At 45.5% G+C, this 71,524-nt stretch overlaps 4 protein-coding genes across 4 annotated transcripts; 3 read left to right on the top strand and 1 right to left on the bottom strand.

Moving 5' to 3' along the window:
• Nucleotides 1-18,367: 18,367 nt before the first annotated feature.
• LOC129339425 (olfactory receptor 6M1-like) lies at nucleotides 18,368-19,333 on the top strand. The gene has a single exon (XM_054994004.1). It carries the CDS (start codon nucleotides 18,368-18,370, stop codon nucleotides 19,331-19,333), a length of 966 nt encoding a protein of 321 aa, XP_054849979.1.
• An 18,593-nt stretch (nucleotides 19,334-37,926) lies between these two features.
• LOC129339424 (olfactory receptor 6M1-like) lies at nucleotides 37,927-38,892 on the bottom strand. The gene has a single exon (XM_054994003.1). The coding sequence runs from the start codon at nucleotides 38,890-38,892 to the stop codon at nucleotides 37,927-37,929; it is 966 nt and encodes a 321-aa protein (XP_054849978.1).
• Nucleotides 38,893-58,819: 19,927 nt separating this feature from the next.
• On the top strand, nucleotides 58,820-62,322 carry LOC129339422 (olfactory receptor 14A16-like). The gene is made up of 2 exons (XM_054994002.1): nucleotides 58,820-58,958; nucleotides 61,376-62,322. Exons 1-2 carry the CDS (start codon nucleotides 58,820-58,822, stop codon nucleotides 62,320-62,322), a joined length of 1,086 nt encoding a protein of 361 aa, XP_054849977.1.
• Nucleotides 62,323-67,269: 4,947 nt separating this feature from the next.
• On the top strand, nucleotides 67,270-68,223 carry LOC129339421 (olfactory receptor 14I1-like). Its single transcript, XM_054994001.1, has one exon. It carries the CDS (start codon nucleotides 67,270-67,272, stop codon nucleotides 68,221-68,223), a length of 954 nt encoding a protein of 317 aa, XP_054849976.1.
• Nucleotides 68,224-71,524: the final 3,301 nt, after the last annotated feature.

Below are 71,524 nucleotides of genomic sequence, written 5' to 3'. Positions count from 1 at the left end.
TTATTAATATAGTTTGTTTTTTAGCCATCGTAGTATAACCTGCTAGCTTCCCATTCTTCTCCAGCTTTCCAAAAACCAGCTTTCCATGTAGCTGCAAATAACGCTCTGGCCACCATTATCATGTAATTAAAAACGTGTTCCTAATTTTTTGGGCAGAATCCCCAATAACTTGCAGTGCAATCCTAACCCCCCAGGTAGCTTGTGTAAATAGGGTGGCACTGGACGGCACCCTATGGACTTTTGCAGGATAGTCCTGCTGGCACCTGAGCATGGCAAGGCAAGACGCAGCAGCCCCTGGGAGGTGCCGTCCACCGTTCCCCTGACAACCCCACTCACACCAGCCAATGGCCACATCCCTCCCCTGGCATTCAGGTGAGGGGCAACCAGTGGCTCAGCCAATGGGGAGGGCCAGGCTGGTGGCTGCGCGGTGCACCTGCACATACTTGCTGCCGCTACCACCACCAAAAGAAAAAGGTCCCCCCCCTCCACTGAAAAGTAGGGCCAGACAGTAGGGAGCTGATCTCTGTTGCCTGGAGATCAGTTGTACTTCTGGGAGATCTCCAGCTACCACCTGGAGACTGGCAACCCTAATTAGTCTCCAGGTTCTGGAGAAGCAGGTGGGGGGGGGGAGGCAGGGCCAGCAATGAGTGGCAGGAATGCCCATTGGGAACCACATGGGAGGCCAGGAGGCTGTTTGGAAACGAGGGGAATGAAAAGCACGCTCAGACTTGCTGCCATGCAACTTGAACACATCACTGCATCTCTACGAAGCAAGAACAGGGGCCGGACCTTGACAGCCATGTATATTTTTGCCCTCGCCCCCCGTGAACTGACAGACCCTCCCCATGCCAAGTCCATGCCTGCTTCTGCAAACACAACCCCCACCCCCTGGCAGCAGCTTTCCACCTGCACTGACCATCTTCCTGGCTTATCAGATCCCAGCAGCTCAGCCTATCAGAGAATGAAAGTCCTCAGAGCCTCCCCCCTCCCCACAGACATTCATGAGCCACAGTTCAATTCTCACCCCTCTGCCTGACATTACATTGGGGGCAGAGAGGCGGAACGGGGTGCTGCTTGATACATTTGTGGGGATGTGTGAGTGGAAATGTGTGCCACAGTGTTGAGGGAGGAGCTAATGACAAAGTCAGGCATGCAAACACAGAAGTTTGTTGTTTTTCAACTCGTTTTATTAAACTAGAAAAAGTGCTATTGTTTCTAGACTGGAAAGGGAGCGCATCCCTCCTTTTGTGCTCCCAGGGACGAGGCTGAGATGTGGACTGCTGTGAGATTTTGCTTCCTGGGCTGGATCTGAATGTCATTCACAGAGGAGTACCAGGGGGGGGGGGGGGGAGAGAAGCAGACATGCTCAGGACGTGCCTGCAAGAGAAAGACACATATGTGGGCTTTGCCTCGGTCCACGGCAACATAGTTGGCCGAGGCCAACTCCAACATCTGAGAAGATGCACATAGTAGAGAGCGGCAGCAGCAGTGACCAGCTGATGCAAGACCCTCTGGTGAGGATGCACTCTGCCTTGGGGTGCTTTTACCTTTAAGGGAGAAAATGAGCAGGTAGTTACAAACACCTGGTCAAGAGTAGTTTTCTGGGAAACTGCCCCTGGGGCAGGCAGGGGCTGTCACCACCGTCCTCTCCCCCGCCACAGCTAGCGGTCAGGCGAGTTCAGGTGATGCGGCAGCCAGCACAAATCAGCCAGCCGGCTTAGCTACCACCCCATCTCCTTCTTACCAGTAAGTGCTACCTCGCTCCTTACTGAGATGGAACTTCAGAGTCAGATAACCTGCAAGGAAACATGAGTGGCTGTTGTTAGTTAACCAGACAGTCTGGACTTTGCCCTTCTTCCCTTCAGCGAGTGCAAAGTTCTCCCACTTTGCTCGCAAAGTCCCCAAAGTGCACTCAGTGCCTGCCACTGTGGGTACCCTCTCTCCTGCCTCGTGTTCAAAGTGCCCACAGCACAAGGCAAACAGGCAGAGCTTTCAGCCATGTGCTCACTTACCTGAGGGTGCGGGCAGCATGGCCAGATGTTTTGTAGGGTATGTCTGCAGGAGCGAGGAGCGGGGCTCGTCCATGCCGGAAGCACACGCGTATTGGTCCTTGTGATAGTTCCCATCCTATGCTCCTTCAGGCCATGGGGGTGGGGCTGGGCACTCGGAGAGGGGGCTGAGTTTTCCCTGTTTAATGGGCACCTATTGATTATACCTTGTTTTTTGTGGTGTAGCTCTTTTGCTCTGCTGTGGGCATTACTGCTTCTGGAAAGGCTTAGGGAGCAAACTAACTCTGGCCCCGCCCTCTGCCCCACCCCTCCTGCACCAACGCGGGGCCTTACGCCGCTTCTCCACCTCCGCCCGGCCGCCTCTCACTCCCAACGGCAGTGGCCCAGCAGGGGTGGTACGCCTTATGCCGCCACCAACAGAAGGGCATTCATGCCCACGTAGGAATCAGTTCCACTGGCGCGAGCCTTAGTTCAGTTAGTTCAGTTCCTATTCACTCCCCCCGCCAAGGATTGCACTGCCCATCTTTCAATCCAGAGCAAATTTTATTTTCAAAATATCTTGCATTATGTCATCTTTCATTTTTTTAAAGTTACTTTACAGGTCCACCACATATGGGTCATGTTCTTTACATTTCCAACAGTTATCTTTATAATTTTAATTCATTTTTATATTTCTTTTGGTGTAATATATCATTAATAAAACATACACATTTTCTTTTAACATCTCTTTATATATTTAATGTTTTTTGTCCATAAAGTTTCCCACTGTTGTGTAGAAATTTCCCCCCAAAATTCTGCACCCACTTGATCATATGTGGTTTTATTTGTTCTTCTGTATCAAATTGCAATAATATTTTATAAATTCATCCCAACAGATGTTCTTTGTGCTGTGCTGTGTGTTCAGTTTTCCAAATTCTGTTTAATCCCTGATCACTCTCTTTCTTTCTTTTATTTCATTTCTCAGCTGTGAAGTCAATTGTGCCTTCAGTTGTGTGTATATTTTTGCCTACATCTTTAAAGTTCTGCCAAGTCTTTATTCTTCCTTGGAAATTAATCATTTCTCCATAAGTTTTATTGAGTTGTTACTCTTTCTTACATTTGTATTACAATATGCCTCCAAAGAGGACATTAATGGAGAAATTGAAGGGCTAATTTTTCTTTGACATTTTTCTCAGATTTTAAATAATCCTTCCCTGATTGAATAGTATTTGTTTTTAATGAAATCAATTTTGGCATTTTTTAAGTTGATAAATAATATTGTATTCCTTCTTCTAAACTTGCCATGTCAAGTTTGATTGTTCTTTGGTTTGACACTGTAATCCAGTCTGCAATCCAAACCAATCCAGCTACTTGATAATTTGGTGCTGCAAATCCTCCCCTTTTTATCATCTTGTAGTGCTTTGAACCTATTTTTTGGGTTTTTTGCCATTCATTCATTCATTCATTCATTCATTCATTCATTCATTCATTCATTCATTCATTCATTCATTCATTTATATGAACTATTCAATTGTTTTCTTGTATATAAATTGGTAACGTCTGGAGTGAAAAATTGAGTTTCAGCAATACATCTTTACTGCTGTGATACTGCCAACTATGAAATTTTCAACTTTATACACCTTTATAGATCTTCTTGTATGGTTGTCCAAGTTCTATAATAATTGTTTCTAAATAATGTGTCATTTTGGTCAGTCAGATTTATTCTCAAATATTTTATTGGATTTAAAGTTATTATACGTCGTGTAATTTTCTTAATGTCTTCTTTTTCTTCCTGTGTTAAATAATTTAATATTTCCATTTTCTTCATATTGATCTTATATTCTGAAAGGTGTCCAAATTCTTCTGTATAACATACTATTTTATTTCTTTATTTTATTTATTATATTTATATTCTGCTCGCCCTGCAAAGCATGCTCAGCGTGGATTACATCCAATATAAAACTGGTAGCATAATAAAACTAGATTCAGTTTATAAAATCCAGCTGCACTCACATTGTTTTCCCTCACTAAAACCCATGGAGCAGGTGACAAAGTGACAGATGTTATACAGACTGGAGGGCAGTGTTTCACTGCAGCTCTAAAAGTTATTACTTGGAATTAATCCCACCCAGTGGTTTTATTATAGTTCACTTCCAGGTGTGCTTGAGTATCTGTGGATTGATAGTTATTATTACCACATCATCTGCATAGCTCTTTGTATTAAATTCTTTTCCATCCCCTTTTAAACCTTGAATGCTTGGATCTTGTCTAACTCTCGTGGTCATTTTCCAAGCTGGCGTTGCCAGTCTCACAAGATGTTGAGAACTGTCCCTGCCCCCCCTGCATCGATGCCACAGCATTGCTGATCAATTGTGGGAATGGCAGCAGCTTTCAAAAGGGAGCCCCCATTCCACCCCTCAGCAGCCCTCTGTTATGTCTGGGGACTTCTCCATCTCTTGCCCCATATGCCCTGCTCGCTTTGAGATCTCTGAGGGTTCTAATGAAATCAGTGGAAACTTTTGAGCAAGGAGACCCACTGATTTTTCAGTGAATAGGTTGCATGTCTGAAAAATGTCAGCAAAGGCTGAATTAAAAGGAAGTTTCCAATAGATTGCTTCCCTTTTCCAATCCATTATCCATGATGGTTTACAAGATTCTGTATGCTCAATTAGATTGAGTTGGATCCAGGCAGCTTTTTCACTTCATCTTGCCTAATTTCCCTTCTTACCCCCATCGTGAAAGCCAACAATCGGAATCTCACCTTCTCACTGCTCACCTCTATACTGCTGTGCTTTCTCTGCTCCTTGCTATTCATTGGCCAGCCCCAAACACAGACCTGCCTTCTGAGACAAACTGCTTTTGCCATTATCTTCTCAGTGGCTCTTTCTTCTATCCTGGCAAAAACGGTCACTGTTGTTCTTGCTTTTGTAGCCACTAAACCCGGAGCCAGGATAAGGCAATGGGTGGGGAAAAGATTGTCAAACTCGGTTGTTTTTTCCTGTTCTCTTATTCAAGCAGGGATTTGTAATGTGTGGCTCTGTACTGCACCACCATTCCCAGATTTGGACAGGCACTCTCTGACAAATAAAATTATAGTCAAATGTAATGAAGGGTCAGTCGGTATGTTTTATGTTGTCCTGGGGTACATGGGGCTAATGGCTATTGCAAGCTTCATTGTGGCTTTCTTTGCAAGGAACTTGCCCAATACTTTTAATGAGGCCAAGTTCATCACTTTTAGCATGTTGGTGTTTTGCAGTGTTTGGGGATCCTTTGTCCCAACCTATTTAAGCACAAAGGGAAAATATATGGTGGTGGTTGAAATCTCCTCCATCTTGGCCTCCAGCATGGGTTTGTTGGTTTGTATTTTTTCTCCCAAATCTTACATTATTGTCATGAGGCCTGATTTGAACAGGAAGGAGCAACTAATACTGAGAAATAAGTAGGAAGATGTATTTTCAAATTGCCAATCTCTTATTTTTTTTCTACAATACTTTTGAGAATCTGGAAATGTCCATGTTGGTATATTATCAAACAGCTGTAAAATTTTAGTCCTTTACATTTTTTTAATTCTGCATGCTATGTTTTCCATAAGCAACAATTGTATCATTTATTGGGGCTTAGTTAGCAGTCTGTTGTGTGTTTTAACAGCCTGTTGATAAAACTTCAGAGAATGTGGCTTTGAATTTTTCTCCCATAGACAATCTAGAGGAGAAGCAGCCAGAAGATCTGTGCTCTAGGCTTGAAATTCCCCCCTCCCCTCAGCCTCAATCCCTCTCCCTCAAGAAAGTGGGAATTGGGAGGGAAAACAGCTGGACATTAGCAACCATAGTGATGCTTTAGGAAATTCCCCATGTGTTTATGGTCTTTTCCATAGAGATTAGGGGACATTCCTAGAGCTTCAGCTGGAAGTGACATCAAATGCTCCTCAGACTCTACTCTCACCATGCATTGCCCTCAAATTTCCTAGTATTAGCAGAGGTAATATGAGCAAGCATGGAAAGCAAAGGAGAGGGAGATGGGAGCTATCCTTTTCTCCCAACCTGACCACTTCTCAGGTTGCACAGAGAAAACACGTCATGGCCAAATTATCTTCCTTGTTTTTAAAAACAAACATAGAATCACCACTCAAGCAGAGCATTCTAATTTATTAATTTATAGCATTTGCATCCCACTTTCTCTCTTTAGAGTCAAAGTGAGTAGGCAAGGTAAAAAACAAAAAATAAAAACCAATACAAATTAAACACAAGGACAAAAACCACACACAGATCAAAAACAGCCTCATCATTTTAACACAATATCAGAGAGAAATCTGCCTAAGTATTTCATCCTCCACAATACATCCTCTGAAATAAAACTGTTTTGCAGGCCATCCTGAAAGTTGCCAATGAAGCAATGTGCTACCTTTTTTGATAAGTGACTCAGCATGGTTTGGACATTAGGGGCTACTGCATGTCTCTTTCTGTGTGTATGTGTTACTCTCTTAATAAGTAAGCTGCTTGTCTTCGTCTACGGTGGGAATGCCTCCTGTCACTTCCTATCTCTCTGTTTCCTTTGAGAGATTCTTCCTCTTGCCTCATAATCTTCCAAAGGGAGGGATGTATTTTTCAAAGCTCCTGCCATGAAGGCCTTATCCACACACCTGCATGCAGCCTCAGTGTTGAACTAATTGGCCATGGTTTAGGACAAGTAATGTTTTAGACTTGGGCTCTTCCTCTTTCTACTCCAAGATATTGCTGTGAATGGAATCCATCTCAATATATCATAAATTCTATCTTTTCTACAATCTATTTGCCTGAGGATTAATTACTGTGTATTGGGGGGAAATACTTCTGACTTGGTAACTCTGCTACCAAATGAAATATAACTATTTCTAATACAATCAACCACTGAGAAAGCTTTTGATCTATCTCTTGTCAAAAAGATACTCCTATGAGAAAACACCACAAGAAGAAGGCTGTCTGAACAGCAAGTGGGAGTGTGTAAAGCTCCTATAGATCAACTGAAAGGACCCACACAATCTCTTAAGCTTTTGGGGAATTGGGCTCTTTTAAAATTAAATCTTCCCCTAAATTGTTTCCCTCAGTTATGAGGATAGTTGAGGTAGCAGATATAAAGACTTTGGATTCACTGCTGTGACATGTTTCATGGTGAGTGAGGAGGACATGGAGATGACTGAGACAGGAGTTGTATAAAAATAACGAAGAAGACTTATTTTTTTACATTTCAGGGGCAAGACAGCCTCCTGTCCATCGTAGTAATATATTGGGAGGGGCAGATCTATAGAGATTGCCACCCTCACTCTTCTGTTTCTTGACGGTGTGAGTGCTGTTAAGTCACAACTGACTTATGGTGACCCCAGCAAGGGGTAAGTGAGAAGCAGAGGTGGTTTGTGATTGCCTTCCTCTGTAGGGTTCTCTTTGGTGGTTCCTCATCCAAGTACCGAACCCTGTTAGTTTCCAAGATCTGATGAGATTCCTGCCATCCTAGCCGGTGGCATAACCACTTAGGCAGGTGGCAGTCCTTTGCCTCCCTAGAATGATAGAGGCAGCTGGCAAGGCCTACATACAGGGCTCAGCTTTTAGGGTGCGGAGTCCTGCAGCGTTAGCTGGCCTCTCCACCCCCAGAGCTTCAGTCTTGCCTCATGCTCGGTTGAAGCAAGACGTCTTGTTCGCTTCCCCTGCACGAGGCCTGGGATGATGCCGTATCACGGCTGGGAGAGCTTGTGGTGCCAGCGTGTTTTCCGTGCCATGGCTGCGGCACTCCGCCGTGTTCAGGCTTCGTGCGGCGCCAGCACATTTTTTCAGGACACGGCTGCGGTGCTCCGCTGCACTTTGGGCTGCTACGCAGCAGCAGCTTACCAAGGTTGCAGCTTTAGTGGCCTGTTCCCTGCTGTTTTGGGTGCCGCGGGCGCAGCCCAGGGCTACGTTCTGTGCCCGGCCCAAGCGCTTGGCTCGCAATCACAGTGGTGTGAAGCTTGTGGGCACGCCATGGTTGGGCTTTTACTTGGGCTCCGGTTCCCCACCGCTTTTGCTGTGTTGCGTCTACTAGTGTGGTGCAGGGCATTGTACGGGGCATAATTTGCCAATGGCACCCATGATTTCTACCAGGGAGCCTTGCCAGGTGAAGGGGCTTTGCCTGGTCTAGCGGCCTTTGGAGAGCAGTATCAGTTGGCCATCGCAGGGTTGCCTAACTCCCCATTTTTTGTTGGGCATTTCGATACCCCCTCCCCCCCCATTAATACCCAGTTGCTGGGCTGCCGGGTGGGGGCTTCTAAGGGGCCCTGGAGAGTGGATTTTGCCAGGTTTCCTTACTTCCTGGTAACTAGGTGTGGCTGCTTGGAAGTACTGGCCATTGTTTGCAGTGGCGGCCATTTTGGCTGACTAGTAGTGGGGGCCACTTTGTATCCAGGAGCCAGCTTGAGTAGTGGTTAAGAGTGTGGGACTCTAATTTGAGAGTGGGGTTCTTTTCTCCAATCCTCCACTTGAAGCCAGCTGGGGTACCTTGGGCTGGCCACAGTTCTCTGGAGCTTGCTCAGCTTCCCTCACATCTCAGGGTGCCCTTGAGGCTTCTTGGGCATATGTTAGCAGGGGCTTATTTTGGGTGAAAGTACTGGCCATTGGTACTTGTTAGTCTGCCCATTGGCAGGTTTGGTGCAGGATGGGTCCGAAGAAGGGTGTTGGCACCTCTAAGGGTAAACAGCCTGCTGCATGCCCCCCCCCCTCGAAGAAGGCTGGCTGTAGTTTTGTCTTCAGATGAGGAGGAGGGGAGCTCCGTAAGGTGGGATATTTTGGCCAGGATTGCTGCTTTGGAACAGGCCAGGGTGGCAGCTGCCCCAGCGGCTGGGCCTTCACATAAAAGGCCAGTGTGGGCTACTTCCAAGTTGGCATCAATTAATGATATCCTTTCTCGTTTGGCTGCTTTGGAGAGGACTTCTGGCGGCGGTGCCTCAACTCAGTCAACTTCGGCCAGTGGTCACGCCATTGAGGAGAAGGCCGAATAACCAGCAGCATCCGCGATGGAAGGGAACTGGTCAGCTGATATGGGGTAAGTTGCTTTGGTGGTACAGCCACCAGATAATGATGATAAGTATTTTTGGCCCCAGCAAGTGGGACCTTGGCCTTGGGGCCAAAAGTGAGTTAGGCTGCACAATACCCTACATACATGCAGGTGGGCTCCTCTGGAGGGACAACGGGTATTGGAATTGCTGCTGACTGGGCCCAATGGGGTCAGTCCCCATTGTCAGGGCAAGTGCCTGGGTCACCCAGTTGGGCTCCTTCACCTGCCCAGTCCCAGGTGGGGATGGGGCTCGTTCTGCCTTGGGGAACTTATTTTGGTGTGCCATGGTCCAATGGCCCTGTCAGTTGGTGATACGGCCATGCCCCTTGGAGATCACCTTACCTCAGCGACAAGGAGAAGAAGGATAAAGACGATCTAGAGAACAGGGATAAAGAGCGCCTTAAGCGTTGTAAGATAGTCAGGACCTGGGCCAACTGGCTGCCGGGTTTCTTAATCTATGCGGGGGTTATAGTACGGGCACAGCCCTGGAGGGCTGCCCCACTTTTTCAGTATAGGGACATTATATACAGGGCTCACACTGACTTTGCCAGGGCAGCTTGGCTGCAATACGACAAAGAATTCAGGATGTGGGCCACCCTTAATCCATCATTACCGTGGAATCAAGTTCATCAGCAGTTATGGTTACAGCTGATGACCCCAGCAAAATCCAGTGTTGGGAATCAATCAGATAGTGGGCACATTGTGCAGCGATCCTTATCGGGTTCATTGGGATCTTCCCCTGGCACTTCTGGCTCCCACACCTTTGCGGGGCAGTCGGTTCAGAAGTTTTCACCTTAACGTGAAAACTCGGACCAGCATCATGACCCTGGGCGATTTAGAAGAAAGGGAGTTCACTACCTGCACCACTGCCGTATTATCGCTCCCAGTTCACCCAGAGGATTTTGAACTTCTGGGGTTTGCCTTCGAGGGTCAATTTTATATGGACGGGGCTGTCCCAATGGGGTGTTCCATCTCATGTACAGTCTTCGAGCATTTTAGTACATCGCTCAGTGCACTTTTGGTGCGATAATACGGCAGTGGTGCAGGTAGTGAACTCCCTTTCTTCTAAATCGCCCAGGGTCATGATGCTGGTCCGAGTTTTCACGTTAAGGTGCTTGCACCTTAATATATTGTTTTCCGCCAGGCATATCCCTGGAGTAAACAATGAGGTGGCAGATGCCCTGTCTCGTCTGCAGATGGACCGGTTTCGACGGCTTGCCCCCAAGGCTGATTTGATGCCAGCCCTGGTGCCCCAGGAGCTGTGGAGGATTGGGAATCTGAAGCTTTCAGGGCCATCCAGTTAGCCCTTGCCCTTAGTACCAGGAGAGCGTACTATCAGGCAGTATGGCAGTTTGCTGGGTTCAGGCTAGAGGTAGGTCTCCGCCAACTGTGGCCTATCCCCATTGAGCATTTGGTGCACTTTTGTGTGGCCTGAAAAGGAAAGGCGAACAGGGTCAAGTACATTCGTAGCCAACTTGCAGCCTTAGCTTTTGCCTCCAAGGCCTATGGCTTGGTAGACACTACTGGGGATTTCTGGATTCGGAAAATGCTGGAGGGCTGGTCTTGGGAATCAGCTACCCCGAGGGATGTTAGCCCATCTCCCCAGGCATCCTCCAAGGTTTCAACACTATATGGTCCATAGTTTGTAACTCCCCTTTTGAGGAGCTGCTGTTCCATGCTGCTTCTCTGATTGTATTTTTTGGAACTCTCAGAGTAAGCGAGCTTGTTCCTCAGCCCTTAAGGATGACTCCGGCCGTGCCCTTATGGCAACGGATGTTAAGTTTAAAGGGGAACAGGTGGTTATCAGGATTTGGCACTCCAAAACGGACCAGCAGCAAAAGGGGGTGGGCGTAATACTTGGCCAGTGTGCCCTCACTGATTTGTGCCCGGTAGCGGTCTTGAGGAAGTATGTTGATGCCCGGGGTGATGCGCCTGGCATTCTGTTTCACCACAGTAATGGTGCCCCGTTGACTAAATACCAGTTTTGGACAGTCACGGGCAGGGCACTTATGAAGCTGGGCCTAGGTGGGGTCAAATTTGGGACCCACTCTTTTTGGATAGGGGCTGCTTCAACGGCTGCAGTGATGGGCTTCATGGAACCTGAGATTCAGAGGGTGGGACGATGATGTTCTTCCGCCTATAGAATGTACATTAGGCCTTTGAGCGGTAGCCAATCGTGTTGACATTGTTTTTCTTACAAGTGCTGTGGCATGACAGGAGAGGGTACATATCCTCATCTGTAGCCATAGCATGGTCTTTTGGGCAGCGCACCAAGCGAGGAGGACACAGATCGGGTCCCAGCTTGGACTCAGCCAGTGGGCCACTGTGGAGTGGCAGGGCAGAAGAGGCCTCCGCTGGGCTTGTTTGCTGCTGTTGTTGTTCGAGGGGAGGAGTGCCCCTCCGCCTCATATCCTGGTTGTCCACTTGGGTGGCAATGACCTGGGTTTGCTGAAGGGCGTAGCCCTTTCTTGGCAGGCATGGGATGACTTCCTGGTGATTTGGAAAAGGTGGCCCAGCATCCTGATATTTTGGTCTGCAATGCTTCCACGCTGGGTGTGGTGGGAGGCATTGGACCACAGTGCTGTAGAAAGGGCTAGGCGAATGGCCAACAGAGCCCTATTCAAGGCAATGACAGGAGGGTTGGGGATCTACTTGCCCCATCTACAGATTCGAGCTGAGTCCACAGACCTCTACCAAGCGGATGGGGTGCACCTCTCTTCTAGAGGTAATAGTATTTTCCTGAATGACCTACGCCAAATGCTCAGGTTGGCCTTAAGCCATTTATGGGGCGCTGAGGCCTAAGCAGAGGCTTGGCCTCTGCGGTGGCAGGATTTTAGTTAGGGGAAATCTGTAGTGGGCTGGTGAGCACTCTTGGCACCTCCCCATTGGTGGGGAATTGGGGTCTGTCAGGAGCGGCTGACTGCTGTACGGCCCAGTTGTGAGGACAGACATCCTGGGTGGGGAACCCCTGGACAAACCAGTCTCCCCTCGCTGCTGTATGGCCAGGTGGGGGGCTTTACAGTGGTGAACCACTTCACCTGGCCAGGCCGGGTCCAAGCCATTTGATGGATGGCTCGCACCCGGGGCAATGGGAGTCTTGCCCAGACAGGTCAGGGCGTGGTACTGGAGTGACCTCAGGGCCTGGCCTGTACTGCTGGTTAGGCCCTTGCCGTAGTTGATGTTTGCTTGTTATTATTTTAATAAAGTGGCCCATTTTTAGAACCCAAACACCGTGTCTGTCTCTCATTCCAACTAGGGTGGCAATGGCCTATACCATACCATTCTACCTTCTGTTCCTTACTGGGCCATAAATATACATATTGAAAGTGTGGAGTAAGCAATAAAGTCCCGGCTGGAACTTGGGGATAGGGCAACTAAAACTTAATCCAGTCCCTGTGGATGCCCCATCATATTAGTCAAAAACTCTGGTTTTGCATGGATTTTTGAAAACTGACTGCTATTGTAAACGTTTAATTTATGACTAAAATAGATGAAATATTCAATCATCTGGGCAGGGTTAAGTTTATTACCACTCTAGATCTTACAAAGGGATACCAGTAGGTCTTTCTTAATGCCAATGCCCAGGCCAAATCTGCATTCATCACACACATCTGACAGTATGAAAGAACTGCATTGCTTTTTGGATTGGACAGAGCCTCTATGACCTTTTTGAGATGGTTCTATTATTATGTTTTATTATGTTTTATTGGGATGTTTGAGATTCATGGCTAGTGTTATTTTTATTGTTGCTTTTTTTTACTAGGAAGGTACCAGACAATTTCAAGGATGCCACTTTCTTCACTTTCAGCATGTTGGTTTTTTGTTGCGTTTTGGTGTCTTTTGTTCCAACTTACTTGAGCACAAAGGGAAAAATTATGGTGGCTGTGGAGATCTTCTCTATTTTAGCATCCAGTGCAGGTTTACTGATTTGTATTTTTTTCTGGTAATTTACTTCTGGTAAAAATGAGGAAAACAGTCAGACATCCCCTTTGCTTGGTCTTTTTGGGAGAGGGACACAATGTTAGCTCGTGCAAACACTGGCAGAGCTTCACCTCTAAGGCTAAAACCAAAAGAGCCACCAGGTTCAAGGCTACTTTGTGGGAACTGGCTTTTTACTAAATCGGCTAAATCCTCGGCACTTGCAGAGCTTGTCAACCAATCAGATCCGACAATACCAGCTATTGAATGTAAAATTAGAATTAACACATGTATTTTAAAAAATAAAGTGTTCAGTGTACACAGATTGTGCATGCATTCACTGCCATTTATGATCTGGGTTACAATCACAAACGGGTTGTACTGGAGGACCACCAAATAATAATAATAGCATTCAATTTATATACCGCCCTTCAGGATGACTTAACACCCACTCAGAGTGGATTACAAAGTATGCTATTATTATCCCCATAGCAACAATCACCCTGTGAGGTGGGTGGGGCTGAGAGAGCTCCTAGAAGCTTTGACTGACCCAAGATCACCCAGATGACTTCAAGTGGAAGAGTAGGGAATCAAACCCGGTTCTCCAGATTAGAGTGGTGCTGCTCTTAACTGCTACACCAAATTGGGCACAGAGGCTGCAGTCTTCTCTGATGTTGCTACTCAGCCCTGCTATTCAAAGGTTTACTGCCTTTGAGTATGGAGGTTCCCCTTTAATTACCATGTCTAGCAGCATGCCAAAGCTGGCTATTGTTTCCTGCAATGATTGTGTCTCCATTTGTAAAAGAATGCTAAAAGAAAAATGCATCATTCTGAAGATGTGCTCAGGCAGGGTTTCAGCAACTCACCATTGAAATAAACCAGGCATTTGCTGCTGTAGCCACCACCACCCCTTTCCTGTTGCCAGGTGACATTGCAGGTGGAATGCCTATCAGTGGAGTCAGTTCACACATTCAACAGCCAGTCATCAGGCATAGAAATCTGTTAACTAACTAAAGCCCAGTTCATGGTGACTTGGGAAGAGGTAATGTGTGTGGCTTGTGTCCATTATGACTGGGTAGCAAGACAGTGGTTTGTTGGTGCCTTCAGCATAATAGTGAACTCCAAACATCCTCTCGAGTCATGTAGCCAGTGAACTGGCCCTAAACAGGCGAAATGGAAAGACTGAGGTTCAAATGTTCACACAGCTATGAAGCTGATAATAACAACAACAACAACAACAACAACAACAACAACAATATTCAGTTTATATATCACCCTTCAGGATGACTTAACACCCACTCAGAGCAGTTTACAAAGTATGTCATTATTATCCCCACAACAAAACACCCTGTGAGGTGGGTGGGGCTGAGAGAGCGAGAAGCTGTGATTGACCCAAGGTCACCCAGCTGGCTTCAAGTGGAGGAGTGGGAAATCAAACCTGGTTCTCCAGATGAACCCCGCACTCTTAACTGCTATACCAAATTGGAGTTGAGTGACCTTGAAATGCTCTTCCTCGCCTCTTCCTTGGCAGTGATGGTACCACAAAGGATAAGCTGTTCTCAAGTGCATTTCTCATGGCTGCCAGTTGGCAAATAGCCATGTGAATTTGCCCTTAGCTCACAGTCTTTGAATGGGATCTGTTAGTAAATAAGGGCTGACGGGTCCAGTTTGATCACCTCAAAAGGCTATGCGGGATCATGGGGCTTGCATGGACTAAAGTCATGTAGGATGGAACAAGTAGTAGCGAGGAAACTTGGGTGTGACTGAGCAGAAAAGATGGTTGGTTCCTACCCTTTGTCTTTGTGATGATGAAGGAAAAAGAGCAATGCCTGGAAGCTGGCAAGCAGACTTCTCAAAACCCCAATGCTTAAATCCCCAGAGTTGCCCAGAAAGAATCCCAAGTCACCATCCTAGCTTTAATGATCAAAAGCTGAGAATGAACCAGCTACACTAAACAAACAAAATTCCTCTTAGACCTGCTTTAAATCCAGACAGCTAGCCAACCATTTAAAGTTTCAGACCATGCATATATGAGGATATTTACTATTTTCTTTGGGTGTAATATTAAAAAAAATCATCTATCTTCTTGCATCCAGAAAATGTCATATAGGAGAAATTATGAGTGGTAAAATTTTACTACTGGACAACTTTTAGTTAACATTTTTTGTATTTGAGAAACGATTATGCCAGAAAAAAACTGCTAAGCAAGCTGGCCCGTCATAGGACTAAATTAAATTAATTGTTGTTATATGAACACTTTTTGCATTTCTCATCAAGCAGCTCAAGCGCCCCTGTTATCACCATTAACTGTTGGATTTTGCTTCTTCCTTTTGAAACTACAATGCTGTAAGTATTTGTTTTATAACTCCTTCCTGACGACTAACGTATTTCTCCTCCTCTCTATGATAGAGGATTTGTAGACACTGACTAATGAAAATCAAAGCAATAATCGTGAAACCAAGATTTTATCAAGCTGAGCATTGTCAGGGAATAGGGATCGCCCAGAGCAAATTGACCTCGGTACACATATAACTTACCAGCCCTACTTGATACTTGCAATTCAGTAAGTGCAAAAGCAACATTCTCTGTTTATGGTTGCCTGTTCTTCATTTTTATGCTGTTGTTTAAATGATTATATTGTTTTATTTTGTGAACTGCCTCAAGCTGATCTTTGGAGGAGCAGCATATACATCTTCTAAATGAATAAATAATTGCTAAATCTAAGTCATGGTCTGTAATTTACCTGTCATCAGATTTTTTTTTAAAAAATGGGGAAGGATCGTTTTGAAATCCTTGTTGGATCCCAACCAACTCCCCTGTTCACTACAATCCATCCCCCATCATTTTTGTCCAAGCAAGTCCCATAATCCACAGCGTTTTTGTTTTTTTTTTTTTGAAAAATTTTTATTGGGTTAGAACATTATTATTTTTACATTACAATCAATTTTCCCCTAATTTTTCGTTTCTAACCCCCTCCCTTTCCCCCCCTTTTGTTGACTTCCAACAGCTTTCCCACCCTCTGTCCCTTTTCCCTTTCTTCTATTAAATTCCTCTGTCTAAAACAGATATACATTCTCCATTATATTAAGCAGTACATCTTTAACTCCTTTACTTATTATACACCCAAACTATACGTCTTTAGATAAACAATTTATCCCATTTTCCAGTTTTGAATATTTCTATATAAACCTATATATCATAGACCATAAAAATTTCCCACATTTAAATCAAACAATTTGATTTGTTCTCTATATATTACTCATTTCATCTTTTTATGGTAATTCTATATAACTCCTCGCATAATCAATCAATTTAACTCTTCTATACATTCAGTTTGGTGCATATAAATCTTATCAAAGAAGGAAAGTATTGTTAATTACTCAATCCTCATGTTTAAACCTTATCATTAATTATTCTCTATCAATGTTCTATCAGTTTACCTATACATATCTATATATATCTCAATCAATTAGTCTAACTGCTTATAAATTCACATTTCTCTTCCTCCCCCGGTAAAGTCACCCCTCTCTTTTATACTTTTATTATACTTCAGTAGTTCTCAAACTGCCACAGTTTTCCTCCCACCTCCCATTTCTTCTCCAAATATTGTTTCAGCTTCTCCCAGTCTGTGTTAAACTGCCCTGAGTCCAGATCTCTCAGTTTTCTTGTCATCTTGTCCATTTCAGCCATATACAGCAATTTGTAGATCCAATCTTCAATAGTTGGCACTTCTTGTACTAATCCACAGCGTTTTTGGATGGTTACTAGCAGAAAAGCTGGATGGATCTATCCATTTCTATGCTTCTTCTCCAAACTGCTTGGATGTTTTATCTAAGCCCCAATTTTCAATTTCACTTTGAACTTTACTATAAGCAAAACTGGGTGATATATTTACAAGTAATATATTGTATTCTCCCTTCCTGCTCCTAGGGTATTTTAGGAGGAAAATCCACACTCTCCTAACCTACCTCAGAGGGTTGTTGCTAGGATCAATTGGAGGAAAGAACTGGATAAGTCGCCTTGGGTAACACTGGGAAGAAAATGAAGTACATGTTACTTCTGCTCCAACTGGTCTAAAAACCTTTAGATACAATAAAAAAACACCACAAAACATTACAAGAATGTTCATGGAAGGTGGTATTTTGCTTTTAATGTAAGTTCTATGATGTTTGATTTGTGTATCATGGTCAGTGGACTTGATCTGAAATGAAGTGAATGCAAATTACAAGAACTGTAAGATACCAAGAGATCCCTGTTTCAAAATGCCTTTAACTCTCACGCTTAAAAAACAAAACAACCTACGGGTGTTAAAGAAAGTAGAATTTCTTTTTCAAAATTTTAAGATATAGCAATCGTTTTCTCTCATTCTCTTTTCCTCTTTCAAAAGAGGGATTCTCTCTTTTTTTTAAAACCATGTGATAGCGTAGATTTCCTCACCTGTAGATTTCTGCCTGTTGTTGATACAAAGGGTAAAAAGTAGTCTGGATGCAGCAAGGATATGTTTGGACACGTCCTGACTTGTGTTTAGTTTTTTATTCATGGCTCACCTTGTTCATAATTTTCCAACTCTGCTTGTCCTACATAAATAAATATATACATTACTTCTTAGAGATCTAAATCAAATTGACTCGAAACTGACTCAAATTCTAAATAGCAGACTAGAAATGGATTGTTAGATTTCAGGGCGAAATTCAGCAATGACGAATTTAGAGAATACCACTTAACAACACTAAAAAAACCTTTATGCCATTTAGTGGGTTGCTTTCAACCTGGTTTTCTGCTGATGAAAAATGAGGAAGAGTCAAGTGACAAGTATCTACAAAACCATGAAAGACAATGGCTGAAAGAAGAAGGCGCATTGGATGAAATTGAACAAAAAAAAACTGTCAGGAACCTACATAGTGTCCACTTTCATTTGCTTATCATTATCTCTTCCACGTTTTTCTTTAGTGCATATTTAACTGCAAACTGAATTCTGCAAAGGACAGATGCATCACAGAATATAGAGAGAATACACAAGCATTGTCAAAGGCTTTCACGGCTGGAGAACGATGGTTGTTGTGGGTTTTCCGGGCTGTATTGCCGTGGTCTTGGCATTGTAGTTCCTGACGTTTCGCCAGCAGCTGTGACTGGCATCTTCAGAGGTGTAGCACCGAAAGACAGGGATCTCGTTTAATACTGAGAGATCCCTGTCTTTCGGTGCTACACCTCTGAAGATGCCAGTCACAGCTGCTGGCGAAACGTCAGGAACTACAATACCAAGACCACAGCAATACAGCCCGGAAAAACCACAACAACCATAATACAAAAGCAGTCAGTAAGAATGGTTATGGTATAGTGGGTGGCAGTGGTACTAATTCAAAGATCTCTCTCTCTCTCTTTTTTGGTTGCAGCTCTGTAGCACCATGATGATAAATGACAGAGAAAATGTCTCAAGAACAATCGTGACTGAGTTTGTGTTGCTTGGCTTCTCTAACCTCCAGGAGATGGAGCTGCCACTGTTCATCCTCTTCCTGACCATGTACATGCTGACAATCATTGGCAATGCTCTGGTCATCCTCTTGATCCATCTCGATTCTCGCCTCCACACTCCCATGTACTACTTCCTCAGCAACCTCTCTTGGCTGGAGATCATCATCACCACCACAGTCACACCCAAGATGCTGAGCCTTCTCATCTCAAAGACAAACACCATCTCCTTCTTTGGCTGTGCTGTCCAGGTAACACTGTATTTCCTGGCTGGAACCACAGAAGTCTTGCTCCTTGGAGCTATGTCTGTAGACCGATACCTGGCCATCTGCAACCCCTTGCGCTACACAGCCATCATGAGCAATCAAGTCTGTATGTTGATGATGCTTTCCTGCTGGCTGGGAAGCATTATTTGCATTGTGGTTGGCATAATCTTCAAATCTGGTCTGCCTTACTGCGGCCCCAATGTCATCGACCATTTCTTCTGTGACACAAGCCCTTTGACGATTTTGCTCTGTGCAGATACTACCCTGATTCAACTTGTAGAATTCATTTCATCCTGCTTTACATTGCTGACCTCTGTGTCTGTGACAACAGTCTCTTACCTGTGCATCATTATCACAGTGATGCGGATGCCCTCAGCTGAAAGTAGAAAGAAAGCCTTCAGCACCTGCAGCTCCCACATCACTGTGGCCTCACTGTACTATGGCAGCAGCATATTCATTTATGTTAGGCCAGCTGGAAGCACTTCCATGGATTTCAATAAGGTGGCCACTGTACTCAACACTGTGGTAACTCCTTTACTCAACCCAATCATCTATAATTTTAGAAACAAGGTAGTCAAGGATGTGATGAGGGATGCAGTGAAGCGCATTGGTGATAAATTAGTGTTGAGGGTTTGATCAAGCATGCGCTGTTTCTTCCAAACAACCTGCACTGGAGTTCTGTTATATATATACAACATAACCTTTCTAAGAAATTAGACTTACCATTCCTCCCATGAAAGTGTAAAATGCTCTCTGTGTTCGTATGTGATGCCAAGGGAAGGGAAGTGCTAAAGGGTGTATTTTGCTTTGCGATGTATGAGAGCACATGAAACCTTTAGTAATTTTATGGTCTTTGATAATATGCAAATATGCTCACTGAAGAATGAATAACAGCACTAGATTACCCCCCAAAAGCAATTGACTCCCCCTTGGAGAAACCCTTCCCACAAAACTCCTTCCTCCAACTTCCTCAGATCTGTGCTTCAAATTGCCTCTTTTTTCCTTTGTATACATTAGCAGAACACTTTGCTCAATCCTGACTAGGCAGAGAGAGAGAGAGAGAGAGAGAGTAACAGTGCAATCCTAAGCAGAGTTACTCCATTCTAAGCCCATTGATTTCAATAGGTTTAGACTGTAGTAACTCTGTTAAGGATTGCACTGCAATAGTAGTATTCCTATAATGGAGTCTTTAGAAAGATAATTTGCTCACCAGAAATCAATCAAAAATAAACAAAAGTGTTGTCACTGGCCTGAAATTCATTGGGCTTTTTGAGGTGCTCTGTCAAACTTTCTGTTCTTGGAATAAATCTGTTTTTGCAACCTTGTTTCATATATATATATATGAAACCTAGTATTCACTAGTATTCAGACTTCACTGATACTAGTGGTATCGCTGATTTACACCAGCATCTAGAAATAAACTTTTTAAAGAGAGAGTTGGAAATATTCGGATCCCCCACCAGTTTTACAACCTCTCAGCTTTGGGTCTCCGTAGAACTAATTAAAATAATAATACCTTCATTGAATGTTGAGTCATTTGTCCTAAGAGGGAAGGTAACTATGGAGGGAATTAGCATCCCAAATAATTTCCATAGTTGATCTTCAGCTTTATATTTTATAATATTCTGGTAATCATAATTCACACGACAATTGCATACTACAATGAAAAGACAAACCATAATCCACTGTCCGTAGAATCATGCCATATATTTCAATTACTCTGTTTTGGACAAATGTGATTCAACAGCATAACAGAGTTATGACTAGAGATGGGCACGAATTGCATTACGAACTTCAAAAACCCACGAAAATGGTGATCGCGTGATTGTGATCCAGTGGTTCGTTATCGGCCATGGCCAACGAACCAGTGGTTGGTAAAAGCCTGGTTTGGTGCATTTGGACGTGGTTCGGGACGCCAGACACTCAGGCGCCAGCAATCAATTACTCTGGCAACGGAGCCGGGGGAATTCCTGAACTCTGTCTGCGCTCCTTCTGTCGCCCTGGAAACCCGAATGGAAGCCCATCTTACCTTGATTGGCAGGTCTTCCTTCCAACCATGGAGCTGCAAAACGATTACAAGTTGGGAGAAAACACCCAGGGGAGGGAGGGGGAAGGGGGTGTCTTGTAGCCATGGGCACTCCAATCTCATCCTTACAAACCCTGATAGGCAGCTCTGATGGCCAAACACAGACCTCCTGCGTTGCTCAATGGAACCTGTGCTTAAAAATAGCTGTGGGCTCTCAGGCTGGGTTTCACTTTCAGTGAGCAGTGGAGTGGGACAGAGCTATTGCTTGCTACTTGCTAGCCTTTGGGGAGAAAGAATGAGAGTATAATTCAACTTGGATTTTTGTGGGAGTTTCCTGGGGGCCTTGCACTGGAGAGGGTATAACTCCAAGATCCGTTTTGCAATCTTGTCCAAACTTGGGTGATGGCTGTAGGAGAGGCTGCAAAAGACTCCCCGGGAATATGGGCTCTGTAAGTGCCATGGGGAGTGTTCCGCGCCCAACAAACGATGAACCACAAACCAGTTTGGTAATGGGAAATGTTCGTTGTGGTTCGCAATCTCAGGATCGTTGTCGGCACTGAACCGTGAACCGCTGGTTCGTTAAATTTTTTTGGTTTGCGCCCATGTCTAGTTACGACTAGGGCTTTCTTACATATTTTGTTCTACTTGCCTACATTCATGGTTTACACTCATTTTATGGATAGTTTGGGTAGCCATGTTGTTCTGCAGTAGAACTGCAGGATTTGAGTCTAGTGATACCTTAGAGACCAATACTCTAAGGGTAAGCTTACACTTAGAGTATTCAGGCAACATTATATCTTTTGCTAAAATGGGTTAAGTTAGTATTTTGAAATTCAAACTTTTAAAAATATTAGATTCAACCTAATCAGGTTCTCCATGGGCAAACGTTGGAGGAAGGGAGCCCTTTTGACTCCTATAAAACATATTCCAGGGCTTATGGGATGTGCCCAAACAACAGCCAGATCAGACGGGTTACTATGAGCAGGAAACTCAGGCAAGATCAAGCTGGTGAGCAGGTAGAATCCGTGAGTTTTAGTGTAGTTCATTTAAGATATAAATGTGGTAGGCCAATGGGAAGTTTCTAATGACAAATATGTTTAGCCAACCATCATGTACAATCTTCCAGATTGTCAGGGTTTTTTCATACATTCCTAACAGTGTGAATGGGCAATTTGTACACAATTCACAATCTACTTTGTGCATGCCTCATTCATATCTTTTAGCAACAGCAGACAGCCCATAGTTGGTAAAGAGACTGCTCCTGTTGATAAACTTTATTGCCGAGTATCTGATTGGATGATGTGCACTTGTATAGTTGGATCAAGGTCAAGATCAATGCTTCTGCTTGTTACAAAAAAGCTTTAGAAATCTCAAGCCCCCCTGACTCACCAGGGGGCACTGTTGCAGGCCGTGGAGTGCAGGGGCTGGGACAGGGAGGCTTGCCAGCAGACAATGGGCTGAGGCCGCCAGGCTGACCAGTCAGAAGCAACCTGGCAGGCTTCACTCTGGTCCATGGGTAGGACTTAAAAGTGGGCAGCCAGCAAGGCTGTGTGTGCAGTTGCCAGCAATTGACATGACAGCATTTCTCTCTAGCAGTTTCCTCGGTGGCAATGGCAGCAGCTTTATTGGCAGTGGTGGCGGGTTCCTTAATGGCGTTGGTGTTTTTCACAGTGGCTGATCCTAGCACTGGTGGTTCCCTTACCTCAGCAGCTCCTTCTTCCTAGATGTGGCTCCTTCTTCCCAGAGATGGCCCCTTCTTCCCGGCAGCGTGTCCTTCCTAGCTATGACTCCAACGGCCTGGTGGCAGCCCTTCTTCCCAGCAGGCCTGTTTCCATGGCAGTGGCTCCTTCCCGGGCAGTGCTACTCCCTTGTTTTTGCTCCTCAGTTACATTTTTAAAAAAACTATCTATCGACCTAACAATCTATCATTATAAGAGGATGGTTGGGAGGGGAGAAAGGGAGCAGCAGGGAGGGGAGACAGTCCTAGCCAGGTGCATTGGAGGGTATTGCCAAGGGCAGTTACACAAAGCAGGTCAAAAGGAGGGAGAACCCATATAGAGCCATGGTTCCTGAGAGGGTGGCTAGGGCCCAAGCCAAGGCACAATATTGGTATTTATAGAGTGTAACTGGTTTGTAGTCCTTTACTGGCATTGCTCCGTATTTACTGATTCGTTTGGGTTCGTGGATGTGAATTAATGGTGTGGTGAACATCCAGATTACACTTTATTGCCTCATGAAGTCCTGACCATGAAACGGGTATTGGAAATATTGCTGGCTGCAACCCATAGCTGAGGAACATGCCCAGCTATACATCTGAATAACTGTTCTGGATTGAGTGCCACCCTTCTGGCTATCGTGCAATACGACTGAAGAAAAAAGAGTCTATTGACCCACGCACTATATGATTGCAGCAAAAGGAATCAATTGATTTATGAACTCTTTGCATGTAATAGAGGACTATCTTATACTGTTATTTTGTATCTGAACGCATATATAGGTCCACTTTGATATCTATTCTATATAGTCATTTGAGCACTTCTACTATTGCAGTTTATATAGCTAGTAAAAATTTTTTGTATGCATTTGTAAAAATTGTTCTGAGTTGTTTCTCTACACCGGTTTTGCTTTGTGTTGTTGACAGAAAGGATGGGAGGGATGCGGCGTGTCATCATGAGCAGGATTTGAGGGACAGGACGTGTCATCATGAGGAGGATGTGAGGGACAGGACATGTCATCATGAGGAGGGGGAGGAGGGGGAAGGTCCCACGCAACTGGCAGGCCAAAGTTGAGCATGCTGGTATTCCCGGCGTGGGGGGGGAAAGGAGGCTGCAATCACCCGGGGGCAGCCTGATCCCCCAGCTACTGGGTGACCACACCTGAGGCTCCAGCTTAGGACCTACCCGACAGCAGCCGACTGTACCCACACACCTTCCTGCCTCATCAGAAAGGACCAGAGTTGCAGGACACGTTCCCACCCAGCTGAAAGAGGTCCTGTCAGTCCCGTAGACAGGGGAACTGCCACATTGTCAACCGACTCTGACCCTATATGGTACAATCTGCCTTGCCAGAAAGGTTGGGAGGGAGAGGAGATGTTGTTTGGAGGGGTTGGAGTGCTCCAGAGAGGGACAGGTCAAAAGAGGGTCTGTGAAGTTGGAAGATCCCAACAGCCACGAGGCCTGCTCTGAGAATCCCACTGAGGAACTCTGCAGCAGCAGCCAGCATCAAACACCTTCTTGCCTTTGTGTAAAGGATGGAATAGGACAGGACCGGAGAGGTTGTTGGGAGGGGACTGAGTGTTCCGGAGAGGGCGAGGTGAGAAGAGGGACTGTGTACTTGTGTGGGAGAGGAGTGCCGAGCCCGAGGCTTCCTGGCTGCATTGTGCAGCAGGACCAGGACGGAGGGACCCCATATCCACCCTGAAGGAGTGTGCAAACTGCAGTGGCAGAGGCTTGTCCGCTCCCCCTGTATCACAGTCGAGGCTGTCGCCAGCATCACTCACCTTCCTGCCTTGGTGGAAAGGACGTGACTGGTCATGGCGGCATTACCCATTCACCACTGCCCAGAGGGGGCAGCAGGTGCCCATGGAAAGGGGGGGTACCATGCAGTGCAACGCTAACACCAGCAACAGCAGCACAGCTGCTCCTCGTGGCCAGCAGCGGCATCAGCAGGCAACACAGCACATTCCAGCGTTCATGGAAAGGACGGGATGGGAAAGACAGGCGAGGTTGGGAGGTATCTGAACAGATCCAGAGAGGGAGAGGTGTGAAGAGGGAACAGGAACTCGTCTGGGAGAGGAGGGCAAAGGGTCACCATCCATGGTGTTAGACAGTGGCTTGCTAAAAGTTGCAATTCAGACTACCTCTTGCAATGAGACATGAATCCATTGATTTCAAAAGATTTACTGAATATAAACAACCATTATAGTCCACTATCCAAGATACAAAGATCTTGGCTGATACACGAGTATTGTTACGAATGACAGGTAAAGGCTAAGGTACAGAATAGCAAACCCATGCAGGCCCCATCCTCCCCCACAGTTCTCAAAACAAACGGCCCGGGGCTGAGAAAATGAAAGCTTCTCAAGACTGGAAAGGTTGTAGTCATAACATTCCTCTTCTCTAAGATATCTTCTTCTGAACTGCTTGCCACCTGCAAAAGAAGCACTTAAAACACTGACAGGATTAAAATGGAGTCTCTTTGGTTTGACCACACATGAAACATAGTCAGAACATGACATTCTGCCCCCTCTAAGATGTCCCTCCCCCAGGTTTGAGAGGGTACAGAGTGTGAAATGCCTTTAATAATTTAGGAGCATGAACATGAATAGATTCCACCCACTCATCATACCCAGAGTCAAAGTCTTTCCATATGATAAGGTAAAACAACTTATTGCGTTTAACTTTAGAGTCCAAAATTTGTTGTACTTCGTAATGGATTTGATCATCAATTAAGGTAGGTATGGGAGGACCGCGGGTGTGCCACTGATTTGCTGGGGGGACCTTTTTCAGTAAGCTGATGTGGAAAGTAGGATGCACGTGATGTAGATTCTTTGGTAAATCAAGTGCTACAGTCACTTTGTTGATTACTTTACGAACAGGGAAAGGTCCTAAAAATTTTAACGCCAATTTACGGCTTGTTTGTGCAACTTTCAAATTCTTTGTGGACAAATAGACAAGATCTCCAGGATGCAATTCCCATTCAGCCACACGATGGTGATCGGCGTATTTCTTATAATCCTGCTTAGCTTTGTCAAGGTGTTTTTGAATGAGAGTCCATTGTTGTGCTGCCTCCCCCCACCATTCTGAAACATCTTTAGAAGCTGTAGCGGGGGGGAGAGCTTCAAAAAGAAATGGTTTAAAGTCATAGCCATAAACTACTTTGAAAGGTGTTTCTCCGGTAGAAGTATGCACACTGTTGTTGTAGGAAAATTCTGCTAAAGGCAATAAGTCAATCAAATTGTCCTGTTGGAAATTGATGTAGCAACGGAGAAATTGTTCTAATATTTGATTAGTTTTTTCTGATTGCCCGTCAGTTTGCGGATGGTGGACGGAGCTTAAACCTTGTTCAATGCACATAAGATGAAGAAGCTCCTGCCAGAAGTTGGCAACGAACTGTCCGCCGCGGTCGGATATCACCTTCGATCGAAAAGAATGGAGTTTTACAATATATTTCAGAAAAATGTCTGCTAACTTTTTTGCTGAAGGCAGAGTGGTACAAGGAATGAAGTGGGCTTGCTTGGAAAACAGATCCACTACGACCAAAATGCAGGTGTGATTTTTGGAGGGGGGAAGATCTGTGATGAAATCCATAGAAATGATTTCCCATGGTCTACTTGGGGTTTCAAGGGGTTGTAAACGTCCAGGAGGCTTGCCTTTTCGCGTTTTGGCGCTGAGGCAAATGGGGCAGGAGGCCACATATTGTGAAACATCTCTGCGCAAGCCCGGCCACCAAAATTGCCTTTGTACGAGATGGAGCGTTTTTAAATATCCATAATGACCAGCGGTTGGGGCATCGTGACAGCGTTGCAACACTTCTTTTCTTAAACTGACTGGTACATAGAATCGATCACCCCAAAGCCATTCCCCTTGCACCGATTGAATTAGTTTCTCTTTGGGCACATTCTCCCCCTCCTTTTCCACTTCGCTTTTCAGTTTTTGTCTCCACCCCTGATCTGACTGAGGAGGTTGCGTTGCACGGCTGCGCGTTGTGACCACTTCTCCTAATTGCGTAGGCGAGAATACTGTGTCCACTGTCTCCTCCCTCCTGCTTTTGAGTTGGGGCATGCGCGAAAGGAAATTCACAAGGAAATTCGTTTTACCGGGCAGGAATTTGAGAGTGAAATTGAATTTTGAAAAGTATTCTGCCCATCTTAACTGTTTGGCATTTAATCTCTGAGGACTACGTAAAGCTTCTAAGTTTTTGTGATCTGTCCAAACTTCGAAAGGATGGCGGGCTCCTTCTAACCAATGCCTCCAGGAGGAGAGCGCCGCCTTTACAGCAAAAGCTTCTTTTCCCCAAACATTCCAATTTCTCTCTGATTCAGAAAATTTTCGAGAAAGATAAGCACAAGGTCTAAGAATATTGTCCTCTCCCTGCTGTAGGAGGACACCCCAAATCACCGCATCGCTGGCGTCCACCTGTACTATGAATGGGCGATTTTCATCGGGGTGTTGCAGCACTGGCTCGGATATGAATTGCAGCTTTAAGAGATCAAAGGCAATTTGGCATTGTGGTGTCCACAGCAGTTTAGCTTGTGGCTTTTTTGCTTGTTCCCCTTTGTTTTTTGTTTTTAATAGTTCTGTGGGGGGAAATGTTCTTTGGGCAAAGTTTTGTATAAATTCTCTGTAGAAATTGGCAAACCCCAGAAAGGATTGCAGTTCTTTACCGTTTGTGGGGGTTTGCCATTCTTGGACTGCTTTCACTTTGCCTGGGTCCATTTTTAGCCCATCTTTTGAAATGCAGTATCCTAAATAACTGAGTTCAGTTTTGTGGAATTCACATTTAGACAATATGATGGACAATTTGTTACACATTAGAGTAGTTAGGACTTGTTGTACTAAATGGACGTGTTCTTCTTCTGTTTCAGAATAAATTAAGACATCATCTAGGTACACAACTACTCCTTTATATAAAAAGTCGTGTAGTACTTCATTGATCATGGACATGAAAACCGAAGGGGCCCCAGACAGGCCAAAAGGCATGACTAAATATTCGTACTGCCCTAAGGGCGTATTGAACGCAGTTTTCCATTCATCCCCCTCTCTTATACGAACGTGGAAGTAGGCATCTTTTAAGTCCAATTTTGTGAAGATCTTACCTTGTGCCATGACGTTGAGTAGGTCTCTGATGAGAGGTATGGGATATGCGTTTGTGGAGGAGACTGCATTAAGTCCTCTGAAGTCGGTGCACAGTCTTAATCCTCCATCCTTCTTTTTAACAAACAGTACTGGAGCGGCATGAGGACTATTTGCTGGTCGGATGAATCCTCTTTGTAGATTTGTGTCAATGAATTTGCGAAGCTCCTCTCTTTCCATTGGGCTCATTGGATACAGTCTGCCTTTGGGCAAGGTGGCCCCAATAATTTCTACTGCACAATCTGTCCTCCTGTGGGGAGGTAAAGTGTTAGCCTCTTCTTCTGTGAAGGCTTGCAAATAAGCTCTGTATTCTTTAGGTATCTGATTAATTTCTTCTTGGGTTAATAGTGCTTGTTCCATGAGGGTAGGATTGTTACCCCAATTTTGGTTCCAACGATGATTTTTGCAGCTGTTGTGTTTAAAAGTAATGCTTCCTGCTGTCCAGTCTATGTCTGGGTTGTGGTCCCACAACCATCTGCTCCCCAAAATCAGAGGGTATTTAGCTGTAGAGCTAATTACAAACTATCTTGTTTCCCAATGCTGTTCCATGCCTGTGATTACAGGTATTGTTTCAGTGGTGACTGGGTTCATATTAGTACCATCCATTTGTTCAAAAATAACTGGAGTTTCAAGTTCTTTCATTGGGAGTACTAATCCATTCACTAGAGCAGGTGCAATAATGTCTCTGGAGCATCCAGAATCAATGAGTGCTTGTACACGAATATGAGTCTTTCTTTCAGGATTAACTAATGTAACAGGCATGAATAAGATGGACCCTCGAGGTCTTTCCACTATGGGAACCGACTGGGGCTTGATCTGCTGTTTGGGTCCGTTTACGACAGATCCATCTCGTTTCCTGAACTGGGGCTCTCGGGTCCTTCTTTGCTGATTAGAGCGGTTGGATCAAGGTCCATAATTTCTTCTAGCTCTAATCCTTTCTCAGGAGGATTCCTTCGGGAAGTACCTCGCCCCCTCGCAGTCCGTGGAGCCGGCATTGGGCGGTATGGTGGGGGAGGGGCGGTAGAGGCTGTTCGCCGTGGTGGGAACAGAGTTCTTTGCACAGGCCTGAGTGGACATTGTGCAGCAAAGTGACCGCTTTGGCCACAATGTAGGCACAGTCCTTGTTGCCATCTAGCATCTCTCACTCCTCTGGCTGCGTATCCTGCTCCCCTTCTCCCTCTCACAATTATTGAAGTCTGCTGGTGCCCTGTCGCTTGCTGTTGCTCTATGAGCCGTATTTCCTGCATGCGGTTTTCTACTTCACATGCCAATTGAATCCAACCCAAGAGTGTGGGGGGATTATCTTGCATAAGGGCTCGATCCAGCAATTTGGGATTCATGCCTTGTTTAAACAAAATTATTTTGGTAGATACCTCACACCTTGGACGTTTGGCGGCTAGTTGTCGGAATTTAGTAACATAGTCTCTGGCCGACATACTGCCTTGTCTAATGGTTTGTAATTCTGTTCAGGCCCTGCTCTCCTCTAATGGATCTTCATATTGGGCTTGGAGTGCGGCTACTAATCCCTGTAAGGAATCTAATTCTGGGGCCCCCAATTCATACAACACTACATACCATTCCGCCGCCTTTCCTTGCAACCGGGACCCCAGGTGTTCAATTTGACTAGCTTCGTCCTCGAATAAATGTCCCCAACGATTGAAGAATTGTAGCGCTTGTACGAGAAAGAATCCCAACTTTGCGGGGTCCCTGTCGAACGTAACTTCTAGCTTCCCCCATCCCATCGGTAACTCTTGAGGTCTGGCTACTGGTGACGGGAGTGGGTAGTACGGTAAAGGCGCTGGCCCTTGTCTTGGCTGTAGATCAGGTCTTCGCGGGATGGGTTGCATGGGAAGTTGTTGGGGTCTTGGTTGTGGGGGCCTCTGCGGTCTCAGAGGTGGAGGACCTTGTGGCCTTGGTGGTGGTCCTTGCGGTCTTGGGGCCGGAGGACCTTGTGGAAGTGGAGGGGGGGCCTTGCGGTCTCAAAGGTGGCAGTCCTTCTCCTCCGTCGTCTCCCGGTGGCCCTTCTGGAGGAGGCCCTTCTGGCACCTCGTCTGGGTGATCCTGGGGTTGGTCAGGCGGTGGTATCACTGGTTCTTGCTGATCATCAGCCGGCAAGACCGGTTGCTCTTCCTGAGGGGGGATCTGGTCTGGTGCTGGACGCAATCCAGATAAAATCCTTTGGAGAGCTGCCACCCCTCGACTGATTGAAACTCTGGTGTGCTCTTCAACTTCTTGTGGGGGCTCCTCTCCTGAGCCTCTTATGACCAACACTGACAATAAGTGAACCGCATGTGCTAAACTCTCCTCCATGCTACTGATTCTCTCTTCCAATCTTTGTACATGTCTTGGAGCTGAGGTTTCGACACTCTCCTCTGGTGAATCCTGGAGCGGTTCGGTTGGAAATTGTGTAGTTTCTACATATTCCACACAGGAAGCGGCAGCTCGGGGCCACGGCCGAATCTCTCCCATTCCGGTGGCCCCAGTACCTTCTACTTCCTCCGATATGCCTACCAGGATTCCTTTCGTTAGCCCCGTTATTGCTGAAATTCCAGTATCAACCGCTAAAGTTTGGCTTTGTAACTGCTGCCAACTTTGATCACTCGACTCGCGTTGCTCCATCCACGGGGTGACTTCCGCGTAGTCCCAACTCATCAGATTGCAACGGGAGGTTTCCCATACCTCGGTGCTTTCAAAACCTCTTAGGTCTCACTGTATTTGGTCTGATTCTCTATTCCAGTAATACCACGGTTGACTACTGGACACTTCCACTGATGAACCGACAACTCGATTCCCATCCATTTGCGATCTAGAAAACACCGTACTCGCTCTCCTCTCCCTCGTCTCTCTCGGCCTCGAACCCCACTGCCTCGGTGTAGGCAGCGATATCAGGGGTTCCACCGCTGCCCTTGGTCGAGCTCCCGCTCCGTCAGGCACGAGGGTATACACCGTTGTACGGCTTGACACCATTCCCCCCGGAACGGGTTGATTTGTAGGTTCCAGTCCTTCCAAGTTGGAGGCATAAGGATAAAACAAAGGGTCCCTGTTGGACGCGGCCTTGGTATCTGTCTCCTCCGGCTTAGGCATTGGAACAGATGTGATTCGTAACAAAATGTTAGACAGTGGCTTGCTAAAAGTTGCAATTCAGACTACCTCTTGCAATGAGACATGAATCCATTGATTTCAAAAGATTTACTGAATATAAACAACCATTATAGTCCACTATCCAAGATACAAAGATCTTGGCTGATACACGAGTATTGTTACAAATGACAGGTAAAGGCTAAGGTACAGAATAGCAAACCCATGCAGGCCCCATCCTACCCCACAGTTCTCAAAACAAACGGCCCGAGGCTGGGAAAATGAAAGCTTCTCAAGACTGGAAAGGTTGTAGTCATAACATTCCTCTTCTCTAAGATATCTTCTACTGAACTGCTTGCCACCTGCAAAAGAAGCACTTAAAACACTGACAGGATTAAAATGGAGTCTCTTTGGTTTGACCACACATGAAACATAGTCAGAACATGACACATGGAAGCAGCCCCAAGAACTGAGGGAGGCTTGAGCCCGCTGTGGACGAGCTGGGCCAGCCACAACCCCAGGGTGGCTCAGAGTCTGGGTAGGTCCAGGTCCACGGGAGGGTGCCCCAGTAGGTTGAGGTTCACCTTGATGATTGTGAACATGTCCACCAGGTCTGGGTGACAGACGTGCGTGGCGGGTACGGAGGAGGTCTCCCAGGTGGGAAAACACCCATTCACTCTTCACACTGGTGGGAGGGCAGGAAAGGATGTTGGTGGCAACGATGGACAGGTTCAGCCAGCGGTCTGATTTCTTTGCTCAATACTGGAACGGGTTGGCATGGGGGGCTCAGTGGGCTCCGAAAGGTACTCACGCACCATGGCCCCTGCCGAGTCCTCTAATGGGTGGGACCTGCCCGCCATGCTGCGGCCAACCATGCTGCCCACCGACGAGGCCCATAAATCGAAGGTGTCCATTGGGGTGGCTCTTCCCTGGCCTTGTGCTCTTTGCACCTCCTGCCCCTCTCCCTCCTCCTCCAACGCCTGTCCCTCACTGTTGCCTGGTTCCTTGTCTCCTGCCCTCTGTCTCTGGAAATGGAGCACCACTCTACGGAGCTCCTACTTCCATTGCTGCATCTGCCCCACCTGCATGGTGATGCTGCCCTTGATGCAGGGGTCACAGAGGGAGGCAAGTTGGTAGGGGGCCTCACAGCAAAGAGGATGCAGACATTCAGCAACTCAGTCCTGGATCCTGCGGACAAAGTCCTGGACCCTGGGGAGCAGCTCTTGACGCTGGAGCTCCAGGGCCAGAAACTGGTCAAGGCTGTGGATTGGGGGGAGGACCTGACCCAGGCTGGTGTGGTAGGATCACAGGAGCTCTGTGGCATCCTTGAAGGGCTTGAGGATCCAGGACATCTGGTCAAAGACTCTCCAGTCCACGATGCTGAGGCCCAACTCCTCTCCCCTACTCAGCACATTCGAGGAGGACAGGATGTCTTGCACCACGCGTCTCTGATCTGCCAGATGACAGATCATGTTGTAGGTGGAGTTCCAGTGCGTGGGCAGGTCTTGGAACAGTTGGAGCTCGGGGTCCCTTTCCTCCCCCTGCCTCTGGATGAGCTCTCGGGACAAGTTGATGCTGTGGGAGAAGTGGGAAGTGATGCGATGGCAGCTGTCCAGCAGACTGCGCGTCCGCAAGGTTCCCTCATCCCAGATGTCCCTCAGCTTGCTCCACAGCCCAAGCACATCCCGCATGACAAGGTGCAGCTTGTGAGCCATGCACACCAGGCCCAGGAGGGATGCCTCTTCTCAGGGCTGCCAACATGTTGGCTCCCACGTCCGTCACCATGTAGCCACACCAACCGAACTACAAAGGAAGCACGCCAAGAATTATATTGCCCTGTGTACAATTATACAATAAAGATTACAACAATTGGTACAATAACAATTTGACACAATAATCATAGGAGCAAGAAAAGTTCCATCATGTTTCTTCAAACATTCAACAGGTAAGTGGTAATCACGTCGCTGTTAATGCATAATGTCCCAAAGTCCATGGGAGCTGGTTGAAGGCATCCAGGAACGCTGAGTTGAAGAAACATAATGGAACTTTTCTTGCTCCTATGATTATTGTGTCAAATTGTTATTGTACCAATTGTTGTAATCTTTATTGTATAATTGTACACAGGGCAATATAATTCTTGGCGTGCTTCCTTTGTAGTTCGGTTGGTGTAGCTTTTCTGAGGAAGCCTCTTCCCTCTTGGTTTTCGTTCACCATGTAGCCATAGACAAACCCTTCCACTTTGGATGTCCACTTCCTCAGAGCCACCTTGACGATGGTGGCAATGTTCTTGCCGGTATGTGTCAGGTTCAGTGGGTATATGAGCTGTACTGTCTCCATTTTCTAATGCTTCTAGTGTTTAAGTGCTTTCCCCACAGGTGCACAAGTTCCCAAGCAGACTTCTCACCGAACGAGATTGTTTTGTCTAACAACGTTCCATCCCAGATTGGCCTTGACAGAATCCAGCTTCCCAAGACTGAAAGATGTTGTTTTGAGAACTGTGGGGGGAGGCTGGCTCAGCTGGGAACTGTTACTTTGTACCTCATGCTTTGCTCTTCATTGGTAACAATGCTCTTGTACCATCCTGGATCTCCTATTCAGGACAGTGGACTATAATGGGTCATTTCTACAGTAAAGTTTCCTTATTCAAACAATGGACTCTTGTTTGCTTGTAGAGGAGAACCTGTAGGAAGGATATTATTTAGCCACAGTCTGACAGTATGGACCTCATCCATTCCCTGGGCCTGAAGGAAAACCGCCCTGTAGCCCGGGCTCAATTTGGGTGCCTTTTTATGGTGACCAGATCTTGGCCTGGGGAGGTGGAGTTCCTGTGATTGCCACCAGTGAGCGATGATGGCAAGGTACCCGTGATGGCAGCTGCTCCACAGGTTGGCCTTGAAGTGGACTGTTCTGCCCCTGGCAGCTGACAGGTCTCTGCGCACCATGTCTTGCACCACCTCGTACAGGGCGGGCACGACTCGATGCCAAATGGTGCGCCATGATGGCATGTTGAACCATGGGGCAAAGTGCTCGAGCAGCAGTTGGAAGCCCACACCCTCCACGACCGACAGGGGGAAGACTTGCAGGGCAATCACCTGCGCCACTGCACGAACACCTGCCTCCTGTGCCCTTGACCTCACCCTTTTCAGCGGCACCACCCCCGACCCCGAGGGAATATCTTCCCCCAGGGAGGCCTGCCTGAGCCTTCCACTCCCACCAGCCACACCCTCGGGGCAAGGCTTCTTGCTCTGGGTGCATTCCAGAGACCCTCCCACTGATCCCAGATCAGACTTGCTGGTGGCCCTCCGTTTCCCCTCGACGTAAGTTTCACTGCCCGAGGACGGATACCACAGGCTCAGGTGGTACCTCTTCAGGTGCCGAGTGAGGTTTGATGATGACAGGTGCTGCAGTTCGTTGCCCCCATACAGCAGGGCCCCACACACACAGCACCACACCACGCGGGGGTCATTACCAATGGCCTGAAAGCGCCTCCAAACATTGCTCTTGAACCGTGTCCCACTTATGTTTCCAGGGGAGGGAGGACAAAGGGTTGCTGCTGGCTGTGCCATGGTGCTGGCAACGGAAGACAGAGTGGTGGGTGGAGTGCAGGCAGGGACAGCAGCACCAGTAGTTTGGGATGGGGATGGGCTGGAGGTTTCCTTGAACCCCAACCATTCCTCCAAGGATCCCTCATCCTCCTCTTCCTCCCCCCCCAAATTTTAAGAGTTCCTCTTCTGCCGCCGGCAAGAGCTCTTGGGCCTCCTCCACAGCCTCAACTGGTGATTTGGGGGGAGTGGGAGTCCCTGCTGCTCCAGAGCCCTGCGCAGCACTGCTTCCCATGCTGCAACTGGGACAATCCCTGCACTTCCCCCCACGACCACATTTGTCCCCCACCCAGAGCCTCATAGTACCAGCCAACAACTGAGGAGGAGATGACACTGTGTGAGCTCTCAGTCAAGGTGCCCACTGAGGGCCAAGCTACAAGTGATGAATGACACTTGAACGGCAAGTGGATTGAGTGGAGGGCAAGTGAACAGGGAGAAATACACTTGCCGTTCAAGTGTCATTCGTCACTTGTAGCTTAGCCCTGAGCTTGGCAACAGGGCCTGGCAGCAGCCGTGGAACCAGAGAGAGAGATGGATCAGAGCCCTAGCCCACCACTCCCACAGACCTGACCAGGCACTAATGTATGTGAGCCCTCAGCCGAGGTGCCTACTGAGCTTGGTCCCAGAGCCAGGCAGCAGCCCTGGAACCAGAGAGTGGGATGGACTAGAGCCTAGCCCACCACTCCCACAGACCGAGGCAAAGACAAACTCTGGTTTGTCTTTTCATTGTAGTATGAAATTGTCATGTGAATTATGATTACCAGAATATTATAAAATATAAAGCTGAAGATCAACTATGGAAATTACTTGGGATGCTAATTCCCTCCATAGTTACCTGCCCTCTTAGGACAAATGACTCAAAATTCATTGTAGGTATTATTATTTTAATTAGTTCTACGGGGACCCAAAGCTGAGAGGTTGTAAAACTGGTGGGGGATCTGAATATTTCCAACTCTCTCTTTAAAAAGTTTATTTCTAGATGCTGGTGTAAATCAGCGATACCACTGGTATCAGTGAAGTCTGAATACTAGTATCAGTGAAGCCAGTTATCTAAATCAGAGTGCATATTTTATACTAATCACTTTACTTGGATTTCAAGAATATGGATTGGATCCAATCAATTCTTCTGCTGGTAAAAAAAGTGTTATGCTAGAGATCACGGGAGCTTCATGGAGAGAGACTATAGTGAGGAATAAATTTGAATGAGACTGCATATCAAAGCCAGTTGGATTCAACCCTATGTATTTAGTCCCTGCAATATAGTTATATCATACCACAGATGTTTGCTTTTTATTACTACAAACAAATTCCACACAATGGAGGTCCAATTGGAATTGATAAAATGGTGCAATCTTTGGTAGCTCATATCCACATGTCAGATTAAAGCTACAATTCTTCTTGGGAGCAAGTTGCATTGAACTCAGGGTTCAAAGAAATGAGATACTGAGTGTTGCATAAATAAAGCTCCCAGTGATTTCATTTCTCTAAAAACCAAGCAGATGGAGACCAATTAGGTCTTAGACTGCAGCACAGTGCTTTAAGATTTTCGTCTTACATTATTTCCCCGATCAGAATCAACCATAGTAAGCTGCTGTTTGCTCCACTATGAAATCAAACGGATATGATATGGGTAAAACTAAAGGGATGAAAGTAAACTGGAGCAAAACAAGAGTAATAGAGTGGAGAATGACTGCGCAGTCCCTCCAAGAATTCATATATATATGAAACAAGGTTCCAGAAACAAATTTATTCCAAGATCAGAAAGTTCGACAGAGCACTTCAAAAAGCCCAATGAATTTCAGGCCAGTGACAACACTTTTGTTTATTTATTTTTTAAAAACATTTTTATTGGATAGGTTGTAAAACATAATCACTTCAATATCTTTCTCCTACAAAATTCATATTTCATCCCAAACCACCCTTCCCCTCCCCTCCCTTCTGACCTCCAACAGCACTTATACCCTTTAATTCACATAGTATTCCCTCTAATTCTATTATTTCTCATACTCTTCTAAGGTAAAGTTACAGTCAATATAAAATTCAACAGATTACATATTACTCATCAAAAGTTGTCCATGGACCACAATTGGTCCTTTACGTCCCAATTCTTTTCCAAATAATCTTTAATTTTTTTCCAATCCATCAAAAATCATCTACTCTCTGTTCTTTTAGCTTTCTAGTTAGTTTGTCCATTTCCACCATATGCAGAAGTTTTTGTATCCATTCATCAACTTCTGGTATATTATCTTGTTTCCAATATTGCGCATACAACAGTCTTGCAGCTATAATCATATACCATAATAATGTTCTATCCTTCATATTTACAGTTTCCATTTTGAGTCCTAACAAAAACATTTCAGGATTTTTCTGCAAATTACACTTCAAAACTTTAACATTTCGACATAAATAGAAGACCAAAATTGTTTTGCATTGTCGCAAGTCCACCACATATGGTAAAAAGAACCTTTATGTTCCTGACATTTCCCACACTTATTTGACATAACATTATTCATATTTGCCATTTTTTTTGGCATCAAATACCATCTATACATCATTTTATAACAATTCTCCTTCAAATTAATACATGTAGATATTTTCAAAGCATTTTTCCATAAATGCTCCCATGATTCCATTGTAATCTCTTTATTAAAATTCAATGCCCATTTCACCATTTGGACTTTAACCACTTCATTCTCTGTATACCATTTCAGTAATAATTTATAAAACTTAGAAATCATTTTTGTATCATCTCCTAATAAAATTTCTTCCATTTCTGAATTTTTCCTTCTAAAACTAAATTTCTTTTTATCTAACTCATACAAGTCTTTCATTTGTCGGTATTGTAGCCATCCATATTTAAAAGATAAGTCCTCTTCTTTCATCATTTTAACCATATCTCCATGCATTAACAGTAAGTCTTTGGAAGTTAGCCATTCCTTCCCTTGATATTCTGAATGCGGTTTTATAACTTCTGCAGGAACAATCCATAAAGGTCTTCTTTCTTCGCCCAAATTTTTATACTTCAACCATATAGAGAAAATATTTTTTTCAACACTTTTATTTTTGATTGATTTCTAGTGAGCAAATTATCTTTCTAAAGACTCCGTTATGGGAATGCTACTATTACAGTGCAATCCTTAACAGAGTTACTACAGTCTATGCCTATTGAAATTAATGGGCTTAGACTGGAGTAACTCTGCTTAGGATTGCACTGTTAGTCTCTCTCTCTCTCTCTCTCTCTCTGCCTAGTCAGAACCGGGCAAAGTGTTCTGCTAATATATCCAAAGGAAAAAAGAGGCAGTTTGAAGCACAGATCTGAAATTTGCAGCTAGTTGGAGGAAGGAGTTTTGTGGGAGGGGTTTCTCCAAGGGGGAGTCAATTGCTTTTGGGGGGTAACCTAGTGCTGTTAGCCTGTTATTCATTCTTCAGTGAGCATATTTGCATATTATCAAAGACCATAAAATCACTAAAGGTTTCATGTGCTCTCATACATCGCAAAGCAAAATACACCCTTTAGCACTTCCCTTCCCTTGGCATCACATACGAACACAGAGAGCATTTTACACTTTCATGGGAGGAATGGTAAGTCTAATTTCTTAGAAAGGTTATGTTGTATATATATAACAGACCTTCAGTGCAGGTTGTTTGGAAGAAACAGCGCAGGCTTGATCAAACCCTCAACACTAATTTATCACCAATGCGCTTCACTGCATCACTCATCACATCCTTGACCACCTTGTTTCTAAAACTATAGATGATTGGGTTGAGTAAAGGAGTTACCACAGTGTTGAGTACAGTGGCCACCTTATTGAAATCCATGGAAGTGCTTCCAGCTGGCCTAACATAAATGAACATACTGCTGCCATAGTACAGTGAGGCCACAGTGATGTGGGAGCTGCAGGTGCTGAAGGCTTTCTTTCTACTTTCAGCTGAGGGCATCCGCATCACTGTGATAATGATGAACAAGTAAGAGACTGTTGTCACAGACACAGAGGTCAGCAATACAAAGCTGGCTAAAATGAATTCTACAAGTTGAATCAAGGTAGTATCTGCACAGATCAAATTCGTCAAAGGGATTCTTTCACAGAAGAAATGGTCGATGACATTGGGGCCGCAGTAAGGCAGACCAGATTTGAAGATTGCACTAATCACAATACAAAGAATGCTCCCCAGCCAGCAGGAAAGCATCATCAACATACAGACTTGATTGCTCATGATGGCTGTGTAGCGCAAGGGGTTGCAGATGGCCAGGTATCGGTCTACAGACATAGCTCCAAGGAGCAAGACTTCTGTGACTCCAGCCAGGAAATACATTGTTACCTGGACAATGCAGCCAAAGGCGGAGATGGTGTTTGTCTTTGAGATGAGAAGGCTCAGCAACTTGGGGGTGACTGTGGTGGTGATGATGATCTCCAGCCAAGAGAGGTTGCTGAGGAAGTAGTACATGGGAGTGTGGAGGCGAGAATCGAGATGGATCAAGAGGATGACCAGAGCATTGCCAATGATTGTCAGCATGTACATGGTCAGGAAGAGGACGAACAGTGGCAGCTCCATCTCCTGGAGGTTAGAGAAGCCAAGCAACACAAACTCAGTCACGATTGTTCTTGAGACATTTTCTCTGTCGTTTATGGTCATGGTGCTACAGAACTGCAAACGAGAGAGAGAGAGAGAGAGAGAGAGAGAGAGAGAGAGAGAGAGAGAGAGAGAGAGAGAGAGAGAGAGAGAGAGAGAGAGATCTTTGAATTACTACCACTGCCACCCACTATACCATAACCATTCTTACTGACTGCTTTTGTATTATGGTTGTTGTGGGTTTTCCGGACTGTATTGCCGTGGTCTTGGCATTGTAGTTCTTGACGTTTCGCCAACAGCTGTGACTGGCATCTTCAGAGGTGTAGCACCGAAAGACAGGGATCTCGTTTAATACTGAGAGATCCCTGTCTTTCGGTGCTACACCTCTGAAGATGCCAGTCACAGCTGCTGGCGAAACATCAGGAACTACAATGCCAAGACCACGGCAATACAGCCCGGAAAACCCACAACAACCATCGTTCTCCAGCCATGAAAGCCTTTGACAATGCTTGTGTATTCTCTCTATATTCTGTGATGCATCTATCCTTTGCAGAATTCAGTTTGCAGTTAAATATGCACTAAAGAAAAACGTGGAAGAAAAGAGATAATGATAGGCAGATGAAAGTGGACACCATGTAGGTTCCTGACAGTTTTTTTCATTCAATTTCATCCAATGCGCCTTCTTCTTTCAGCCATTGTCTTTCATGGTTTTGTAGATACTTGTCACTTGACTCTTCCTCATTTTTCATCAGCAGAAAACCAGGTTGAAAGCAACCCACTAAATGGCATAAAGGTTTTTTTTAGTGTTGTTAAGTGGTATTCTCTAAATTCTTCTTTGCTGAATTTCGCCCTGAAATCTAACAATCCATTTCTAGTCTGCTATTTAGAATTTGAGTCAGTTTCAATTTGATTTAGATCTCTAAGAAGTAATGTATATATTTATTTATGTAGGACAAGCAGAGTTGGAAAATTATGAACAAGGTGAGCCATGAATAAAAAACTAAACACAAGTCAGGACGTGTCCAAACATATCCTTGCTGCATCCAGACTACTTTTTACCCTTTGTACCAACAACAGGCAGAAATCTACAGGTGAGGAAATCTACGCTATCACATGGTTTTAAAAAAAAGAGAGAATCCCTCTTTTGAAAGAGGAAAAGAGAATGAGAGAAAACGATTGCTATATCTTAAAATTTTGAAAAAGAAATTCTACTTTCTTTAACACCCATAGGTTGTTTTGTTTTTTAAGCGTGAGAGTTAAAGGCATTTTGAAACAGGGATCTCTTGGTATCTTACAGTTCTTGTAATTTGCATTCACTTCATTTCAGATCAAGTCCACTGACCATGATACACAAATCAAACATCATAGAACTAACATTAAAAGCAAAATACCACCTTCCATGAACATTCTTGTAATGTTTTGTGGTGTTTTTTTATTGTATCTAAAGGTTTTTAGACCAGTTGGAGCAGAAGTAACATGTACTTCATTTTCTTCCCAGTGTTACCCAAGGCGACTTATCCAGTTCTTTTCTCCAATTGATCCTAGCAACAACCCTCTGAGGTAGGTTAGGGCAGTGTGGTTAGGGCAGGTAAATTACAGACCATGGCTTAGATTTAGCAATTATTTATTCATTTAGAAGATGTATATGCTGCTCCTCCAAAGATCAGCTTGAGGCTGTTCACAAAGTAAAACAATATAATCATTTAAACAACAGCATAAAAATGAAGAACAGGCAACCATAAACAGAGAATGTTGCTTTTGCACTTACTGAATTGCAAGTATCAAGTAGGGCTGGTAAGTTATATGTGTACCGAGGTCAATTTGCTCTGGGCGATCCCTATTCCCTGACAATGCTCAGCTTGATAAAATCTTGGTTGCACGATTATTGCTTTGATTTTCATTAGTCAGTGTCTACAAATCCTCTATCATAGAGAGGAGGAGAAATACGTTAGTCGTCAGGAAGGAGTTATAAAACAAATACTTACAGCATTGTAGTTTCAAAAGGAAGAAGCAAAATCCAACAGTTAATGGTAATAACAGGGGCGCTTGAGCTGCTTGATGAGAAATGCAAAAAGTGTTCATATAACAACAATTAATTTAATTTAGTCCTATGACGGGCCAGCTTGCTTAGCAGTTTTTTTCTGGCATAATCGTTTCTCAAATACAAAAAATGTTAACTAAAATTTGTCCAGTAGTAAATTTTTACCACTCATAATTTCTCCTATATGACATTTTCTGGATGCAAGAAGATAGATGAATTTTTTTAATATTACACCCAAAGAAAATAGTAAATATCCTCATATATGCATGGTCTGAAACTTTAAATGGTTGGCTAGCTGTCTGGATTTAAAGCAGGTCTAAGAGGAATTTTGTTTGTTTAGTGTAGCTGGTTCATTCTCAGCTTTTGATCATTAAAGCTAGGATGGTGACTTGGGATTCTTTCTGGGCAACTCTGGGGATTTAAGCATTGGGGTTTTGAGAAGTCTGCTTGCCAGCTTCCAGCCATTGCTCTTTTTCCTTCATCATCACAAAGACAAAGGGTAGGAACCAACCATCTTTTCTGCCCAGTCACACCCAAGTTTCCTCGCTACTACTTGTTCCATCCTACATGACTTTAGTCCATGCAAGCCCCATGATCCCGCATAGCCTTTTGAGGTGATCAAACTGGACCCGTCAGCCCTTATTTACTAACAGATCCCATTCAAAGACTGTGAGCTAAGGGCAAATTCACATGGCTATTTGCCAACTGGCAGCCATGAGAAATGCACTTGAGAACAGCTTATCCTTTGTGGTACCATCACTGCCAAGGAAGAGGCGAGGAAGAGCATTTCAAGGTCACTCAACTCCAATTTGGTATAGCGGTTAAGAGCGTGGGACTCATCTGGAGAACTGGGTTTGATTCCCCATTCCTCTACTTGAAGCCAGCTGGGTGACCTTGGGTCAGTCACAGCTTCTCGCTCTCTCAGCCCCACCCACCTCACAGGGTGTTTTGTTTTGGGATTAATAATGACATTGTAAACTGCTCTGAGTGGGTGTTAAGTCATCCTGAAGGGTGGTATATAAATTGAATGTTATTATTAGAGATGGATATGATCAGCATTACGACTGGAAAAAAACCCCGATAATGGCGTTTGCGCCATTGGGACCTGGCCGATCGGTGCTGTCCACGGCAACAGATCCAGCGGTCGGGGGGGGGCACTTGTTCAGGGCTTGATCGGGTCAATCGGTATCTGATTGTGATCCAGACACTGTGGTGCCAGCAATCTATTGCCCTGGCAACGGAACCAGGGAATGCCTGAGCAATGTTTGCCCTCCTTCTGTTGCCCTGGAAACACGGATGGAAGCCCAGCTTTCCTTGATCAGCAGGGCTTCCTTCCAACCACGGAGCAGCTAGCAACACACTCACCATTTGGGAGAAGAGACCCAGGGGAGGGAGGGGGAAGGGGGTGTTCTATACCCATGGGCACTCCAATCTCATCCCTGCAAACCCTGAGAGGCAGCTCTGATGGCCAAACACAGCCTTCCTGCATTGCAGCTTGGGACCCAGGCTTATAAATAGCCACGTGCTCTGAGGCTGGGTTTCACTTTCTGCTAGCGGTGGAGTGGGACAGAGCTCTTGCTTGCCGCTTTTGGAGAGAGAGAGAGAGAGAGAGAGAGAGAGAGAGAGAGAGAGAGAGAGAGAGAGAGAGAGAGAGAGAGAGAGAGAGAGAGAGAGTACAATTGTGCTGGGCTTTAGTGGATAGGGAATTAGGGATCTATCTCCTGTGGTTCCAGGGCTGCTGTCTGTCTCTGGGACCAAGCTCAGTGGCCACCTCGGCTGAGAGCTCACATACACACATAAAATAAATATGGTCATCATAAAGGTCTTGCGAAATGAGGATGTAATCAATGATGTAATGCTTTAGTCCCGACCAATAAGTAAATTGGCCAGGGCAGTCTCCCAATGATAGGCTGTTCAGAATGACAAGATTTAACCTGAATGCCATTTGGAAAAGACAGGCATCAGCAAAACTAGCGACTGGATCTAGTGATTGTCGCCTAAAGAGAGGCCATGATTCATCAATTAAATTTAGACTGCCTATTCCGCGTTCGTTAATCAACTGTTCATCAGTATGTCCTAATCTTGCATTAAAATCGCCACCGATAATTAAAGAAGCTGAGGGAAATTTGTCGGTGACAGAATGAATACCATCTTCCAGTTCTTCCCAGACATTTTTGATATCAGATTGTTTCATAAGTGGGTGCATATATACATTAATGCAAATGATCTTAAAGTAAGGAGAAAATATGCTGACAGCCAAATTCCAATTCTTATTGATTTCCAGTTTCCTTGGGGAGGCACCTACAGATGTCGACACAAAAGTACTCTGTCCTCCAGAGGGTCTTCCCCCTTTTGGTCCGACTGTGGCATAAGAATGGAAGGCAAGAAAGTTAGGAATTTTGAACGCGTCTTGCATCCAGGTTTCTTGGAAGAGGATGATTTTAAACTGTGAAACATAGTTAACAAAGTCTTTATCTGATGTTTTAGAGTGCCATCCAGCAATATTCCAAGACAGAAGGAAAGGTGATAGTCAATCTGCCTTGTCAATAGTGTCCAAGGTCGTCTCAGTAGCAAGGAAAATGCATCCATTAAGTAGTGGGTTCCTTGATACTGGAGTAAGGGCAGCAGCTGCTGTCAGATAGGTCCTAAACTGGAGCCTCAGGTGTGGTCACCCAGTAGCTGGGGGATCAGGCTGCCCCTGGGCGATTGTGGCCTCCTTTCCCCCCCATGCTGGGAATACCAGTGTGCTCGACTTTGGCCTGCCATGGGACCTTCCCACCTTCCCCCTCCTCATGATGACATGTCCTGTCCCTCACATCCTCCTCATGATGACACGTCCTGTCCCGCTCATCCTTTCTGGTGAGCCAGGAAGGTGGTTGATGTCTGCTAGTGGTGGTTTTGGCCATTAGGGGCAGCTCAGGAGCTGTTGCATATATGGTTGTGCAGTATGGAACCCCCCTTTCCATGGGCACCTGCTGTCCCCAAGGACAGGAAGGTTGTTGAGGTCTGCCGCTGCTGCTTTGGGGCACGAGGGGCGGCTCTGGAGATGTTGCCGATGTGAGGGTGGGACCGTGCATTGTCTCCCCCTTTGCATGGGCACCTGCTGTCCCCTCTGGCCAGGGGGGAATGGGTCCCCTGACTCATGTCTGCCTCGCGAAGGCAGGAAGGTGGTTGAGTTCTGTTGCTGCTGCTGCTGTCATGTTTCTGTCTCCCCCTCTCAGGAACCATGCTGACCCATCCAAGCAATGTCTTCTGTCCTGCCCATCCCCCACATTCCACAAAAGCAGGATGGTGGATCAGGTCTGCCCCCGGCTTCACAAGGGACTATCCTGTTACTTCTCCCTCCTTGGTTACACAGCTCGGTTATGAATTGCGATCGAGCAGCAGATTGTACCATATAGGGGTAGCGTCGGTTGTCGACGTAGCGGCTCCCCTGTCAATGGGACTGACAGGTCCTCTTTCACCTGGGTGGGGATGTGTCCTGTAACTCTGGTCCTTTCCGGCGAGGCAGGAACGTGGATGGGTGCAGTTGGCTGCTGTCAGCTATCTTACTGTTCTCTCTTTGGTTACACAGCGTGTGATCACGTGGCCAATTGCATTGTGTAAGGATACAGTTGGTTGACAATGTGGAGGCTCCTCAATGGGACCTCTTTCAGTTGGGTGGGAATGTGTCCTGCAACTCTGGTCCTTTCTGACGAGGCAGGAAGGTGTGTGAGGTCAACAGCCACCGAGTTTCTGCTAAGCTGGAGCCTCAGGTGAGGTCACCTAGTAGCAGGGGGATCAGACTGCCCCTGGGAGAATGTCACTTACAACTCCCCCCCCCAGTGGGAATACCAGCCTGCTCCATTTTGGCCTGGCAGGTGGGCAGCTGAAAGAGGACCTGTCAGTCCCATTGACAGGGGAGCCGCTATGTCGACAACCGACGCTACCCCTATATGGTACAATCTGCTGCTCGATCACAATTTGTAACCGAGCTGTGTAACCAAGTGAGCAGCCAGACCCCCCCCCCCCGAGGGGAGGTGGCTCGTTGACACCTCCCTGTGCCTGCCGGGCCTGGCAGCCGCTGCCATCACCCTCTTTCCTTTCTGTGCAGCAATACCAGCCCACTCCTGTTTGGCCTAGTGGGCGGGCACATAGGGGGTGCCACTGGCAAGCAGCCAGACCCCCCACCCCCTGAGGGGAGGCAGCTCATCACCACCTCCCCATGCCTGCCAGGCCAGGTGGTCACCACCAACACACATCTTTCTGCCATCCATTGCTGGTAATACCAGCCCGCTCCATTTTGGCCTGGTGGGCGGCCCCCCCATGAGGGGAGGTAGCTCATTGCCACCTCCCTGTGCCCGCCAGGCCCAGCGGCCACCACCACCACCCACTCTTCCTGTATTTCTGGAAGCAGTGGGGAGTCCTCCCGCTTTGGCCTCCCCAATTCCTGATTCCCAATTCCGAATCCCGGATCAGAAACGGGACTAGATTGGTGTGTATTGGTGACTTGGGTTCAGTGGCGGAGCAGATCCTGTGCTTATAAATAGCTGTGGGCTTCCAGGCTGGGTTTCACTTTCAGCAAGCATTGGAGTGGGACAGAGCAAGGCTCCTCCTCTCCAGAGGCAGAGCAGAAGCACCTGGGCTGAGGCAAGAGCACATGGGGGAGAGCTGCTGCTAGAAGGTATATATTTGGAAGGCAGTCATGTCTACTGAAGCCCCCTTCGCAGTCACCTGCATGGAGTGTGCCATGTTTGTTTTCCTCCCAGAAGAGAAGACAGAGTTCACTTCCCAGAAGTGTAAGCTGGTCAGACTTTTGGAAGAAAAGGTTCAGAGCCTGAAGTAGAGGATTACCACCCTTCAGGACATCAAGGAGGGAGAGGATTTTATTGACAACATCCTAGGAGTAGGGGTGTGCAAGCCAAAAATTTTCGGCTATAGCTGAAAGTAGAAAGCCGAAAGAAGATTCTCTATCGTTAAAGCCGAAAGCCGAAACAAGAATCTCTTTCGGCTTTCGGCTTTCGGGATTCTTTCGGCATTCTTTCGGCATTCTTTCGGCTTTTTTCTATGGGAAAATGCCTCCGTCTTCCAGGACGCCTGGAGGAGGCATTTTCCCACTGAATAAGCCCAGAATTGGTGGGGACCTTCCTCTAACCCTTCTCTAACAACCACCCAAGTTTCAGACAGATTGAACTTTGGGGGGCCATGTTATGGCCCCCCAAACAGGTCCCCCCATCCTCCCATAAGAAAGCGTAGGAGCAGCATATTGTTAGCATGCTGCTGCTCATCTTTCTTCATTATTTCCTATGGGGAAAAAATGAAGAGGCAGGCTTCCTTTGCCAGGGGTGGCATTTTGCATGCAAAATGCCCCCAACCCTCTGGGGCCCTTCTCCCACCCCTCCTCCCACCTCCCACCAAGGCTCAGCCTGCTCCTACTTGGGGGGGGGGCATTTCATGGCCTCCCCAAGTAGGTGCTCTGCTCTCATCTCTACCACTGACAGCTGGGGGAGGTTTGTCTTGCCAGGGGTGGCATTTTGCATGCAAAATGCCCCCCAGCCCTCTGGGGCCCTTCTCCCACCCTTCCTCCCACCCCCCACCAAGGCTCAGACTGCTCCCACTTGGGGGGGCATTTCATGGCCTCCCCAAGTAGGTCCTCTCAGCCCCTAAAGTCCACCCCTTACAGCCCCACACAAACCCAATTCCCCCCCAGCTGCCACACACAGACCCAAATCCCCACATTAGCCCCTCACAGACCCAAATCCACCCCCACCTGCCCCACACCCATAACCCCAGGAACAGGCTGGCAAAGGCCAGCCCTCTCCCTTTGTTCCCTATGCTGGGAACTTCTAAACTCTCTTTCCCTGGGCAATTCTGCACAGCCCAGGGGTGCCACAATGGTGGGCACACTTCTGAGTGCCAGCTGGTCACTGTGAAAGAGCACCTGAACCACAGACACCCTCCCTCAAATTCCCCCACCACCTACAGAGATGGCTGGCCAGCCAGCCCCATTGTTCCCTATGATGGGAACCAACTGCACAACAAAGAATAAAACAAGAACAACACAAAATAAAGTTTTAAAAAAATTATTTTCTCCCTTCCAAAGTACAAGTAGGCAAAGCATTATGACACATTACACCAGCAGTCCCCCACACAGAAAAATTAAAACAAAACTCACTTAACATCAGAGAATCACAAAACACGATTCCTGTCAAAAACACTTTATTCCTTGAACAGCTTTAGGTTACACAGCAGGGGGGAACACCAAAGGGCATGGCAGCACTATCTTACACAAAAATAACACAACTCACTTAACATCAGAGAATCACAAAGCATGATTCCTGTAAAAAAAACACTTTATTTCTTGAACAGCTTTAGGCTACACAGCAGGGGGGGGGGACACCAAAGGGCATGGAAGCAGTATCTTACACAAAAATAACACAACTCACTTCACATTAAAGAATCACCCCAAAAATTGCTGTCAAAAGCACTTTATTTCTGTAACTGCTTTAGGTTACACAGTAGGAAGGCACCACAGAGCAGGAAAGCAGTGTACTACACAAAAATAACACAACTCACTTCACATCAGAGAATCACACAAACACAATTGCTGTCAAAAACGGTGAAGTGGGTTGTATTATTTTTTGTAGTACATTGCTATCATGCCCTGTTGTGCCCTCCTACTGTGTAACCTAAAGCTGTTCAAGAAATAAAGTGTTTTTGCCAGGAATTGTGTTTTTGTGATTCTCTGATGTTAAGTGAGTTGTGTTATTTTTGTGTAAGATAGTGCTGCCATGCCCTTTGGTGTTCCCCCCTGCTGTGTAACCTAAAGCTGTTCAAGAAATAAAGTGTTTTTGACAGGAATTGTGTGACAGGAATTGTGTTAAGTGAGTTTTGTTTTAATTTTTCTGTGTGGGGGACTGCTGGTGTAATGTGTCATAATGCTTTGCCTACTTGTACTTTGGAAGGGAGAAAATAATTTTTTTAAAACTTTATTTTGTGTTGTTCTTGTTTTATTCTTTGTTGTGCAGTTGGTTCCCATCATAGGGAACAATGGGGCTGGCTGGCCAGCCATCTCTGTAGGTGGTGGGGGAATTTGAGGGAGGGTGTCTGTGGTTCAGGTGCTCTTTCACAGTGACCAGCTGGCACTCAGAAGTGTGCCCACCATTGTGGCACCCCTGGGCTGTGCAGAATTGCCCAGGGAAAGAGAGTTTAGAAGTTCCCAGCATAGGGAACAAAGGGAGAGGGCTGGCCTTTGCCAGCCTGTTCCTGGGGTTATGGGTGTGGGGCAGGTGGGGGTGGATTTGGGTCTGTGTGTGGCAGCTGGGGGGGAATTGGGTTTGTGTGGGGCTGTAAGGGGTGGACTTTAGGGGCTGAGAGGACCTACTTGGGGAGGCCATGAAATGGCCCCCCCAAGTGGGAGCAGTCTGAGCCTTGGTGGGGGGTGGGAGGAAGGGTGGGAGAAGGGCCCCAGAGGGCTGGGGGGCATTTTGCATGCAAAATGCCACCCCTGGCGAGACAAGCCTTCCCCAGCTGTCAGTGGTAGAGAAAAGAGCACCTACTTGGGGAGGCCATGAAATGCCCCCCCCCAAGTGGGAGCAGTCTGAGCCTGGGTGGGGGGTGGGGGGAAGGGTGGGAGAAGGGCCCCTGAGGGCTGGGGGGCATTTTGCATGCAAAATGCCACCCCTGGCAACACAAGCCTCCCCCAGCTGTCAGTGGTAGAGATTAGAGCACCTACTTGGGGAGGCCATGAAATGCCCCCCCCAAGTGGGAGCAGGCTGAGCCTTGGTGGGGGGTGGGAGGAGGGGTGGTAGAAGGGCCCCTGAGGGTGAGGGGGCATTTTGCATGCAAAATGCCACCCCTGGCAAAGGAAGCCTGCTTCTTCATTTTTTCCCCTTAGGAAATAATGAAGAAGATGAGTAGCAGCATGCTAACAATATGCTGCTCCTACGCTTTCTTATGGGAGGATGGGGGGACCTGCTTTGGGGGGCCATAACATGGCCCCCCAAAGTCCAATCTGTCTGAAACTTGGGTGGTTGTTAGAGAAGGGTTAGAGGAAGGTCCCCACCAATTCTGGGCTTATTCGGTTGGAAAATGCCTCCCCCAGACGTCCGGGAAGACGGAGGCATTTTCCCATTGAAAAGCCGAAAGAAAGCCGAAAGAATCCCGAAACGTTTCGGCTTTTTTCTTTCGGCTACCCGAAACGTTTCGGCATTCCCCGAAACGTTTCGGCATTCCCCAAAAGAAGCCGAAACACTTTTGTTTCGGCATTCTTTCGGCATTCTGAATGCCGAAACGCACATCCCTACCTAGGAGCGCCACACAGCCAAGAAGAGAAAAGTCAAGGAGGGGAAAAAAGAGTCTATCTCCCTTCTGAGCCTCCTCTCAGATCTATGGTACAAACCCAAAGACATCAATGAAGAAGATGCTGTGGTCCACTTGAGCTCAAGAATCGCTTTGATGTGCTAGAGACGGTGACGGACATGAGAGTAGAAGGAGAACCGCAAAGATCTGGAAGAGGGTGTGCAGAAGACATGGGGCCAAATGGAAGTGGAAAAAAACGGAAAGTGGTAGTCGTCGAGGATTCTTTGCTCAGGGGGTTGGAATACCATGTCTCTGGGCCAGATCCCCTATTCCAAGAGATGTGTTGCTTGCCAGGGGGCAGAATTCAGAATATTACCGACCGGCTGCCGAAACTCATCGAGCCCGCTGATAAGTACCCGTTTGTGCTGATTCATGTGGGAACGAATCACACGGCTGCAAATTCTGTTGCAAGAATTGAAAAGGATTATGAAGCTCTTAGAAGGCAGTTGAAGACATTGGGGGCTCAGGTGGTATTCTCTTCTATCCTTCCAGTCACAGGAAGAGGAGCACTCAGGGAGTGGACCATACTTGAGGTGAATCATTGGCTGAGTTGGTGGCGCCAGCAGGAGCGCTTTGGGTTCTGGGACCGTGGGATAGGTTTTCTTAGAGAAGGCCTTCTATCACATGATGAGTTTCACCTTCAGAAAATGTTTGGAACGAACCTGGAGAACTTCATCAGGAGAGTTTTAAACTGATGCCACAAGGGGAAGGGGATGATCGACATGTCAATTTCAATGATGAAGTGAAAACAGTGGGGACCCACCTGGGGAGGAAAGGTCAAACAAAGGTACAGGGCTACAAGTGTCTATATACCAATGCCCAAAGTATGGGCAATAAGAAAGAAGAGCTTGAGCTTCTATTGCAAACGGAGGGCTACGATATAGTAGGAATTACTGAGACTTGGTGGGATGATTTCCATGACTGGAATGTGCTAGTGGATGGGTATGAGTTGTTTAAGAAAAACTGGAAGGGTAGAAGAGGAGGTGGAGCGGCGTTGTCTGTGAGGAGAGGGCTTGATTGTCAAGAAGTTATGGAGAATGGGGCGGACAGCCCGGTAGAAAGCATATGCGTAGAAATAAGGGGAGGAAGGACAAAGGGTATTATTGTTGGAGTCTGCTACAGACCACCTGACCAGAGAGAAGAAACGGATGCTGCCCTCTTTGAACAGATTGGTAGAGTATCCAGACATCAGAACCTTGTAATTATGGGTGACTTCAACTTCCCCGATGTGTGCTGGGAGACAGGCTCAGCAAAGCATCATGAATCACGCAATTTCCTGACCTGCCTGGCCGATAACTTCCTTTTTCAAAAGGTGGAGGAAGGTACAAGGGGCTCGGCCATACTAGACTTGATATTAACCAACAGGGAAGAATTGGTAGATGAGACGAAGGTGGTGGGGACCTTAGGGGGAAGTGACCATGTCCTTCTTGAATTCCAGTTGCTCTGGGGAGCCAAGGAAGTTCATAGCCAGACTCGTAGGTTAGATTTTCATAGGCACAACTTCGATGAACTCAGAGGCTTGATGAGAGTCATTCCGTGGGGGAGTGTGCTGGAAGGGAAAGGAGCGAGTGAAGGGTGGGCCATTAACAAACACGAGCTTTTGCAAGCTCAAGCCCTCACTATCCCAGCAAGACGGAAACATGGTAAGGGCTCCAAGAAACCGATGTGGATGCACAGAGAGCTCCAGAATAAGCTAAGGGAGAAAAAGGAAATGTTCAGGAAATGGAGAGAAGGACAGAACTCTAAAGAGGAGTATATGAGGGTTACTAGGTACTGCAGATCAGCCATCAAAGAGGCCAAAGCTCAGTACGAGCTGGGTCTGGCCAGGAGGGCTCGCTACAATAAGAAAAACTTCTACAGATATGTGAGAAGCAAATACAAGGTAAAAGAGGCAATTGGACCGCTGTCAGGAGTAGATGGAGAAACTCTGATGCAGGACAGAGAAAAAGCAGACAGGCTGAATGACTTTTTTGCCTCTGTTTTCTCCCTGAAGAACTCAGGCACATCTAGAGGTAGTAGAAAATGTGGCAGGACACCTGAGTGGCTAATTGACATTGACAGAGAGGTTGTGGATGAATACAAATCCCCTGGGCCGGATGGGGTGCACCCAAGAGTGCTGAAAGAACTTTCTAGAGAACTTTCAGAACCCTCGTCCATCATCTTCAAGGCCTCTTGGAGGACTGGGGATGTGCCACAAGATTGGAGAAGAGCAAATATTATCCAAAGCTTTAAGAAAGGGAAGAAGGATGACCCGGGAAACTACCGGCTGGTCAGTCTGACTTCTGTTGCTGGGAAGATATTAGAACAGATTTTAAAGGGATCAATCTGTAAGCATCTGAAGGACCACTCAGTGATCTGGGGAAGTCAGCATGGTTTTGTTCCTAACAGATCTTGCCAGACCAACCTGGTTTCCTTCTTTGATCGAGTGACCAGCTTACTGGATTGGGGGAACTCTGTTGACGTGATTTTTCTGGATTTCAGTAAAGCTTTTGATAAGGTCCCCCATGACATTCTGATGGGCAAACTGGAAGACAGTGGAGTGGACTATAGGCCAGTTCGGTGGATAGGGAACTGGTTGGAGGACCGCACTCAAAGAGTGGTGGTCAACGGTGTTTCATTAGATTGGAGGGAGGTGTCCAGTGAGGTGCCACAGGGCTCGGTTTTGGGCCTGGTACTTTTCAATATTTTTTATCAATGATCTGGATGAAGTAGTGGAAGGGCTGCTCATTAAATTTGCTGATGATACCAAATTGGGAGGGGTAGCAAACACCCAAGAAGACCTGAATACTCTGGAGAAGTGGGCAGCTGTGAATAGGATGCAATTCAACAAAGACAAGTGCACAGTATTACATCTGGGCCACAAAAATGGGAAGCACAAATACTGGATGGGGGATACACTTCTGGGCAGTAGTATATGTGAAAGGGATCTTGGGGTAAGAGTGGACTGTAAGCTAAATATGAGCAGTCAGTGTGATGCGGTGGCAAAAAAGGCTAATTCAATCTTGGGTTGTATCAAAGGGGCCATAGCGTTCAAATCGCAGGAGGTCATAGCCCCTCTCTAAACTGCCTCGGGCAGGCCACACTTGGAGTATTGTGTGCAGTTCTGGAGGCCTCACTTCAAAAAGGATGTGGACAAAATTGAGAGGGTGCAGAGGAGAGCGACAAGAATGATCAGAGATCTGGAGATTGAGCCCTATGAGGAAAGGCTGAGGGCCTTGGGAATGTTTAGTTTGGAGAAGAGGAGGTTGAGGGGGCACATGATTGCTCTCTTTAAATATTTGAAAGGCTGTCATTTGGAGGAAGGCAAGGAGCTGTTTCAGTTGGCAGCAGAGGGTAGGACCCGAAGCAGTGGGCTTAAATTACATGCACAAAGGTACCGGCTGGATATTAGGAAAAACTTTTTCACGGTCAGAGTAGTTCAAAAGTGGAATCAGCTGCCTAGGGAGGTGGTGAGCTCCCCCTCACTGGCAGTTTTCAAGAAAAGGCTGGATGAGTACTTGTCAGAGATGCTTTAGGCTGATCCTGCACTGGGCAGGGGGGTTGGACTAGCTGGTCTGTATGGCCCCTTCCAACTCTATGATTCTATGATTCTTGCTTGCCACTTGCTAGCCTTTGCAGAGAGAGACTGAGGGTGAAGCTACAAGTGACGAATGACACTTGAACGGCAAGTGTATTTCTCCCTGTTCACTTGCTCTCCACTCAATCCACTTGCCGTTCAAGTGTCATTCGTAGGGGTGTGCAAGCCAAAAATTTTCGGCTATAGCCGAAAGTAGAAAGCCGAAAGAAGATTCTCTATCGTTAAAGCCGAAAGCCGAAACAAGAATCTCTTTCGGCTTTCGACTTTCGGGATTCTTTCGGCATTCTTTCGGCATTCTTTCGGCTTTTTTCTATGGGAAAATGCCTCCGTCTTCCAGGACGCCTGGAGGAGGCATTTTCCCACCGAATAAGCCCAAAATTGGTGGAGACCTTCCTCTAACCCTTCTCTAACAACCACCCAAGTTTCAGACAGATTGGACTTTGGGGGGCCATGAAATGGCCCCCCAAAGCAGGTCCCCCCATCCTCCCATAAGAAAGCGAAGGAGCAGCATATTGTTAGCATGCTGCTGCTCATCTTTCTTCATTATTTCCTATGGGGGAAAAATGAAGAGGCAGGCTTCCTTTGCCAGGGGTGGCATTTTGCATGCAAAATGCCCCCTTACCCTCAGGGGCCCTTCTCCCACCCCTCCTCCCACCCCCCACCAAGGCTCAGCCTGCTCCCACTTGGGGGGGGCATTTCATGGCCTCCCCAAGTAGGTGCTCTAATCTCTACCACTGACAGCTGGGGGAGGCTTGTGTTGCCAGGGGTGGCATTTTGCATGCAAAATGCCCCCCAACCCTCTGGGGCCCTTCTCCCACCCCTCCTCCCACCCCCCACCCAGGCTCAGCCTGCTCCCACTTGGGGGGGGGCATTTCATGGCCTCCCCAAGTAGGTGCTCTGCTCTCATCTCTACCACTGACAGCTGGGGGAGGCTTGTCTTGCCAGGGGTGGCATTTTGCATGCAAAATGCCCCCCAGCCCTCTGGGGCCCTTCTCCCACCCTTCCTCCCACCCCCCACCAAGGCTCAGACTGCTCCCACTTGGGGGGGGCATTTCATGGCCTCCCCAAGTAGGTCCTCTCAGCCCCTAAAGTCCACCCCTTACAGCCCCACACAAACCCAATTCCCCCCCAGCTGCCACACACAGACTCAAATCCCCACATTAGCCCCTCACAGACCCAAATCCACCCCCACCTGCCCCACACCCATAACCCCAGGAACAGGCTGGCAAAGGCCAGCCCTCTCCCTTTGTTCCCTATGCTGGGAACTTCTAAACTCTCTTTCCCTGGGCAATTCTGCACAGCCCAGGGGTGCCACAATGGTGGGCACACTTCTGAGTGCCAGCTGGTCCCTGTGAAAGAGCACCTGAACCACAGACACCCTCCCTCAAATTCCCCCACCACCTACAGAGATGGCTGGCCAGCCAGCCCCATTGTTCCCTATGATGGGAACCAACTGCACAACAAAGAATAAAACAAGAACAACACAAAATAAAGTTTTAAAAAAATTATTTTCTCCCTTCCAAAGTACAAGTAGGCAAAGCATTATGACACATTACACCAGCAGTCCCCCACACAGAAAAATTAAAACAAAACTCACTTAACATCAGAGAATCACAAAAGCACAATTCCTGTCAAAAACACTTTATTTCTTGAACAGCTTTAGGCTACACAGCAGGGGGGGGGGACACCAAAGGGCATGGAAGCAGTATCTTACACAAAAATAACACAACTCACTTCACATTAAAGAATCACCCCAAAAAATTGCTGTCAAAAGCACTTTATTTCTGTAACTGCTTTAGGTTACACAGTAGGAAGGCACCACAGAGCAGGAAAGCAGTGTACTACACAAAAATAACACAACTCACTTCACATCAGAGAATCACACAAACACAATTGCTGTCAAAAACGGTGAAGTGGGTTGTATTATTTTTTGTAGTACACTGCTATCGTGTCCTGTTGTGCCCTCCTACTGTGTAACCTAAAGCTGTTCAAGAAATAAAGTGTTTTTGCCAGGAATTGTGTTTTTGTGATTCTCTGATGTTAAGTGAGTTGTGTTATTTTTGTGTAAGATAGTGCTGCCATGCCCTTTGGTGTTCCCCCCTGCTGTGTAACCTAAAGCTGTTCAAGAAATAAAGTGTTTTTGACAGGAATTGTGCTTTGTGATTCTCTGATGTTAAGTGAGTTGTGTTATTTTTCTGTGTGGGGGACTGCTGGTGTAATGTGTCATAATGCTTTGCCTACTTGTACTTTGGAAGGGAGAAAAAAAAATTTAAAACTTTATTTTGTGTTGTTCTTGTTTTATTCTTTGTTGTGCAGTTGGTTCCCATCATAGGGAACAATGGGGCTGGCTGGCCAGCCATCTCTGTAGGTGGTGGGGGAATTTGAGGGAGGGTGTCTGTGGTTCAGGTGCTCTTTCACAGTGACCAGCTGGCACTCAGAAGTGTGCCCACCATTGTGGCACCCCTGGGCTGTGCAGAATTGCCCAGGGAAAGAGAGTTTAGAAGTTCCCAGCATAGGGAACAAAGGGAGAGGGCTGGCCTTTGCCAGCCTGTTCCTGGGGTTATGGGTGTGGGGCAGGTGGGGGTGGATTTGGGTCTGTGAGGGGCTAATGTGGGGATTTGGGTCTGTGTGTGGCAGCTGGGGGGGAATTGGGTTTGTGTGGGGCTGTAAGGGGTGGACTTTAGGGGCTGAGAGGACCTACTTGGGGAGGCCATGAAATGGCCCCCCCAAGTGGGAGCAGTCTGAGCCTTGGTGGGGGGTGGGAGGAAGGGTGGGAGAAGGGCCCCAGAGGGCTGGGGGGCATTTTGCATGCAAAATGCCACCCCTGGCAAGACAAGCCTCCCCCAGCAGTCAGTGGTAGAGATGAGAGCAGAGCACCGACTTGGGGAGGCCATGAAATGCCCCCCCCCAAGTGGGAGCAGGCTGAGCCTTGGTGGGGGGTGGGAGGAGGGGTGGGAGAAGGGCCCCTGAGGGTTGGGGGGCATTTTGCATGCAAAATGCCACCCCTGGCAAAGGAAGCCTGCCTCTTCATTTTTCCCCCATAGGAAATAATGAAGAAAGATGAGCAGCAGCATGCTAACAATATGCTGCTCCTTCGCTTTCTTATGGGAGGATGGGGGGACCTGCTTTGGGGGACCATAACATGGCCCCCCAAAGTCCAATCTGTCTGAAACTTGGGTGGTTGTTAGAGAAGGGTTAGAGGAAGGTCCCCACCAATTTTGGGCTTATTCGGTGGGAAAATGCCTCCCCCAGACGTCCGGGAAGACGGAGGCATTTTCCCATTGAAAAGCCGAAAGAAAGCCGAAAGAATCCCAAAACGTTTCGGCTTTTTTCTTTCGGCTACCCGAAACGTTTCGGCATTCCCCGAAACGTTTCGGCATTCCCCGAAAGAAGCCGAAACACTTTTGAATTCTGAATGCCGAAACGCACATCCCTAGTCATTCGTCACTTGTAGCTTGGCCCTGAGTATAATTCAGCTTATATTTTTGTGGGAGTTTCCTGGGGACCTTGAATTGGAGAGGGTATAACTCCAAGATCCCTTTTGCAATCTTGTCCAACCTTGGGTGATGGCTGTAGGAGAGGCTGCAAAAGACTCCCCGGGAATATGGGCTCTGTAAGTGCCCTGGGGGGTGTTCCACGCCCAACGAACCACAGACCATGAACCGGTTTGGTAACAGGAAATGTTCATTGTGGTTCGCGATCTCAGGATCATTGTCAGCACCTAACTGTGAACCGCTGGTTCGTTAAATTTTTTGGGCTTGTGCCCATGTCTAGTTACAACTAGGGTTTTCTTACATATTTTGTTCTACTTGCCTACATTCATGGTTTACACTCATTTTATGGATAGTTTGGATAGCCATGTTGTTCTGCAGTAGAACTGCAAGATTTGAGTCTAGTGATACCTTAGAGACCAATACTCTAAGGGTAAGCTTACACTTAGAGTATTCAGGCAACATTATATCATTGTCAGCTAAAATGTCCATGGGTTAAGTTAGTATTTTGAAATTCAAACTTTTAAAAATATTAGATTCAACCTAATCAGGTTCTCCATGTCAGGGTTGAAGTATATGTATGTAACCGAAGAGACTCCATATTAATTCATTCAGTGTTCTAAGTGCTTTATTCCCAGGTGCCAAGATGTTCCCAGCAGCTATCTCACGGAAGAGGATTGTTTTGGCTGTCGTGTCTCCAGCCTTGGGAAATTTTCGCTTTCTCAGCTTCAAAGGGATTGTTTTGAGAACTATGGGGGGAGGTTGGGCCTGCTGGGTTCTGATACTTTGTAACTCATGCTTTGCCTGTCATTCGTAACAATACACGTGTACCAGCCTGGATATTGTATCTAGGCCCGTGGACTATAATGAATTCTTTCTTCAGTAAACTTTTGAAAACAACGGGCTTTTGTCTGATTGCAGAAGGTAGTCTGGAGTAAGGACATTATCTAGCCACAGTTCTGACACTCCATGGGCAAAAGTTGGAGGAAGGGAGCCCTTTTGATTCCTATAAAATATATTTCAGGGCTTATGGGATGTGCCCAAACAACAGCCAGATGAGACAGGGGTTACTATGAGCAATAAACTCAGGCAAGATCAAGCTGGTAAGCAGGTAGAATCCGTGAGTTTTAGTGTAGCTCATTTAAGATATAAATGTGGTAGGCCAATGGAAAGTTTCTAATGACAAATATGCTTAGCCAACCTTCATGTGTACAATCTTCCAGATTGTCAGGGTTTTTTCATACATTCCTAACAGTGTGAATGGGCAATTTGTACACAATTCACAATCTACTTTGCGCATGCCTCATTCATATCTTTTAGCGACAGCAGACAGCCCATAGTTGGTAAAGAGACTGCTCCTGTTGATAAACTTTATTGCCGAGTATCTGATTGGATGATGTGCACTTGTATAGTTGGATCAAGGCTTCTGTTTGTTACAAAAAAGCTTTAGAAATCTCAAGCCCCCCTGACCCACCAGGGGGCACTATTGCAGGCTGTGGTGTGCAGGGGCTGGGACAGGGAGGCTTGCCATGCTGCTAAGCCCAGAAACTCCCAGCAGACAATGGGCTGAGGCCGCCAGGCTGACCAATCAGAAGCAACCTGGCAGGCTTCACTCTGGTCCATGGGTAGGACTTAAAAGTGGGCAGCCAGCAAGGCAGTGTGGGCAGTTGCCAGCAATTGACATCACAGCATGTCTCTCTAGCAGTTTCCTCGGTGGCAGTGGCAGCTGCTTTATTGGCAGTGGTGGCGGGTTCCTTAATGGCGTTGGTGTTTTTCACAGTGGCTGATCCTAGCACCGGTGGTTCCCTTACCTCAGCAGCTCCTTCTTCCTAGATGTGGTCCCTTCTTCCCAGAGATGGCCCCTTCTTCCCGGCAGCGTGTCCTTCCTAGCTATGACTCCGACGGCCTGGTGGCAGCCCTTCTTCCCAGCAGGCCTGTTTCCATGGCAGTGGCTCCTTCCTGGGCAGTGCTACTCCCTTTTCTTTTTTTTGCTCAGTTACATTTTTTTTTTAAACTATCTATCGACCTATCAATCTATCGATATAAGAGGAAAGTTGGGAGGGGAGAAAGGGAGCAGCAGGGAGGGGAGACAGTCCTAGCCAGGTGCATTGGAGGGTATTGCCAAGGGCAAATACACAAAGCAGGTCAAAAGGGGGGAGAATCCACATAGAGCCATGGCTCCTGAGAGGGTGGCTTGGGCCAACCTCTGCTGGGGCACCCAAGCCAAGGCACAGCCTGCCAAAAAGAGGGAGGAAGCCCCTATAAAGGGTAGGGGCACTCACTCTTCCCCCCAAGAGCTCCAGTCCAGGGCAAGCATGAGGTGGTGGTGCAGGAGGCCCAGCTTGCCCATGATCGCCCAGGTACTGCACAGGGCAACTTCATGCTACAGGGTTTTGTCAAAGACCATTGAGCAGCTCACAGACCATGTGGAGCAACTGGGTGCTGCTGGGTCTAGGGCCATGGTGGTGGTCACAGTCCAGGAACTTGTCGAGGCACCCTCTCGGGTGGCTGGTGGCACCACTGGGGGTGAGGCTTGCAATGATGCATGAACGTGCTCAGTTCCTCTCCAGCAGTGGTTCCAGGAGCCTGGAGCACAGTGTGAGACAGGCGAAGAAGCGGTGGTGCAAGTCCCATACATCCTCGCACTTCAATGAGGACTCAGACAGCACTGAATTTTCTGGTGAGTTCTCATTCGAGGAGGAAGAGGAAGAGCAGGGAGACTACTGGGCTGAGGCTGCATGTAATCCTACCCTGTGCTATCTAGCAGCTGTTGGCTAGAGGTGTGGGTGACTCTAGTCTTGGGTTGGTTTGAGCAGCTGAGGAGGGAGGGAGCACTCAGTTGATGTCTGTTGTGTATAGTGATGATAAGGACCCCCCAGGGGTCCACCTGGCTTGAAAGGTCTGCAATAGGATCCTGGATGGATATCATGTAAATGTATTCTCCCTGTTTTGCCCAGAGGCTGAAGATAGGAGGAGCACCTCCTCATCCAAAAGGGATAGAAAAAAGGGAAAAGGGAAGGAGGTGGAACAGGTTTGCCAGTTGGATTGAGGGATACACTGTGTTTGTGGAGGTGATACAAGCAGCATTCTCAGAATGGGGCTGGCACTTGTCTAACCACTTAGATGAGGGGATGTGGGGTCATTGCCTGGCAGGTAGGCCAGCTGATTCTTGGGTCTGAGCCCCACGAAGCACCAATGCTCTGTAAAGCTGTTATCAATAAAGTCGCGGCCTTTTCAGTTTCACTTGATGACTATGTTTTCTGTTGCCTTGCCCCTTGCCTTCCATCCCTTGAGCTGGCCATGCAACCCAGATCAATCTCTCACATGCACAGTCTTTCTGAGCTTGCTACTTGATTAGCATCTTTAGATCTATGAAAACAGCATATATAAAGAACAACAGTAACATCTTTTTGATGTCCCTGTTTTAATTGAGCTGGATAATGATCTAGGGAGATAATCCCCTGGTAGCCAAACCAAGCAAAAGGATGATTCCAGCACCAAAGCTTATCCTTATTCTTTGGAATCAACCAGAAACAGAACCCATGTGCAAGCTACCATGCCATGTAATTGTTCCAGTGTTCCAGTGAGAATTTGTTAGAAAGATGATTGTAAAGAGATGAATTGGAAGAAATGCAATTAAGAGAGATTTTTTTTAGAACAAGGGTTTTTACTGACTACTGTAAAAGCAATAATGAACACAACTGTAACTCTGCAATGAGTAACGAACTGATGAAAGATGGGAAATCCTGTCTGGTGTTAGAAGGAAGGTGAGTAAGGAGGAGAGAAAGAAACTGGGAATACACAGATATGCCTGCACACTCATAGCTATCTTGCAAAGGTTGGTACAGAATTACTCCATTCTACATCCATTGATTATAATAGACTTAAAAGAGTTTAACTCTGCTTAGGATTGCAGCTTTTTACCACCCATTGAAAGCAATGTAAGGAGAAGTGGTTTTAGATATAAATATGTATTTTACAACCATGAAATTGACTCCTGTTGATCTGAGAGCCAGTTTGGTGCAGTGGTTAAGAGTGCGGGACTCTAATCTGGAGAGCCAGGTTTGATTCCCCACTCCTCCACTTGAAGCCAGCTGGGTGACCTTGGGCTAGTCACAGTTCTCTGGAGTCTCTCAGCCCCACCCACCTCACAACATGATTATTGTTGTGGGGATAATAATGGCATACTTTGTAAACTGCTCTGAGTGGCCATTAAGTTGTCCAGAAGGGCGGTATATAAATTGAATGTTACTATTATGTTATTGCCTAATCTACCTGCCCACGTCTGTCTTAACTCCATCATTCTCATCCTCAACTGCAACCAACCTTAGTTCAGGGAGTTGCGTTTTCTTACATTTATCTCTGCTCTTTCCTTCCTCTAAGCATCCATCCTTCTTTCAGTTCTGTTACTCCAGGTCCTAAAAGTACAGGTTTATGGAAATAGACTATTAATTTGATTCAAGGAACAGTTCTCAATCAGCTATGTTTTTTTCATGCCCCATTTCCATCTCGTTCCCTTCGCTATCTCCATACAGATCTCTATGTTCTACAGGAGTGGTGTCCCACATAGGACCCGTGGGCAGAATTATGCCCACCGACACCTTACCTTGTGCTCACCAAGAGTTTTTAGAAAGTGAGTGGGACCAGGAGGGGCTTTTGCACAGCAGGATTTCTGATTGGCCATTGAAAATTTGATTGGCTGTGCAGATTTTTGAAAACATTGTTTTGGCAGAAGCTGCTTCCACAGTACAAGAATATTCACTGTGTCACTGAAGGTAAGCTGCAGCAACCATTTTGTTGTAGCATCCACCACAGTGTGTCAGAATTCCAAATATGTCCACAGGCTCAAAAAGGGAGTTGGTGATTATCTGTCACAGGAGTGAGTGGATAGAGGGTTGCATCCACACCAAGAGGCTAAAGTGATAGTGATATACATTCTAATTGAATACAAGTCTGCACAAAAATTTGTTTCCTGGCCTAGGATTGGGTAGAAATGGATTGTATGTAGTTTAGCTACATTCTATTTAGAAGTAAGAATATGGAATGCAAAAACTTGTTAGAAAGATATTTTAATTAATTTTCTTCTTCCTCCAACAGACACAACTGAAGATATGTCTAATATAAGCATCATAACAGATTTCCTGCTTTTAGGCTTTTCAGATGTACAAGAGCTTCAGGTTTTACACTTTGTGTGTTTTTTAGGAGTATACTTGGCTATCTTTATGGGCAATTTTCTCATCATTGCCCTAATAGCTCTCAATACCCACCTCCATACTCCAATGTATTTCTTTCTTGTTAATTTGTCTATTATTGATCTTGGATCCATATCGATCACTCTTCCCAGATCCATGGCCAATGATCTTATGAACAGAACACAGATTTTGTATTCAGAATGTGTTGCTCAGGTGTTTTTTTTCACCTCTTTCCTTTCAACAAATGTTTTCCTTCTCACTGTCATGGCCTATGACCGATACACTGCCATCTGCCAACCACTGCATTATTCTTCTCTCATGGGCAAGAGAGCCTGCTTCGAAAAGGCAAGTGGTGCATGGACTGCAGGCTTTCTGAATGCAGCCATACAAACTTGGGCAACTTTTTCAACACCTTTCTGCTCTCACACTGTCCATCAGTTTTGTGAAATCCCACAGCTTCTGAGAATGTCTTGCTCTGGATTTAACTTCAATGAATATGCAGCTATTGTCTTTACCTCATTATTTGGCTTTGGCTGCTTTGTGTTCATTATTGCTTCTTATGTGAAGATCTTTTCCACAGTGCTGAGAATGCCCTCTCTGGAGGGAAGACAAAAAGCTTTCTCTACGTGTCTCCCTCACCTTGCTGTTGTGTCCTTGTTTTTCTGCTCTGCTTTCTTTGCCTATTTATTACCAACTTCCAGCATTGATCAGAAATTTACTGTGATATATACCATATTACCACCAATGTTGAATCCAGTCATTTACAGCATGAGGAATAAAGATGTTAAAACTGCTTTGTGGAAGCTGTTTGATGGGAATTTTCTGACTGGGAGTCAAAATTTTCACTTTTGAGTTTGATTATAATTCAGTCTAATTAAAACATTAATGTAATGAATATCACAAAAATCCCATTTGGCATATTTTCTTTTCTTTTTTCATTTGTACATGGAAAACACCCTCAGAGTCCAAATATTTTGGTCCCTATTGATTAAAATTCTCACCACCATTTACTGGGAATAGTTGCCCTACCTCAGAATCACCAACAGGTTTTTCATTGCTTAAATATAATTTGTTTTTTTCCTCATGTCATGAATTAATTGTCATGAACTGATATCCAATGATGCAATTCCTCCAATGAAATAGCATTAGCATTTACAGAAGAATTTCTGCCAGTCCCCTTCTCTCAGTGAAGAATCCTATTTTGGTTTCTATTCTCTTCTTGAGGTTTTGCCAACATACAGGAACAAACTTTTTTGGATGGATGTGTGTGTGTATCATTGGACTGTGGTGAGAGAAGAAAGCAGGAAAATTCTACACCATGAAGACAATTGAATATACAACAGTACCCGAGAGATATAGTTGCTGTAGGAGATACTGATCTTGTACAGACTTCGACTGCTCTAAAGGATGCTGTTCCCACAACCACAGGGAAGGAGATAGTTGTGGCTTAGGACCACCATCTTCCCCTATGGTTAAATCTTGACATGTGGCTATGGTGTAAGTGGCTATCTAATTTCCCTTTATATTGTAGTTCTTTTAAAAACACCTTATCAATCTGTACTTTGGAAAACCATCCTGTGTTCTGAAGTTGTGGAGGTGGGGCAAAGAAATTGGGAAGTCTCTGAATTTTTCATGTAACATGGTTGAACTGAAACCAAGGAGGAAGAACAACTCAATGCTGTACATAATCATTATAATGCTATAAATGGGGGAACCAGGAGAACTTATGGGGAGCAGTCTGGTGTCCCATTCCCTCTCTTTTGCTCAATTTTGCCTCCCCATTTTGTCTGTAGCCACTTCCTTACTTTCCCACCCTCACCTACCCACCCTTTTCTGTTTTTCTTCTAGCGGTGTGTGTTCCTGCTCACTCACCTGCCTTTTCCTATTCCCCTCCCCTTCACCTTTACCTTCCAGTCTCCTTTTACTCTTTTTTGTCTCCCCTCCCCCATGCTTACACAAACTGAGACTTTGCTCAGCAATGTTAGTTTTGGGCTTTGTCTAGCAACCCCCCAAATGACCATCAAGATCTCATAACATAGTCTCAAGAGATCCAAGTAGCCCACATTTCTTAAAGAAGAAGACTTCTGTTCTATGATTTGGCAGGCGGGGGGAAGGTTCTAACCCCTAATGCTTTAAAAAAACAATTCATATTTTTCTGTGAATGTGGGACTTCCCCAGGCTTGTGCCCCTGTCTCTGTCTGCTTCTAGAGTGCTAGATGAGATTGAGGGCCAAGCTACAAGTGACGAATGACACTTGAACAGCAAGTGTATTTCTCCCTGTTCACTTGCCCTCCACTCGCCATTCAAGTGTCATTCGTCACTTGTAGCTTGGCCCTGAGTTACGATCTGATTTATCCAACTACTTCTTATGCACTTAAATTAGTGGCTGCTTCAAGGCTATGAACAGATTTACTGAAGGTCCTCTTTTTTGGCCTATAGAGAAAAATGTAATCAAAATTGCCATGGCTACCCTGCCTGGCGGGGAACCACTGCCTGACAATGGCCATCCATACCATAAGCCTCGGCCCTGGATGCACCTACCAGCCCCTGACTACTCACCTCACCTCCCCTGCTGCCAACTAGCTCCCCTCCACCCATCTCTGAACAGTACCCTCTACCTACCTTGCTGCCCCCATCTCCAACCATGACTCAATGCCCACCTTTTCCGCTCCATCACCGGAGCCATGGGAACTGAGATGAAGGATGGCTTGGTGTGAACTACAAGAGAGGAGGCAAAGAAGAGCCAATCAGGGATGGAGAGACCATATGCCCGTACCAGGTGCAGCTTGGTGGTAAAATGAGTACCTTGTCAGTAAAAGGTGAAGAGGGGAAAGGCCAGTTGTGGAAGCAACGAGCTGAATCACCCTTGACCACACTACTACCAATTCTGATTCTGCCTGGCTTCTGTGATTTTGTACTGCCTTGGGCATTGATCTTGGACTGCTTTGGACTATCACCAGGACCTGCTCCAGTGATGAACACCCAGACACTGCTGGTCCTGATGTTGCCTTGCTCTTCTGATTGACTGGACTCTGATCATGCTTTCGCAGGTTTAGCAGTCTCCTCTTGCCTGTGTGAATGGATGGCCTTGTATCTCTCGGCATGTGGGAGAACCTGCGACGTATGGTTATCCATATTTGAAACTTTTTCTTAACATATATAAAAAGAGTTAATTTATTCTTGCTACCTCTCATCTTAACAAAGTCTACATAAAATTAGGGATTACAAGTATTTCATACATATGACTATCTTTTGGCCCTCAGCTAATACATCAGTCCTTGGATTCTGTTTCTGACTTCTGTGAAGTTAGACATTCCTGTTATTCTCAGACACCCTCAGCACCTGGGCCTTAATACATTGAATATATTGGTATGAATTGGATGGCTCTTCTAACCGACATATGGTCATATACTGTGTTAGTCCATTGTTTCATGTCTCTCTCAAAGTTTGTTCTATTCTAGGCCTCTAGACACCCTTTGTGGCATGTCTAGCTATGGAGCTGGGCTAGACCTGTTTCTATAAAGGAATCTTCTATGACTTCCATGGTCATATCTAACAATTGGTCCCCTCTAGTTCTAGTTATATCCATGATAAGAGGAGATAACCATCAGTTCTTATCTGCCTGTTTCATGTTGAAGTCTCTACTCTGCTTTATAATGCCTGCTCCTTCTGGACTTGGTCCTCCCCACTTTTAATCGGCCAGTTGGCGGTGGGAGTCAGAATGTGGATAGATCACCTTCTTTGCTTGCATAGATGGTGGGTGGGCTGGAGCCGTTCAAGAGTCTCTGTACATGTCTTTTACTGTTCCATTTTTTTTTTCTCTCTGTGAAGAAGAAGAGGTGAATTTCAGGTTTTGCATGGGGAATAAACCCTTATGTTTGCATGCATGACCCATTCCTAGAATGCATGAACTGAAATCTTGTTTCAGAAAAGCCTTAGAAGGAAAATGCGTTGGACCCATTCATTGTCATCCATCTCACTTCCTTGCCACACTCCTCATCCTACAAGGCCTTTGTCCATGCAGTTTCTATAATCCCCAACATAGCTTTTGGGAGCGTCAAAGCCTCCCCCTCCCTCTTTATTTCACTACAGAAAAACTGGTTGGACCCAGCCCAATGTTTTGCCTATGTTGCTTTTCTGGTGAGCTTAGAAAGACACAAGTGAGTAAAACTATAGATGCATAATTATGCTAATTAGGCATACTATTAAAAATAACAAGGAGGCTTAGTGCTGATTAAAATCAGCCACAAAGACAATTTTAATCCACAGGGGAAGATGAACAGCTGATAAAAAAAGATGTGTAGACAAATAGTCTGGTTTTGTCTTGCCATGTTAGAATCTGGAGAACTTGAAGCAAAACTGGAGGGGTCTATGGACAATATAGTAAGTTTTTAAAAATATTTTATTTTAAAATATGTTAGACTGCATGGCCAGAAGCCATGTGGGCTGCAGCAGGGAAGAGAATTGGGGAAGACTGAACAAAATATCCGCCAGGATCCAGCTTCCTCTTTCTTATTCATTGAACAGAAATTTAGTTGGTGTTCCATGACAAACATGTGTGAGTTATATAGCTAGTACATACAAACTACAGCTCCAAGGATTGGTTTAAATGATTCTACCATAAGCAAGGATTTTACAACCCAGTTACACTGGTGTTAATCCACAGCATTAGAAATGAATGAACAGGACTACAATCTTATCCACACCTATTTGTGAATATGCCTTTTTAAACGCAGCAGGATTCACTTTGGAGTAAACGTTCTTGGTCTTTTACTCCAGTCCTAACCTTGGTATCGAGGAGTTGAAAAATATATTCAAATATATTAATAGGGTGATAATACTGAAAAAATTCAATATATTAACTGGTTGAGAAAAAATATAAATTGGGAATAAACTGACATTTTATGATCACTGGGGGAGGGAAGAAAGAGAAAGGATAAGAATTACAAGATTGAAAATTAGGTCATTGAGCTGAGCATTCTGATGGGCAGCAGGAGGTGAAAGCCAACTTCAACCAGCAATATGGCCCATCTGGCAGGCAGAGCTACATAGCCTCCAATCTTGAGGTATCCAGTCCTATCTTTAAAGACAAGTAACTGTTAATAGGTGGACCTGCACAAGGTGGGGTGGAGGGGCAAGAAGAGAAATGAAAATTATGAAGCAGGTAAAGGAGAATAAGGGAGCTGGAAAAAGCAAAGATGAAGTAAATGAGGTCAGCAATTGTTTCCTGAAGGGTTTGTCTTGAAAGAAATTGTCTCTTGCGGAAGAGGAAGGAAGCAAATGTAGAGCAAGGAGAAAGTGCTTGGGTTAGTGTACTGCAAATGGAGTTATAGTCCCAGTACTGTGTTTTTCAGTTATGGGATCCTGACAATAAGGTTTGTGAACTACTTGTTCATTATTTTTTCTTCAAGAAAGTAAATTATTTTGATCTGCCACTTATATGACTGATAAATGGTCTTTTCAATGATTTCTGAATTATGGTTCTCAGCACCATGTTCTGCCTCTGTGCATTACTGATAGATAAATGAACGTCAGGCTCAAGTGAGGCCAGTTTAATTTTTTGCCAGTTTTTAAACAGTATTAAACACAAAATAATGTCTGATTCCAATCTCAAACCTTGTCCAGGCATGTTTTAAAATGTGACTAAGAAAGGTGAAGAAATGTGGCTAAAAACATTACTCCTATTTTGATTTCTGAACATTCCTTTGACTCCCTGAGGCCTTAAGGAAGAATCATGTATTTATAGTTCACCAAATTTTTATTTATCTTCTCACTTTTCAGCAAGCAAGATACCATGCCATGTCTAATGTGACCATCATAAAGGGTTTCCTGCTGCTGGGATTTTCTGAAGAACGAGCGCTTCAGATTCTGCACTTTATCGTCTTCTTAGCAATGTACTTGATTGTCCTGATAGGAAATATTCTCATCATCATCTTAGTAGCCCTCAGCACCCACCTGCACACTCCAATGTATTTCTTTCTCATCAACCTCTCAGTCGTTGATATTGGAGCCACCTCCGTCACCATTCCCAAATCCATGTTCAATGCACTCATGAACACGGCATGGATCTCTTATTCTGAATGTGTAGCGCAAATGTTTTTCTTTCTCCACTTTGTGTCCTCAGACATCTTCTTGCTTACTGTTATGGCCTATGATCGATATGTTGCCATTTGTCACCCTCTGAACTATGTTTCTCTCATGAACTGGGGACGCTGCATCCAGATGGCAAGTGGGGCATGGATGGGAGGATTCCTTAATGCTGTTCTACACACTACAACTATTTTTTCACTGCCCTTCTGCTCTAACATTATCAGGCAATTCTTCTGTGAAATCCCATACCTAATTAAGCTTGCCTGCTCTGATTCTTACCTCAGTGAAATCTATGCTCTTGTTTTTAGTTCATGCATGGGCTTTGGTTGTTGTGTATTTATTTTCATATCCTATGTGCAGATCTTCACCACAGTGTTAAGAATGCCCTCAATGGAAAGTAGGCAAAAAGCCTTCGCGACTTGTATCCCCCATCTTATTGTTGTCTCTCTGTTAGTTGGTACTTGGATCTTCAGCTACTTCCTGCCATCCTCTAGCTCACCATATAATGTGAATCAAATGCTTGCTGTGCTTTACTCAGTGGTACCTCCAATGATGAACCCGATCATCTACAGCATGAGGAATAAGGATGTAAAGACTGCTCTGTGGAAGCTGTTTGACTGGAAGCGTCCATTCAATAATAAGATGCGTCATACTGGTCTATAATCCTGCTGCTTTCTTGAACCTCATGTTGAATCAGCATACTTTAAAAGTAAAAGAAATTAGTGTGTTACAGCTGCTGATTGTCCATTTTTTTGTATGGTGGATTTCTGACTAGCAATTTCAGACAGTCCATTGGACTAATGATAGAAGTTGCAGGAACCTCTTTGATATCAAATGAGCATTGCCAGCCCATGGTTTTAATTCAAAATACTGTCTTTGATTATCCTTATATTGTCGTTTCAGGTGGATGACTGCCAGCAGATGGCTGGCAACTTGCAGATTTACTTGAAGGAGTGGTCCACCAATGGCACTGTTGATGATGCAGAGGCATCACTTCCTGTTTGTTCTCTCCTATTTTCTTCTTTATGTTTTTATTATATCTTTTATCTAATAACCTATATGAGTCCAGTTTAACTCTCCCTCTATTATGAGTTCCCTCTCCTTAAATTTGTCCAGTTTTTTACATGGGTCCTTTAGAAATTTAATTTGCTTCTTCTTTGGTGTATAAATGGAGGCAAATGTAATTGTTTTACTTCCATACTGTCCTTTTACAAAGATATAATGACTCTGTCTCTAATTAATTTCTCTTTTTGGAATTGCAGCACTGGTGAGAAAACAATTGTTACTCCCCTTGACTTGCTATTCCCTGGTGCTGTAAAATGTTTCCCATAATATGCATGTTTCATTCATCTTTTTTCTTTTTTACTATGATGTGTCTCCTGAAGCATTATAACATCTAGATGTGATTCTCTTATATAATTTGCTACTCAGTTTCATTTGATCGGTTCACCATTCCTTTGATATTAGCAGTGCAATCCTAAGCAGAATTACTCCAGTCTATGCCCATTGATTTCAGTGGGCTTAGATTGGAGTAACTCTGCTAAGGATTGTACTGTAGATGTATACATTTTAAAATCTCCCTTTGTAGCCATATTCACTCAATAACTTTATAATTCTATGTTTATTTTGTATTCTTCTCTCCTTTTTTTGCTTTAGTCCAGCCAAACATTTAAGGCAAAATTAAACTGGGTAGGTATCAAATCAGTCCCACCCACCCCATTCTAAAGTGAGATGGTGCAAGTTGTTATCACTTGTGCCTTGTTGTAACTAGAGATGGGCATGAACAGAAACCCCCCCGAATATGATGTTCATTGTTCATTGCCATCCATGAACAGGGAGTCACGAAACTTACGAGCATGACCTGTTCATGAACATGTTCGAGGTTGGATGTTCGTGGAGGCCAGCAGGCTCTCTTCCAGCCATCATCCAAGTTTGGAAAAGATCCCTACTGCACCACTCTCAGAAACCTTACCTGAGCAGGCAGCAGGAAAGGTAACAATAATAAATAATAGCTTGGCCCCAGAGCCTGGCAGCAGTCCTGGAACTTGAAGGGATAAATCCCTATCACACCACTTCCAGAAACCTTACCTGAGCAGGCAGCAGGAAAGGTACTAATAATAAATAATAGCTTGGCCCACAGCCTGGCAGCGCCCCTGGAACCTGAAGGCGTAGATCCCTATGCCACTACACACAAAGAAAATTCAAGCTCCAATGCAATCTCTCTATTTAAATGCCAACAGCAGCTGTCTCTCTCCCTCTCCACTGCCTGCAAAGCCAGAGCTAGGAGCCTCCCTCCCCCCTGGTCTTTGCTCCCTTGTAACAAATTTGGAGCTCCACACTTGAAAGGAAGACCTGCCTATCAAGCTAAATTGGGCTTAGATTGGGGTTTCCAGGGCAACAGCAGGAGTTCAGACAGAGTTCAGACAATCCCTGCCTAAGTTGCCAAGGGAATTAATTGCAGGCGCCAGACTGTCTGGCTTGACGAACAGCAATGAACGAGGCTTGCAATGACCACTTGTTCATTTAGAATGGGGCCTCATGAACAGCTTGTTCGCGAACAGCAGATTGGGCTGTTCGTGGCTTTTTTGTTCTTATTGCTGTTTGTGCCCATCTCTAGTTGTAACACCTTATGGGGATCCATTTTCTCCCACACTCTTCCCCATGCCCACACCTTTAACCCCTTTCTTTCTTAACATGTTCATTAATAACATGAATAGCATTTTCTACAGAGCATTTCAGTAAAACTAATATTTTAGTCTAAGTCCTTTCATTTCAAGTCTGTTGTCTTCTTAAGTCAAAATTAACCCTTAACCTTTGTAACCATCTTCATTTGATCTTTGCTCATCTTGAAAGTTTGGGTCACCTTGGTATTTCAGTTCTTTGTACTGTCCATTGAGGTTTTTTCCTTCCCATTATTTTCCTTTGCTGTATCTGCCATTCACTTTCATCTTTTTCTCCTTCTTGCTTTTCTTCTTTTTCTTCTGGATTCTTACCGATAACATCTTCACATTCACTTAGGAGTTCCAGCTGCAAGTCCTTTAAGATCTCTAGAGTCTCTCTTAAAGAAGTAACAACATAAGTTTTATCTTCTCTTTGTATGATTAATTTAATGGAGAATCCCCAGAGGTATTTTATCTTAGCTTGTTGTAATTTTTTTTGTGACTGGATACAAGGAACATCTTCTTTTGAGTGTTTTGGAGCTTAGGGCTTGCAAAAACATCCCTTTATTTTTCTGAATTCTGTTTTGGTGCTCCAGTTTTGTAATACAATATGCTTGTTGAGCAGACTCTTCTGTATTTTTTACGTTATTATCAAACAATTGGTTGTTTATTAGAATTAATAGTTTTCTCCACCTGTCCACTAATTCTTGCTTCAGATCTTGTTTTAATTGTAATAATTGGCTTTCCATACCTTTTAAGATTCTTGCTGTCTCATTATCAATCTTTGCAGACTTGGCTGCTATGTTATCAGCTCAGGTTGCTTGTTTCCTCCATTATCTGTTGAAGGAGGCTTTGTTAACTCTGAACGTTTTAGCTCTTCAGAACATCTAGTTTCTAATATGGCAGGGTTTCCCTATGTCTGATGGTATTAACCTTTTTCTTAGAGGTTTTTTAGACATTTAAGTATGGAGTCCTTGGATTAAGCATCCACCATCATCTGGCTCACCTCTGCCCCCAGAAATATCCCCATTCATTCAATTCATGATGCACCCCAACTTTTCTCACATAGGTAAAATAGAAGAATATACTAAACGGAAAGAAAAAGGGATTAATAGAATGGAAATGAAACTCCTTACTGTAGCACAATTAAAAGAAAAGTTGCAAAGAATCCCAATGAATTGGATCCTTCTTCATTAATTATATTATCTAATTGCAAATTCTACAATAAAGCAAACTATGACCAGAAAGATGATGAAATTTGAACAGATCTTAATGCAACACATGTACATCACAAAATTAATAAT

The sequence above is a fragment of the Eublepharis macularius genome, chromosome 12, assembly GCF_028583425.1.
Source record: "Eublepharis macularius isolate TG4126 chromosome 12, MPM_Emac_v1.0, whole genome shotgun sequence".
Lineage (NCBI taxonomy): Eukaryota > Metazoa > Chordata > Lepidosauria > Squamata > Eublepharidae > Eublepharis > Eublepharis macularius.
The sequence above is the reverse complement of the archived record's forward strand: the minus strand, read 5'-3'. Positions and strand labels throughout refer to the sequence as shown.

What these genes read in the sequence shown, in the direction of transcription:
- LOC129339425 (XM_054994004.1), top strand. Translation starts at nt 18,368, where the DNA reads ATGATGATAAATGACAGAGAAAATGTCTCAAGAACAATCGTGACTGAG.
- LOC129339424 (XM_054994003.1), bottom strand. Translation starts at nt 38,892, where the DNA reads ATGACCATAAACGACAGAGAAAATGTCTCAAGAACAATCGTGACTGAG.
- LOC129339422 (XM_054994002.1), top strand. Translation starts at nt 58,820, where the DNA reads ATGCATGAACGTGCTCAGTTCCTCTCCAGCAGTGGTTCCAGGAGCCTG. An exon ending in AGACAGCACTGAATTTTCTG is followed by an intron (nt 58,959 to 61,375) that starts GTGAGTTCTCAT and finishes TTCCTCCAACAG; the next exon opens with ACACAACTGAAGATATGTCT.
- LOC129339421 (XM_054994001.1), top strand. Translation starts at nt 67,270, where the DNA reads ATGTCTAATGTGACCATCATAAAGGGTTTCCTGCTGCTGGGATTTTCT.